We start from the raw sequence: 72089 nt of genomic DNA, 5'->3' as shown, positions 1-72089 counted from the left end.
AGTGGCCAGGCCAGGGCAGGACAGGGGAGAGATTCTGTCATAGAAGTGGTCAGTTGCAGAGTGGAAAGGAGCAGGGTTCAAGTTGTGAAGGTTGCTGCGGGTAATTGTTTGCTGCTGGAGGGATAGGTGTTTGAAGACGAGGACACTCTGAAGGTGATGAGACTGTGATCAGAGAGAGGAAAGGGGATGTTTGTGAGGTTGTAGGGAGTGCAAAGATGGGAGTAAACAAGGTCTAATATATTCCCATCAGAGTGAGTGGAGGACTGTATGCACTGTGCTAATGCAAAAGATGAGGTTATGCTGAAGAGTTGGGATGTAGCCGGGTTGTTGACATTAATAGGGATGTTAAAATCTCCAAGAATGATAGTGGGTAGTTCAGAGGAGAGAAAGTAGGGTAGCCAGGCGGAGAAATCATCAAGAAAGCGGGACACCGGTCCAGGATCACTGCAATCCTCAGAGAAATGGGAGAAAACAGCCGGATGCAGTGAGTCTCGAAAGAAGAGAAGGATAGAGAGGGAGGGTTGGGGAGGACTTGAAAGGTGCTCAGTGGGGATAGAAGCAAACCAGCTCCACCACCTTTCCGGCCACTGGGTCTGGTCTTAGGAGGCATCCATAGGAAAGTGCTGCGGGAGAAGAAGAATTTGTTGCTTGAAGGCATGTTTCAGTGCGGATTCCACCAGGTTCCACCTCAAACTGTCCATTAATCAGCATCTAAGGCAATTATCGAACTAGTTCCCTGTTTAGGATCACTGCAGTTTTTTGATGGTCCAATGGACATTTTCTTTGGCACTGCCAGGCTCTGATGAAGGAGGGCCTGTTAAATCCCCAAAATGTGTTGCATTTTTTTTACACAAGAGTCAGAATGAAATTGAATCTGGACTTAATACAATCTACTGTTGGTGCTTTCCTTTTGGCATACTCAGTCCCTACTTGAGCAGAGGGCCAACCTTCAGCCCCATTTTTGAGGTCGTTAATTATGAGATCCCTAAATAGAACCATTTCCTTTTCACTTCTGAAGACCTGACGAAGAACATTTACTACTTTAAGAGATTCAGCGTCCCACACCTTTCTTCTGCTTTCAGCAATAAAAGCGTAACAGAGGTTCTAACTATTTTCAATCTATCCAAAATTTAAAAAAAAAACTATTGGCTTCAGACAGACTTTAGTTTACTAAAACAAGATATAAATTATTTAACCACTGCCCGCCCTGCCGGTGTACATTTACTGTGGCGGGTCAGCACGGACAGGCACAGTCACATTTCTATATGTGACTGCCCTCTTCTGCGTGCTCCCTCTGGCAGCTGATTTCAGCCAATGATTTTGGCTGAAGTCAGATGATCGGCTGTGTCCAATCACACACAGAGTTCTGTTTACAAACACAGAATGTTGTGTACAGGGAGCAAAAAACATCCATATAGTATAAGCAGCACATATTATACACACTACACATGAATAGGCACGCAATTAACCCCTTGATTGCACCTGGATGGTAACCCTTTCCCAGTCAGTGTCTTTAGTACACTGACAGTGTACAGTTTTAGCACTGATATCTGTATTAGTGTCACTAATGATGTCGCTGTCAGTTACTGTCCCTCCCAGCCAGCATCAGCTAGTGCCAGATTGCCTGCCACACTATCACAGTCCCACTATAAGGCGCTGCTCACCTCCATTACCAGTATAGCATCATAGTTGCATCAACTCTGTGCAGTGGTTTTGCACAGAGCAGCCTGGATCCTCCTCTTCTCAGGTCACCCGCTGGTGCTCCTGGTGCTCCTGGCTCCTCTCTCCTGTCAGGTGCCCCCATAGCCAACAGCTTGCTATGGGAGCACCCAAGCAGGCACGCTCCTTAGCCACTGCTTTGCATGTCCACTCACACACAGAGCTACGGCTCAACCCCGCCCCCTCCCTCTCCTGATTGGCTCACTGCCTGTGATTAACAGCAGTGGCAGCCAATGGCTCTCGCTGCGGCCTCAGCCAATCAGGAGTAAGAGTCCACGGAGAACTGAGGCTCTCGTTGATATCGCTGGATCAAGATGGGGCTAAGGTAAGTGCAAGGGGGGGCTGCTACATGCAGGAGGGTTTTTAACTTCATGCTTAGACTGCATGAAGGGAAAAAACCTTGAGACTTTAGAACCACTTTAACTTTAGTGTATCTTTTACTGAAATTTTGTGTTTCCTAGAATTGGAACTACCACAATTTTATTATCTGTGGTCTCTGCTTTCAGAGTTTTTGGGAGTTTATGCAATCTTCAGACCTTTTTTAAACGTGTGCAAAAAAACGCAAACACGGCTCTGACAGTGAAAGTGTTCAAATATAAAAGGGGTCTCTAGGCAGGGGGGGGGGTTCCAAATAGCCCATGCAGTGAACACTTCAGTCCAAAAAATGATCTAGCATTGGGCAAGTCCACCAGATATGGAGGACTGTGACTGGTTCTAAGGAGAACAACCCAATTCCAAGTTTCTTCTTCCTCTGGTCATTCACATACACATGCAAGCTAGTGTGCGTCGAGCTAGAGCAAGCTTTCCTCCGTCTATTTTTGGGATGTGCACAAATCTCTACATTGGACCATAGAAATCCACATTTGCATTCTTTCCGCCAACAGAATGACCCCTTTATCTCTTTATGATCCAGCTAGTGCTCAGATTATGATGCTATATCGTCAACCAAATATAGTCCACACAGGAATAACGAAGGAATAATGTTACACGGCACGTTAAAGGGTCAGTCCACCTAAAACTCAAAATTCTATTTATGAAAGATACTGAAGAGCTGGATGACCGGCCCCCCCTTTTTTTATAGAATATGAAACTGTGGTTGCATCTGACTGGATGCAGCTGCTGTTTGGCTGACAATTTTCTGACTGACTCCATCAATCTGTAGAGCGAAGGTTGTCAGGCATGGTTTATCAAGAACTGGCCGAAATTTGCTGTGTGTGTGGCCAGCCTAGGGCCTCATTCTACTACAGTATACGCCGTGCTAGGGCTGTGTTTACCCACATAGGGATGCACAGGGCTGGTACTCAGGTGAAGGTGCATTAAGTTGGTTGGAAGGATTCTAATTTTACTCTAAGCATCTTTATGCTGGCGGAGATGTACAGGTGTTCTGTGTAGCCCCGAGCAGGAAGTCTCATTCATGTCAATTGGGGTGCAAAGGCAACAAAAAGGTGCATTTTTGTTGGTTAGAGGGATTCTAATTTTATGCCCCACCCTGAAGCCCTAAGGCAGCTGCCTAAGCATCCTTTTGCTGGCGTCGACCCTGGAGATATACAGGTGTTCTGTGTAGCCCCGTGCAGGCAGTCTCATTCATATAAATTGGGGTGCAAAGGCTGCATGGACAAAAGGTGCATTTTTTGTTGGTTATAGGGATTCTAATTTTACCCCCCCTCCCATCCGGGTGCCCTAAGGCAGCTGCCTAGGCATTTTTATGCTGGCACCGGCCTTGGAGATATACAGGTGTTCTGTGTATCCCCGTGCAGGCAGTCTCTGTAAGGAACCGCCTGGCGGTGCCTCTAGCAGCCCACTGGTCAGGCTTGCCCAGAGCGCGGAGTCTAAGTCCCGGTTCACTTGTTCACCAGGGCCCCTGATGGTGGGGATGGACTTGGAGCGAACCGAGACCAGGTCGCAGCCCCCGGGTATACCCACCAGTGGTAGAGGAGCTCGCCAGAGGTTCCTGCACGGTGAGAGCCTGATGTGAGGAGGCCGGGAGATCCCAACGGGATGGACAGATGAAGGAATGAGCAGGTGCAAGGTCAGACAAGCCGAGTCGGTAGCCGTGGGGTCGGTGCGGTACAAAGCAGCGGGCAGAGAATGGTCGGGTCACACGCCAGGTCAGCAACAAGAGGTCAGATCCATAAGGGGGCATCCAGGAGCGAGGTCAGGCAAGCCAAGGGTCAGGACAGGAGAAATCAGCAAGGTCAGCGTAATCCGGGTCAGCAACAAACGTAAGTACACAGGTAACAGAAACAGGATTCAGATAAGACCATATGGCAACCAGTGACAGCAAAGGGGGGGGATTTAAATACCGCGCCCTGCGCTGTCATTGGTACCAGGCGTGCGCTCACGGACCCTAGTACGCATGTGCAAGCTCCGTTGCCGCGGCCGGCCAGGACCTAGCTCCCGCATCCCCATGCGAGTCGGCATACTGCGCCTGCGTCAGGACAAGCGCCGCGGCGATCCCTGACAGTCTCATTCATGTCAATTGGGGTGCAAAGGCTGCGTGGACAAAAGGTGAATTTTTGTTGGCTAGAGGGAATCTAATTTTACCCCCCCCCCAACCTGGTGCCCTAGGGCAGCTGCCTAAGCATGTTTATGCTGGCAGCGGCCCTGGAGATGTACAGGTGTTCTGTGTAGCACTGTGCAGGCAGTCTCATTCATGTCAATTGGGGTGCAAAGGCTGCATAGACAGAAGGTGCGTTTTTGTTGGTTAGAAGGATTCTAATTTTACCCCCCCTCCCCAACCTGGTGCCCTAAGGCAGCTGCCTAAGCAGCCTTACGCTGGCACTGGCCCTAGAGATGCACAAGCATGTTTCCACGTGCATGCAGCCTCAATCACATCAATTGGGACAGAGGGGCTGCTTCCAATTTAACTTCTGTTTGTGTGCACGGCCCGCACACTGTCTGTTCTTCTTACTGAATCCTATTTATTGTGTGATAAATAAAAAATGAATGCAACTGATGATTGCTGAAGGTGAACAGAGCCGGAGGCTCCCAGAGATATAGGAAGCGAGTGTCTTAAATCATCTCTAAACCCAAACCCATAAATGTAATATTTTGCAGCTTACTGGTCCATAGATGTGGCAGCAACGTTCATTTTTTCACAGTTTCTTTTCATTTTATTTCACCTGATGATCTTGTAGATAACACACTTCCTGTCTTTTTATGGCTACGCTCATTTCTCCACTGTATCTATGGAGGGACTCTGGCTGGGAATCAATCATGTCCACCTCTGTTTATCTCAATCACACGGTGGATTGATGGGCTTAGTAGTTTATATAAGAGAAAAAGGACTGTTTTGATCTTCATTTTAGCAAGGAAGTAACAAATAAAAAAACACTGATGCAGCCATTACAGACTGATAAACTGCAACATATTATTTTTTTTGTTTTGGGGCTTGTTCACACGGACGGTTTGGGGGTTGGCAGAATCCCATGCTTACGCAAGTGATTTTACCGTCACCTAACCGCTACCCCCTGTAGCTGCAGAGGCAGCAGCTAGGGGTGTACATATGTCACGATTATAATGCTTTTCTTTGCGGCCCTTCAGCAATCATAATCCCTGTTACGGGTGTAGTGCATGCCAAACACAACCCATTCAAGTGAATCAGGCTGTTCTGCAAGCACCAAGATGTGGTGTGTTAGTGTGGCGATGAAGGGGTTAACTGCTTAAGGACCGCACTACAACAGATATACTGCTACAGGGCGGCACCTGTGCGCAAAATCACGTATATATACGTGATTTTGCATTTCTGGGCAGGGAGACGCACGTCCCACGCGCACGCCCTACCCGCGTCTTCATTCGCGGATGTCAATCACCAGGTCACCGGTAATTACCCGACGGCGCCCGGAGATTACCGAGCATCTCCGACGGGGAGGATGATTGTTTTGATTACAAACAATCTTCTTCCCTGTCAGCTCAAACACACTGCACAGTACAGCCATCCCGATCAATGTGCTTACAGTGAACAGCCCCCCTCCTAGTAACACAGCACACAGTTAACCCTTTGATCGCCCCTCATATGAACCCCTTCCTGCCCAGTGCCATTAGTACAGTGTCAGTGCTTGTTTTTTTAGCACTAATCACTGTATTGGTGTCACTGGAGCAGGGGCGGACTGACAACTCATGGGGCCCCCGGACAATAGGGGATCATGGGGCCCGTGTCCTTGCCCAAACTCAAAAATGAAAAAGGTATCAGGGGCATCTCATGGGGCCCCCTACTGACCCCGGGCCCTCGGGCAGTGCCCGAGTTTCCAAATGGTCAGTCCGCCCCTGCACTGGAGATGTCAGTGACACAAAGTTAGTTCCCCCCAGTGTCAGAATGTCCACCGCAGTCCCGCTAAGTCGATTGCTGCCATTACTAGTGGGAAAAAAAAAAACATTATCTATACCGCCATTTGTAATCGCTATAACTTTCACATAAACCAATTAATTTACACATATTGGGATATTTTTTTTTAGCAAAGACATGTCGCAGAATACATTTTAGCCTAAATTTATGACGAAATTTGATTTTTTAAAATTTTTTTTTACTGGACATGTTAAATAGCAAAAAGTCCAAAATATGTTTTTTTCTCTCAAAATTGTTGGTCTTTTTTGCTTATAGCGCAAAAAATAAAAAACGCACAGGCAACAAAATACCACCAAACGAAAGCTTGATTCGTGGGAAAAAAAGGACGTAAGTTTATTTGGGTACAGCGTTGCATGACCGCGCAATTGTCAGTTAAAATAACACAGCGCCGTAACGCAAAAAATGGCCTGGTCAGGGGGGGGGGGGTAGAGGGGGTAAATGTTCACGAGGGCAAGTGATTACAGCAGGCAATACTAGGCCTTCTCACCACCTGCCAAATGTTCTCCAAAGAGCGATCTGAGCGCAGAACGCTCTTCAGAGACCAATGCACATGTGAACGAACGTTTCATGCATGTAACAATCTGTAACGGGTTATTCTCTGTAGACCATGCCTTGCTCCAAGTCGCTCTAGCTGCCTACCTCTTGCAGTCACAAGAAGTGTGTACATTTGGTGGTGGTTTTGGTGGTGGGGTTGTTTGTGCAGGGACAATGTCCCTAATTTTCCCTTTGAAAAGTTGGAGGGTGTTCACAAACTTTTACCTCTGCAGTATAGCTTTCATATAACACACCAGTTCTGTGTGGCAGTTGCTCCCTCTGCTGGTAATTAAACAAAATGCACTAAGGTAGGCCAGATTAAAATATGAAGGGGATGAGGTCATACTTGGATTTTTTTCTGCATTACTTTGTTCATTCAGCCTTTGCACAATTATCAGTTCCCTTCTCTTATTTATATTCCTACTGCAGTAGCTCGGAATATATTTAAATGCGAGTGAGGACAATCATCATTTAGTCCATGTATGTACACTGCTCAAGAAAATTAAAGTACACTTTCTAATCAGAGTATAGCATCAAGTCAATTAAACTCCTAGGATATGGATCTGGTCAGTTAAGTAGGAGAGGGGGTTGTCAATCAGTTTCAGCTGCTTTGGTGTTAATGAAATTAACAGGTGCATTAGATGGGCAACAATGAGACAACCCCCAAAGCAGGAATGGTTTTACAGGTGGAGGCCCCTGACATTTTTTTCCCTACTCATCTTTTCTTACTGTTTTTCACTAGCTTTGCATTTGGCTAGGGTCAGAGTCACTACTGGCAGCATGAGGCCATACCTGGACCCTACAGAGGTTGCACAGTCAGTCCACCTCCTCCAGGACAGCACATCAATATGTGCCATTGCCAGAAGGTTTGCTGTGTCTCCCAGCACAGTCTCAAGAGCATTGAGGAGATTCCAGGAGACAAGCAGTTACTCTGGGAGTGCTGGACAGGGCTGTAGAAGGTCCTTAACCCATCAGTAGGACAGGTATCTGTTCCTTTGTGCAAGGAGGAACAGGATGAGCACTGCCAGAGCCCTACAAAATGACCTCCAGCAGGCCACTGTTGTGAATGTCTCTGACCAAACAATCAGAAACCAACTTCATGAGAGTGGCCTGAGGGCCCGACATCCTCTAGTGGGCCCTGTACTCACTGCCCAGCACCATAGAGCTCAATTGGCATTTGCCATTGAACACCAGAACTGGCAGGTCCGCCACTGGTGCCCTGTGCTTTTCACAGATGAGAGCAGGTTCACCCTGAGCACATGTGACAGACATGAAAGAGTCTGGAGAAGCCGTGGAGAACCTTATGCTGCCTGTAACATCATTCAGCATGACCGTTTTGGTGGTGGGTCAGTGATGGTCTGGGGAGGCATATCCATGGAGGGATGCACAGACCTCTACAGGCTAGACAATGGCACCCTGACTGCCATTAGGTATCGGGATGAAATCCTTGGACCCATTGTCAGACCCTACACTGGTGCAGTGGGTCCTGGGTTCTTCCTGGTGCACAACAATGCCCGGCCTCATGTAGCGAAAATATGCTGGCAGTTCCTGGAGGATGAAGGAATTGATACCATTGAATGGCCCCCATGCTCACCTGACCTAAATCCAATAGAACACCTCTGGGATATCATGTTTCGGTCCATCCAACGCTGTCAGGTTGCACCTCAGACTGTCCAGGAGCTCAGTGATGCCCTGGTCCAGATCTGGGAGCAAATACCTCAGGACACCATCCGTCGTCTCATTAGGAGCCTCCCCCGACGTTGTCAGGCATGCATACAAGCACGTGGGGGCCATACAGACTACTGAGGACCATTCTGAGTTGTTGCAATGAAATTTCAGCAAACTGGACTAGCCTGCTGTATCAATTTTTCACTTTGATTTTCAGGGTGTCTTTGAATTCAGTCCTTTGTAGGTTGATAATTGTCATTTCCATCAAACGATGGGGCGTCCTTACTTTCCTAACACATTACCCTGTCCATATCAGTATAGATATCCAGCATGATACTTTTCCCCATTGAGATCTGATGTGTTTTCAAAGTGTTCCTTTAATTTTTTTGAGCAGTGTATGTGGATGAAATAAAAATGTATTTTAATGAATAATGGTGTGCCTCAAAAGTCCCATTCTACTATTTTTCTTATATTGCAATAGACTCAGGCATGTGGCATATCTTTTTTTATTTTAAATCTTGGTTGGATCTAATTTATCATGAGTTGTAAATATTGTCATTTTTAGCAGGGGATCCCTGAGACCAAAAAGAGATTTCAAGGGTTCCTCTATGTTGAAAAGGTTGAGAAAGGCTGAACTAGATGCTGTATGTTAGTGTTACTAACCCCGAACCCTGCATTCACTATATCTGGTCTCCCACAGTACACACAACATACAAGTGCAATTATTTTAGTAAATATAAACTGCTAAATACCTTTTCTCATCAGCAGTTAGAGCAGTTTTGTGACTTCTATCAGTGTCCAGCTGAGCATTGGTTAAAGCTTGTAGGAGGAGCTTTCATTCTCCTCACTGCCCTATGAGATTGCATAACCCCCAACCCTCTGTCTGGACAATGCTGATTTGCCCTGTGCGGATCACATGCACCCTCCCAAGAAAAAGAAAAAAACTCTTTAGCAGTACACACCAAACTGAGCATGTGCAGGGTGTCCCCAAGACTGTGTTCTATTAGGAGATGAAATGGGGAACGTGGAAGAAGGGGAGGATCAGAGAAGACGGGATCAAACATCCTTTTTACAAAATGCAGAGGATTAACCCCTTAAGTTCCATAATGAGTATAACAAGCATGCTTACTGCATATACTGATTTTACTGTTGTGAGTTTAGTAACACTTTAAAGCCATGGCATTGCATCAGCACTGCTTTTTTTAAAAATAAATAATAATAAAAAAAAATACAGCTGTTCAGTTCACACCTGCACCAAGCTTTGTTGCAATGCAAATACAATGCCATTTCACCTACATTATTTTCTTCACCTAGATGGCGCTGGAGAGCTGTTATACTGAACTAGCAATTCACCTGGTCACCACAGGTGTCGCCCTATCCCATCATCCTTTTTCTATTGTTTAGCTCTCTTAGCTGCAGCTCCTATATTTTCCAGTAGAGTCTGGCTGCAGAACGGAGCTCCATTTTCAACAGGAAACATGTGACCACCACTCCCAGAACTTTTTTTTCTATTGAACTTTAATGTAACAAACAAGCAGAGGCTGCAGAGTGGAGCTTCCCTCGACAGGATGCATGTGACCTCCACTCCACCTTTTTTTTCATTTAATGAACTTTATTGTCATAAACAACCAATAGACACAACACAAGGAAGTGGAGAAGAATGTGTCCTGTCACATATGTCCTCTGTACACATTTTAGGGGTGTGTGGCTGCAGACTGAAGCTCCATTCTGGAAACATGTGACCTCCACTCCAACTTTGTTTTACTTTAATGCGGAGCTCCACCCAAAAGTTCTGCTTCAAGCCTTTAACCCCCGCTCCCTATTAAGGATTGGCACCTTTGGGGAGCGGGTACCTGAATTTGACAGGTACCCGCTCCCACTTCCGCTGCAATCGCCTAGGCAATCAGAAGTGGAAGTTGTCCTCCCCCCTCCCTCCCCGTAGTCTTGTGGGACACGTGACAGGCCCCAGAAGACTATGGGGCCATTCACAAAGCGCAGCGCATGCGCAGTGGGCACCCGGCTGTGAAGCCGAAAGCTGTCACAGCCGGGTGCCCACACTGAAGATGCCGGTGCCATGGAGAGAAGACGGCCGGTGAAACCAGCCATGGTGAGGACACCGCTGGACCGAGGAACAGGTAAGTGGCTGTATTTTAAGAGTCAGTAGCTACAGTTTTTGTAGCTGCTGACTTTTTTTTTTTTTGTAGGTGGAACTCCGTTTTAAGTCCCTGATCCCACTAGGTGCAACTTGGCATAGGATTTGCATGCCATACGACTTGCAAATCACATAGCCAGTCGCACCCTATTGTCTGCACTTACATCGGTCATATCAGTGCGGTTCCGACGTGGTTGGATCAGAACTAATTTCTAAACTGAATGCACTACTTTTGGTGCGATTTGCATAGACACCTGTGTCAGATGACTTGCAAATCGCACCTCAAATTGGCATGTCATCTGACTTTGAGATCATGCGACTTACAGTGAAGTTGGGATCAGTGTGACCGGGGTTAGTGAACTTAACACTTTAACATCGAGCATTTTGTGGGATCTCATTTACAAATTCAAATTGGTATTTTTTGCTAGAAAATTACTTAAAACCCCCAAACATTATTGTGTTTAGTAACCCTTTAATATTTATCTATTTATTTCAGGTACTTATATAGCGCCATCAATTTACGCAGCACTTTACATATATATTGTACATTCACATCAGTCCCTAACAGGGGCGGACTGACAACTCATGGGGCCCCCGGGCAATAGGGGATCATGGGGCCCCTGTGTCCTTGCCCAAACTCAAAAAAGCCTATAAAAAAGGTACCAGGGGCATCTCATGGGGCCCCCTACTGACCCCGGTGCCCGAGTTTCCAAATGGTCAGTCCGCCCCTGGTCCCTAACCCTCAAGAGGCGTACAGTCTAAGGTCCCTAATGCACATTCATGCATACACATACTAGGGACAATATAACAAACAACTGATAGACACAACTCAAGAAAGTGGTGGGAAGAATTCCCCTTTCACTGGTGGTCAGTAGAGACAGGCTCCCTTAGATTGGTAGGCTGTGGGAGTAGGATCCCTTTACATTGGTGGTAATTGGAAGAAGAGCCCCATTCCTGGTCAGTGGGAAGTACGCTCCTTACATTGGTGGTCAGTGATAAGATTGCTCCCTACATAGACGTCAGTAGAGACAGGCTCCCTTAGATTGGTGTGGGAGATGGACCCCTTTACATTGGAGGTAACTGGGAGAAGGGACCTATTACTCCTCTGGTAGGTGTCCAACGACAACAGTAACATTTTGTTCTGATCCCTGTGCACTGGGATGACTAGCTCCTGCGCATGCACAAGAGTGACATCATCCCCCGCCAGCCAATGAGGATGGCCAAAAACTGGCACAGAGAAGATGCCAGCAGCATTGAGGCATGGGGACCGTTGGAAGAAAGGTGAATATTCTTCTCCCTTGTGTTGCTTTAACCCTTTTTTTGTCACCAACCTATGTCATAGGTCGGCAGCAGCGGCGGGGTTTTACACATACTATAGACCACCAGTAATGCATGTAAATGTCAGCTTTAGGGTGGAAGTGATCTTGAGGCTGTACAGCCAAAGGACTGCTTTCACAGACCCCCTCTCCACTGTCTCACTTGTGGGCTCTGGACCTGCATCGCGGGGGTCACCGAGTAGATGGTAGAGAGATCAACAAATGTCCATTCTCTGCTCTCCCCTAGCTAGTAAGAATTCTGCTGTCACTTTTCCCAGCTGAAGCTAGTGGGCCAAGGAAGAAGCTCCCTTACCTTCAATAGAGGGCTGGGAAACATCAAAGGTCTAGTAGACCTCTGATATCTCATTAAAGAGAACCTGTCACTTTAAACTCCCCCTACTCAAAATAATCTTAAGCCCCCACATACACGCATATACTTAAGAAAACGCTATGCGCTACCCATGTCACACATTGCTTCACACATAGGAGTGCAATCAATCATTCTAGGCCGATTATTCACAGTTAATGCTAAACTGATGACCTGTAAAAGATTTTAAAGTGTTGCCTATGGAAAATTTGGGGTACCAAAGTGTGACACCATTTTATGGGCACACCCAGCTTTAAGGCTTGACATGTTCGGCATCTATTTGCTCACCACAACCTCATCTTTTATTTTTTATATGGCCACTGTCTCCTCCATCTTTCCCTGCTCTGTCTTTTGTTCTTGTTTAGCTCCCCCATGTATGTAGAGTTTCCAGGAGCGCCCTACCATACTGCTAGCTAGCTTCCCTCTCCCTGCTTTGTTCACCACACAGAAGAATCCAGGAGATGTAGTCAATGTCTCTCCTCCTCTAAACTTATTACCTATGTTAGCTGGTAAATGTGATGAGAGGGAAGAGCTGCAGGATAAGAGAATATAACCCACACCTCCTTCTGGTTCCCTACTCCTCAGCACTGGCTGCCCTCTTCCACTTCTAGCTGACATAAGTAGTCACACTGCTGCCACTACTTCTTTCAGCCTGCAGCAGAAGAGCTGAAGGGACCTCTAATGGTCTAGAGCAGGGGTCTCCAAACTTTTCAAAGGGTCAGTATACGGTCCTTCAGACTTTAGGAGGGCCGAATTAGGGCCAGTGAGGATAGAATATGACCTGGCCCCAGCGTCAGTGAGAATAAACATGGCCTCAGGGTTGATGGTCAGTAGGAGGAGTAGTGCCCCACCATTGGTATTAGTGGGAAGAATAGTACACCATAATTGGTTTCAATGGAAGAAGTGCTGCCCCATTGTTGGTCTCAGTGGGAGGAATAGTGCCCCAAGGGCTGGATAAAGGGTAGCAAAGGACCATATCCGGCCCTCGGGCCGCAGTTTGGAGACTCCTGGTCTAGAGAGCCCGGCAGGCAAAGCAAAAGTCTGGAGTTTCCAGACCAAATGCAGAGAGTTCCCCAGTGTTTTGATGTGTCACATCCATCTCTGTAGGAAAGAATAAATTGTTTTTTCGCCAAGTGAAGGTGAACAGATATAACCAACCAATAAAAGCCAAAAACTGGATGTACAAATATATCATAATTGTTTGGACTCTTTACCTCTAAAATGTCTTTAAAACTTTTTTTTTTAATAAAAATGCTGGACCCTAAGATTTCTTTGTTTTTTTTATTATTATTAATAATAATAATAATAATATTCAGTGAGGACTACGTGACTGCAGCAGTTGGGTTGTCTAGGGCTCACAGCAGGCATCTTCCACCCGTCACTGTTGGTGGGACCTAAAGATTAATTCCAGGTATGGCAATTTTTACATGGTTTCATTGACCCACTTTGGACCAATGTACCTGTTCATGTGCCATACCTGTGAAATCGTTAAGGAAGCTGGAAATGACTGTAGTAATTACTGCTACTACAGTGATCAGTGCTCCAATCGGGGTCCTGTGTCAAGCGGTTGCCCTGATTTCCACCACATTCAATCAGTGAAGAAAGTGTTCTATGAATGGCACCTGTGCCAAACTGGTATCCTTCCAGTTCAGAAAGCAGCAGGCCAGGTGCTCGGCATGGGACCCAGAAGCTAGCAGTAACCACTGGAGTGCCTGCTACAGTGATTTCCAGCTTTCACAGCATTCCCACAGGTATGGTAGATACTGTACATATACATTGCTCCAAGCTGGACCAATGCAACTATGTAAAAATTGCCATACCTGGAATTCAGTTTTTAAGTATGTGCTCTCTTTTGGTCTGATAAATATATTATTTTGTTATATCTGTTCTATAACGGCAAACATCTATCTTCTGATCCTGCCAGAAACCTAGTGAGCTGATAATTTCCTGGTCTCGTTGCCTCTGGACTGTTTTCAGTTAGCATTGTTCCCAGGTCTCTATGTGGACTACAAAACATCTTGTCGTTATGTTATGGACAGGGGGAAGTATTCTGTAGTCCTAAGATACTTCCTGTCCTACTGTGACAACACTCCTACATAGATTCAGTACAGTGACTGTTGTCTCCATAGGATAGGAAGTGATTTACTGCCAGGAACACCAGGTGAAAGCAAAGGAAATAGAAAACTAATGTAGCCATAGATTGGTTGCCCCCATAAGGATGCTACTATAAATCACTTGCCCCCATTACTGTACCCCCATAGATTAGTTGCCTCCATCACAATGCCTCCGTAGATCAGTTGCCGCATAACAGTGCCCCATAGACTAGTTGCTCTTATCACAGTGCCCTTATAGATAAGTTGCCCCATCCTAGTACCCCCATAGATTACTTACCCCATCAGAATGCCCCCATAAATTAGTTTCCCCCTTTACAGTGCATCCATAGATCAGTTGTCCCATCTCAGTACCCAAATAAATTGTCCCCACAAATCAGCTGCCCCCATCACAGTGCCCCCATAGATTTGTTGCCCCATCAGAGAACATATATAGATCAGTTGCCTCATGACAGTCTCCCCATAGATTCGGTGCCCCATCTCTGTGTCCACAGATTAGATGCCCCATCTCTGTGTCCTCATTGATTACTACGTGGAGCCGGGGACAGTGCGTGGAAGGGTACTCATCTACTCTTTCCATATATGAAGGATGATATGAAGGATGATAGGAGAATTCAGATTGAGTAGGTGGAGCAGAATAGTTAGGGGCGGGGTGGAGGCGTATGTGGTGATCCCTCTACTATAGTGTTGTGGGGGAAGTGCTAGGAGAAGGAGACTGCAGCTGTCACCAATGCCCCACCTCCCAACATAGTGCCGGGGTCAGGTGACCCTTCTCTGCCCCTTGTCCTTCTTGCACTAGTATGGGGACATACTGCTTACCTCCCAAGTTTTTGAGATGGGAACGAGGGACACCTATAATGTATGTAGGCATAGGACAACCCCCCCCCACCCCCCCGCCATGCCCCCTTAAAGGAGAATTATACCAAAAAATAGACTAGTTAAACTCACAAGTGCTTTTTTTTTTTTAACCAATGCTATTCTTTTATACTGGCTTTTGAAGTTTACAAATCCAGCAATTTAGAAACTGGATGAAAGGTTTAACAGTGGGAAACACTTTTTTGAAACATAAATAGTTAATTTTATACACAACAATATAGATCAGGCCAAAATGAGGGACAAATGTGGAGGAAAGAGGGACAGACGGACTTTGTTCCAAATCAGGGACAGTGCCTTGAAATCAGGGACAGTTGGGAGGTATGCATACTGTATAAACCACCCATGAATTGTAGAAATAACTAAACACCAGTAAGATTGCGTTCATATCTGAGTGACACAGAAGCCTCACTTTTTTGTACACTTTTTTATGCATTTTGGCTCATTTTTAGTTACGTTCTAGAAATGCGGGCAGAATCACATCATTTTTCCTGCAATTCTGATATGCTGAGAAGTGAATGGGGCCTAAGTGCAACAACACCAAAATGTCAGCCATATACTTCCCCCCCATCCATATATGTCCTGCTCTGTATGTAGAATCACTCATGCCTGGAACTTGCTGAAAAAGGAAAAACTGGAACAGTGAAGAAAGCAAAAAAAAAAAAAAACCCGGAAACCTGGCGGAACAACAAGGCATAACTCTGTGACCTGTTTCATGTATACCACATCTGCTTGAGAAACTTGCCATTAACGGTGACTAAATGCAGCAGTTTGCTGTGCTGCTCCGCCATATCAGTTAGTCTCTGTTCACATCTGTGCATTCTTTTCCACAAATTCCCGGAACATGCAGAAAAACAAGTGTGTCACGCCTGTGTTACCATTAATTTTAAATGGTACCCCAAATGCGAGAAGCCAATGTGTGTAAATAAAACACGCAAACTGGAACACACCATGAGCTACTATGGCGCACATTGGACAGCCGATTGTAATCATTGGGCTATTATTGCTTGTCACAGAAAAAAATTGCTAGATAAAAATGGGCATTTGCCATACAGGTGTATGTCAGTGGTGTGAATGGGGCCTTAATAATTTCATACACTATGTAATGCTTTGAGGACAGACATGACCAATTAGCAAAAATGGGGGAAAAAATGTCCAGCAGAGAAAAGGTTAAAATTACCCTAAAAATGACTGAGCAAAAAAAAACCTGAAGGGGGGGAGGTTTGGCAGTGAAAGGGTTAAAAACAAAGGGGGGGGATTCGTTTTGAGAATGAAAGAGTAAAAAAAAATGAATAGGAAAAAAAAACCAAAAAAAAAAACCTTAGTTTGGCAGTGAAAGAGTTTAAAAAAAATTGAAAATGGGGAAAAAATTGACTTGGTAGTGAAAGGGTTAAAAAAACTAAAAAGGCAAAAACATATATGGGTTGGCAGTGAAAGGGTTTAAAAAAAGCTGAAGGGGGGGGTTTGGCAGTGAAAGGGTTAAGAAAATGAAAAAGGGGGGGGGGGGGGATTTGGTTTGACAATCCGAGATCCAAAAAAAAAAAAAATCAACAAAAAAAAAAAAAACCTCTTGTTTTGGCCGTGGAGGGGTTAAAAAAAAATTGAAAGGCAAAAAATAAGGTTTGGCAGTGAAAGGGTTAACAAAATTGAAAAGGCAAAAAATATGGTTTGGCAGTAAAAAGGTTAAAAACAAACTAAGCGGGGGGAGGGGAAAAAAAAGTTTGGTAATGAAAGGGTTAAAAAATGAAGGGGGGGGGGGGGAATTTGGTTTGACAATGAAAGTTAAAAAAAAATCCTTGGTTTGGCAGTGAACGGGTTAAAAAAAATTGAAAAATCTTAAAAAAAAAAAAAAGTGGCTTGGCAGTGAAAGGGTTAAACATTTGAAAAACCTGTTCTAAAAATAGAAGCCTCTTCTGAACAGTGATGTCATCACACGCCCATATAAGGAGCTGTGCACACAGTCACTTCATTTGCAGCATTTACCTGGTACAGAGCAGACGTGATTTCTCCTCTGGACAGTTCTGCTTGCAGTTTCATCGGATCAGAATGTATTTCATTCGAGTTTGCGGCAGTTTTATTCTTGCACAGTTACAGCAAGTTTTATTATTCTTCATAATTAGACCATTTCAGCTTAAAATGTTTGTTTCTCCGGAAAACACCAAAGAGAAACCAACCAAAGGAAAGCCCCTTATGGAAGGCAGGATCACTGAGCAGCCTGAAGGCACCCCAACCAAGAAGACCACCAGAATGAAAAGAAAGAAGAGAAAGAGGACTCAAGCTTGCATTGAGACTTTGTCAGGATGTGATGTTCGCATTGAGACTTCGCTAGCATCTGACGTTCGCATGGAGACTCCCCAAGAATGTGCCGTTCACATTGAGAATCTGCCAAAATGTGGCATTTACATGGAGACTCCCCAAGAATGTGACGTCCGCATTGAGACTTCGCCAGAATATGACATTCGCATTGAGACGCCGCCAGCATGTGAGATTCAGATTGAGACGCTGCCAGAATGTGACATTCACATGGAGACTCACCAAAAATGTGACGTTCGCATTGAGACTCCGCCAGCATGTGACGTTTACACGGACACTTCGCCAGAATGTGGTGTTAACCAGGATACTCTGCCAGCATGTGATGTTCGCATGGAGACTCTGCTAGAATGTGACAGTCATCATATGACTCCACCAAAACGTTGTGTTGGCTTTCAGACTCCACTAAGAAATGACGTTCCACAAAAACTTAAAGGCATATTGCGTTCTGAGAAAAGTTGCGTTAACCTTAAGACTCCACTAGAATGTGGTGTTCAGGTTGAGGCTCCACCAAAACGTTGTGTTCACTTTCTAACTCCAGAAGTAAGTGACGTTCGCTATATCGTTCCATATCAACTTAAAAGCATTTTGCGTTCTCAGAAAAGTTGCGTCAACATTGAGACTCCACTAGAATGTGGCGCTCACATTGAAACGCCACCAAAACGTCGTGTTCACTTTCTGACTTCACTAGTAAGTGATACATTTATATTTCATGATGACAGTCCACAAAAATGTCGCAAAGGGAATCCTCATTCTGAAAAAAGTCGCGATCACTATGAGGCCATACGAAAACGTGCTAATCGCAGTACGCTTCCTCCGGAAAGTGACGTTATTAATAAGACTCCACAAAAACATCACGATCACTGTGAGGCCGCACCAAAACGTGCTAATCGTGTTACGCGTCCTCCAGAAAGTGACGTTAATAGAAAGATTCCACAAAAACGTCCCGATCGCTCTCAGATTCCACCAACAGATGAAGATGACTGTAAAGTTCCACGCAGACTTCACAAACACATTGAGCGTTCTACAAAAAAGTCGCAAAAGTCACAACGCTAGAGTCTGACCTTCCCACTCTGGATCAGCTATGAGGGGAGGATGGAGGCGGTACTATTTTCAGGCGTGTGAAGGACCAGCTAAGAGGGGAGACTGGAGTCTGGTACTTCTTTCAGGCGTGTGTTGGACCAGCTATAAGGGGAGGTTGGAGGCTGGTATTTTTTTGAGACGCCGCAGGAATGTGACGTTCGCATTGAGACTTCGCCAGAATGTGACGTTCGCATTGAGACTTCGCCAGAATGTGACGTTCGCATTGAGACTTCGCCAGAATGTGACGTTCGCATTGAGACTTCGTCAGAATGTGACGTTCGCATTGAGACTTCGCCAGAATGTGACGTTCGCATTGAGACTTCGCCAGAATGTGACGTTCGCATTGAGACTCCCCAAGAATTTGACGTTCGCATTGAGACGTCGCAAGAATTTGACAATCGCATTGAGACTCCCCAACAATGTGACGTTCGCATTGAGACTTCGCCAGAATGTGACGTTCACATTGAGACTTCGCCAGAATGTGACGTTCGCATTGACACATCGCAAGAATATGACGTTCGCATTAAGACTCCCCAAGAATGTGACGTTTGCTTTGAGACTTCGCAAGAATGTGACGTTCGCATTGAGACTTCGCCAGAATGTGACGTTCGCATTGAGACTTCGCCAGAATGTGACGTTCGCATTGAGACTTCGCCAGAATGTGATGTTCGCATTGAGACTTCGCCAGAATGTGACGTTCACATGGAGACTCCCCAAGAATTTGACGTTCGCATTGAGACGTCGCAAGAATTTGACAATTGCATTGAGACTCCCCAACAATGTGACGTTCGCATTGAGACTTCGCCAGAATGTGACGTTCACATTGAGACTTCGCCAGAATGTGACGTTCGCATTGACACATCGCAAGAATATGACGTTCGCATTAAGACTCCCCAAGAATGTGACGTTTGCTTTGAGACTTCGCAAGAATGTGACGTTCACTGGAGACTCCCCAAGAATGTGATGTTCACTGGAGACTCCCCAAGAATGTGAGGTTCACATGGAGACTCCCCAAGAATGTGACGTTCGCATTGAGACTTCGCCAGAATGTGACGTTTGCATTGAGACTTCGCCAGAATGTTACGTTCACATGGAGACTCCCCAAGAATGTGATGTTCACTGGAGACTCCCCAAGAATGTGAGGTTCACATGGAGACTCCCCAAGAATGTGACGTTCGCATTGAGACTTCGCCAGAATGTGACGTTCGCATTGAGACTTCGCCAGAATGTGACGTTCGCATTGAGACTTCGCCAGAATGTGACGTTCGCATTGAAACTTCGCCAGAATGTGACGTTCGCATTGAGACTTCGCCAGAATGTGACGTTCGCATAGAGACTTCGCCAGAATGTGACGTTCGCATTGAAACTTCTCCAGAATGTGACGTTCGCATGGAGACTCCCCAAGAATGTGATGTTCGCATTGAGACTTCGCCAGAATGTGACGTTCACATGGAGACTCCCGAAGAATGTGACACTCGCATTGAGACTCCGCCAGAATGTGACGCTCGCATTGAGACTCCCCAAGAATGTGACACTCGCATTGAGCTTTCGCCAGAATGTGATGTTCACATGGAGACTCCCCAAGAATGTGATGTCCACATGGAGACTCCCCAAGAATGTGACGTTCACATGGATACTTCGCCAGAATGTGACGTTTGGATTGAGATTCCCCAAGAATTTGACGTTCGCATTGAGACGTCGCAAGAATTTGACAATCGCATTGAGACTCCCCAACAATGTGACGTTCGCATTGAGACTTCGCCAGAATGTGACGTTCACATTGAGACTTCGCCAGAATGTGACGTTCGCATTGACACATCGCAAGAATATGACGTTCGCATTAAGACTCCCCAAGAATGTGACGTTTGCTTTGAGACTTCGCAAGAATGTGACGTTCGCATTGAGACTTCGCCAGAATGTGACGTTCGCATTGAGACTTCGCCAGAATGTGACGTTCGCATTGAGACTTCGTTAGAATGTGATGTTCGCATTGAGACTTCGCCAGAATGTGACGTTCACATGGAGACTCCCCAAGAATTTGACGTTCGCATTGAGACGTCGCAAGAATTTGACAATTGCATTGAGACTCCCCAACAATGTGACGTTCGCATTGAGACTTCGCCAGAATGTGACGTTCACATTGAGACTTCGCCAGAATGTGACGTTCGCATTGACACATCGCAAGAATATGACGTTCGCATTAAGACTCCCCAAGAATGTGACGTTTGCTTTGAGACTTCGCAAGAATGTGACGTTCGCATTGAGACTTCGCCAGAATGTGACGTTCGCATTGAGACTTCGCCAGAATGTGACGTTCACATGGAGACTCCCCAAGAATGTGATGTTCACTGGAGACTCCCCAAGAATGTGAGGTTCACATGGAGACTCCCCAAGAATGTGACGTTCGCATTGAGACTTCGCCAGAATGTGACGTTTGCATTGAGACTTCGCCAGAATGTTACGTTCACATGGAGACTCCCCAAGAATGTGATGTTCACTGGAGACTCCCCAAGAATGTGAGGTTCACATGGAGACTCCCCAAGAATGTGAGGTTCACATGGAGACTTCGCCAGAATGTGACGTTCGCATTGAGACTTCGCCAGAATGTGACGTTCGCATTGAAACTTCGCCAGAATGTGACGTTCGCATTGAGACTTCGCCAGAATGTGACGTTCGCATAGAGACTTCGCCAGAATGTGACGTTCGCATTGAAACTTCTCCAGAATGTGACGTTCGCATGGAGACTCCCCAAGAATGTGATGTTCGCATTGAGACTTCGCCAGAATGTGACGTTTGCATTGAAACTTTGCCAGAATGTGACGTTCACATGGAGACTCCCGAAGAATGTGACACTCGCATTGAGACTCCGCCAGAATGTGACGCTCGCATTGAGACTCCCCAAGAATGTGACACTCGCATTGAGCTTTCGCCAGAATGTGATGTTCACATGGAGACTCCCCAAGAATGTGACGTCCACATGGAGACTCCCCAAGAATGTGACGTTCACATGGATACTTCGCCAGAATGTGACGTTTGGATTGAGACGCCGCCAGCATGTAACGTTCACATGGAGACTCCACCATCATGTGATGTTCGCAGTGAGACTCTGCCAGCATGTGATGTTCACATGGACACTCCGCCAGAATGTGGTGTTCACCTGGATACTCTGCCACAATTTGACAGTCATCATATGACTCCACCAAAACATTGTGTTGGCTTTCAGACTCCACTAAGAAATAACGTTCCACAAAAACTTAAAGGCATTTTGCGTTCTGAGAAAAGTTGCGATAACCTTAAGACTCCACTAGAATGTGGTGTTCAGGTTGAGGCTCCACCAAAACGTTGTGTTCACTTTCTGACTCCAGAAATAAGTGACATAAGCTATATCGTTCCATATCCACTTAAAGGCATTTTGCGTTCTCAGAAAAGTTGTGTCAACATTGAGACTCCACTAGAATGTGGCGTTCACATTGAGACGCCACCAAAACGTTGTGTTCACTTTCTGACTTCACTAGTAAGTGATACATTTATATTTCATGATGACAGTCCACAAAAATGTTGCAAAGGGAGTCCTCATTCTGAAAAAAGTCGCGATCACTTTGAGGCCATACCAAAACATGCTAATCGCAGTACGCGTCCTCCAGAAAGTGACGTTAATAGTAAGACTCCACAAAAAAGTAGTAAAAGTCACGCCGCTAGAGTTTGACCTTCCCACTCTGGATCAGCTATGAGGGGAGGATGGAGGCGGTACTATTTTCAGGCGTGTGAAGGACCAGCTAAGAGGGGAGACTGGAGTCTGGTACTTCTTTCAGGCGTGTGTTGGGCCAGCTATGAGGGGAGGTTGGAGGCTGGTATTTTTTTGAGACGCCGCAGGAATATGACTTTCGCATTGAGACTTCGCCAGAATGTGACGTTCACATGGAGAATCCCCAAGAATGTGACGTTTGCATTGAGACGCCGCAGGAATATGACGTTCACATTGAGACTTCGCCAGAATGTGACGTTCACATGGAGACTCCCCAAGAATGTGACGTTCGCATTGAGACTCCGCCAGAATGTGACGCTCGCATTGAGACTCCCCAAGAATGTGACGTTGACATGGAGACTCCCCAAGAATGTGACGTTCACATGGATACTTCGCCAGAATGTGATGTTTGGATTGAGATGCCGCCAGCATGTAACGTTTACATGGAGACTCCTCCATCATGTGACGTTCGCAGTGAGACTCTGCCAGCATGTGACGTTCACATGGACACTCTGCCAGAATGTGGTGTTCACCTGGATGCTCTGCCACAATTTGACAGTCATCATATGACTCCACCAAAACGTTGTGTTGGCTTTCAGACTCCACTAAAAAATGACGTTCCACAAAAACTTAAAGGCATTTTGCGTTCTGAGAAAAGTTGCGTTAACCTTAAGACTCCACTAGAATGTGGTGTTCAGGTTGAGGCTCCACCAAAACGTTGTGTTCACTTTTTGACTCCAGAAGTAAGTGCCATTCGCTATATCGTTCCATATCAACTTAAAGGCATTTTGCGTTCTCAGAAAAGTTGTGTCAACATTGAGACTCCACTAGAATGTGGCGTTCACATTGAGACGCCACCAAAACGTTGTGTTCACTTTCTGACTTCACTAGTAAGTGATACATTTATATTTCATGATGACAGTCCACAAAAATGTCGCAAAGGGAGTCCTCATTCTGAAAAAAGTCACGATCACTATGAGGCCATACGAAAACGTGCTAATCGCAGTATGCTTCCTCCGGAAAGTGACGTTATTAATAAGACTCCACAAAGAAGTCGCGATCACTTTGAGGCCGTACCAAAACGTGCTAATCGCAGTACGCTTCCTCCGGAAAGTGGCGTTAATAGTAAGACTCCACAAAAACATCACGATCACTGTGAGGCCGTACCAAAACGTGCTAATCGTGTTACGCGTCCTCCAGAAAGTGCTGTTAACAGAAAGATTCCACAAAAACGTCCCGATCGCTCGCAGATTCCACCAACAGATGAAGATGACTGTAAAGTTCCACGAAGACTTCGCAAACACATTGAGCGTTCTACAAAAAAGTCGCAAAAGTCACGCCGCTAGAGTTTGACCTTCCCACTCTGGATCAGCTATGAGGGGAGGATGGAGGTGGTACTATTTTCAGGCGTGTGAAGGACCAGCTAAGAGGGGAGACTGGAGTCTGGTACTTCTTTCAGGCGTGTGTTGGGCCAGCTATGAGGGGAGGTTGGAGGCTGGTATTTTTTTGAGATGCCGCAGGAATATGACTGTCGCATTGAGACTTCGCCAGAATGTGACGTTCACATGGAGAATCCCCAAGAATGTGACGTTCGCATTGAGACTTCGCCAGAATGTGACGTTCGCACGGAGGCTCCCCAAGAATGTGAGGATCGCATTCAGACTTCGCCAGAATGTGACGTTCACATGGAGACTCCCCAAGAATGTGACATTCGCATTAAGACTTCGCAAGAATGTGACGTTCGCATTGAGACTTTGCAAGAATGTAACGTTCACATTGAGACTTCGCCAGAATGTGAAGTTCGCACTGAGACTTCACCAGAATGTGACTTTTCCATGGAGACTCTCCAAGAATGTGACGTTCACATGGAGACTCCCCAAGAATGTGACGTTCACATGGAGACTCCCCAAGAATGTGACGTTCACATGGAGACTCCCCAAGAATGTGACGCTCGCATTGAGACTTCGACCAGAATGTGACGTTCACATGGAGACTCCCCGAGAATGTGAAATTCGCATTGAGACTTAACAAGAATGTGAAATTCGCATTGAGACTTCGCCAATATGTGACATTCATATTGAGACTCCGCCAGAATGTGACGTTCACATAAAGACTCCCCAAGAATGTGACGTTCACATGGAGACTCCCCAAGAATGTGACGTTCGCATGGAGACTTTGCAAGGATGTGACGTTCGCATTGACACTTCGCAAGAATGTGATGTTCGCATGGAGACTCCCCAAGAATGTGACGTTCGCATTGAGACTTCGCCAGAATGTACGCACGCATTGAGACTTCGCCAGAATGTGACGTTCACATTGAGACTCCCCAAGAATGTGACGTTCGCATTGAGACTTCGCCAGAATGTGGCGTTCACATTGAGATTCCACCAATACATTGTGTTCACTTTCTGACTTCACTAGTAAGTGATACATTTATATTTCATGATGACAGTCCACAAAAATGTTGCAAAGGCAGTTCTCATTCTGAAAAAAGTCGCGATGACTTTGAGGCCATACGAAAACGTGCTAATCGTAGTACGCTTCCTCCAGACAGTGACATTAATTGTAAGACTCCACAAAAACATCCAGATCGCTCGCAGATTCCACCAACAGATGAAGATGACTGTAAAGTTCCAAGAAGACTTCACAAACACATTGAGTGTTCTACAAAAAAGTCGCAAAAGTCACACCGCAAGAGTCTGACCTTCCCACTCTGGATCAGCTATGACGGGAGGATGGAGGTGGTACAATTTTCAGGCATGTGAAGGACCAGCTAAGAGGGGAGACTGGAGTCTGGTACTTCTTTCAGGCGTGTGTTGGACCAGCTATAAGGGGAGGTTGGAGGCTGGTACTTTTTTTTTTTTCTGTCATGTTTTGGAACAACTATAATGGAAGGTGATTTCACATATGATTGCAAATATATGCAACCAAAACCTCTGTTTTTGAATGATTTTTTGAAGAACTAGTTTAGACCCTGAATGTATTTCTTGTTATGTATGTTACAATTTGGAAATGACATTAGAGTAGAGTTAGGGACCGCACTTTGCAGAGGGGCCTTGACGTGGCAGTGCGGCTTCACATATATTTGCAAATGTATCCAACATAAACTGCAAGCAAATTGATGAAACATTTTAGACTTTTTGTGATTTTGCTGGCTGCCGGGTAAGTTTGCTGGATGTCTCTGTGCATTGTAATGTTCTGGGAACGACCCTGTCTGTGTGCACCTTACTTTAAGCATCCAATCACACTTTTGTGTTGCGGTAACATGTATTACTGCAACGTAGGGTGACGCATGTTTCATGTGTTAGTATGTTGCAGTGCCAGCCATTGTCGATGGTAACCCAACACATTCACCCAACGCACCCCTGACACACATGCATTGTACCAGACTACACTGCACATCCAATGTGGTGCGCTGAGTCAGAAGAAATGGTGCGTGTCTGATATTTATTTTGTCTATTCTGGGGTGTTGGCAACATGGTTCAGTTGAGCACAATGCAGCAGAATAAACAACTGGGATTCCAGTCTTGTAGCTAGCAATAAATTGATCAGAGGAGGTGCAGCTCTGACAACAGAAATCTTTAAGGGCCAGTTCACACTGCATGCATTTCAGTTGCTTTTTTTCTGCATCCAAAATGCACAGAAAGTAGGTTATATGGTTGTCAGTGTCATCAGTGCTTGCAGTTCCAGTACATTCCGGTTGCAGAAAAGAACGTAGACCAGGCTGCATTATTCCTGCACAGAGCTGTACTGGAATGTGGTAAAATGCATCAAATACGCACTGGAGCGCACATGTCCCTATTTGCATTGAAGAAAAAGAGAGGGGAAAAAAACGAAATGGAATGAATAAAAATCAGAATGCGTCAAAAACACACAGGAACGCTAGTAGCATGAATACAGGGATCAGTGAAACATTCTATATACAAACACTGTACTAATGGCACTGGCTGGGTGATGGGGTCGATCAGAGGGTTAATAGGGGCGATCAAAGGGTTAAATGTGCTCATCTAACGTGTGCGTGTAAACTGTAGTGCTTTTACTCTGTGCCGTGTTCTCTTTCTCTACCTGGACAAACGGGGGGGAGGGGGGGGCACTCACGCCCTGAAATAGGAAGTGACATAAGATTACATCGCTTTGCCCAGAGCCGCTGCTCGCCCACAAAATGCGGGTAAGCAGTTGGCACGTAGTTAAAAAAAAAACAAACATTAAAATTTTTTTTTTTTAATTCTCAATATGGTATTTTTTATTTTATTTTTTAAACTTTTTTTTATACTTTTATCAGAATAGTACAATGTTACCATCATAATATTGTACTACTGTGGAGGGGATCAGGGATTTTTTTTTATACACTTTACTGTGCAGGGGAAATAAAGATAATTTCTCCTGGAATACAAAGCTTGCTGTCAGAACCTGTTGAACTGTCAGGAATGAGTGCCCTCACCTACAGGGCACTTATACCCCCTTCCTGCCCAGGCCAGCTTTCAGTGCTGTTGTACTTTGAATGACAATTGCGCGGTCATGCAACACTGTACCCATATTACATTTTTATCATTTTTTTGTGACAGATAGAGTTCTCTTTTGGTGGTATTTAATCAGCTCTGAATTTTTTATTTTTTGCTAAACAAACCAAAATCACTGATTTTTTTTTTTTTTTAGTTTTTTCTTAGTTTTTGTTATAACATTTTGTAAATAAGTAATTTTTCTCCTTCACTGATGTGCGCTAATGAGGCTGCAGTGATGGGCACTGATAGGCTGCACTGATGGACACTGATGAGGGGGAACTGGTAGGTGGCACTGATGGGCATTGACAGGCATCACTGATGGGCACTGAAAGGCTGCACTCATATATGGCACTGATAGGCGGCACTGACAAGTGGCACTGACTGGCACTGTTAGGCGGCAGTGATGTGCACTGATAGGCGGCACTGACTGGCACTTATAGGTGGCACTGATAGGTAGCACTGACTGGCACTGATATGTAACACTGAGAGACAGCTCAGATGGGCACTGATATGTGGCATTGATGTGCACTGGTAGGCACTGATATGTGGCTTTGATGTGGCACTGATGAGCACTAACAGCTGGCATTGATGGACACTGACAGGTGGCACTGCTGGGGCTACACTGATCATCAGTGCTCTGATGATCAGTGTACATGTCCCCTCTGAGTAAAGCCGATTACCGGCTCTCCTCTCCTCTGTCAGTGTGACAGCTCGTGAGGAGAGAAATGCAGATAACCGGCATTTCCCTATTTACATGTGATCAGCTGTGATTGGACACAGCTGATCACATGACCGAGCCGACATCTTCGGCTCTTTCCGTTGATCGGTAATCCTCTGTGTCCGAGGGACACAGCACATCATCGATCGCTGCGCTGCGCGCTCCCTGAGCCACGCATACGCAGTTAGAATGGGAGGACAGAATGGGAGGAATGGTTGAGCTATGTATATACATATATATAAGGTTACTGTGGCTTTAAATTTTAAAGAGAGTTTGGGCGGGAAAACAAGTAGCACGTGACCTGGGAGAAAATTCCAGAAGGTCACATGACTAGTGAAAAGTTGTAGAAAGTGGGGCTCATTATATAAAGGCGCTCCATCGGCAGGAGATTGCCATCTGGTCCGTGTCAGTGCATGAGCTCCAGGGAACCTGCACCTGACCATGAAGACACCGATGAGGAGAGTATTGGAGCGAGCGGGCACCAGAGGAGGAGAAGAATGGCTCAGAAAATACCTATAGATGGCTGAAGAGGATGAGGAGCGGCAGGAGCAAGTGGAGGAGACAGCGGAAGACAAGCCTGAAGACTCAGCAGGATGTCGTGCAGCACAGGGGCTAAATGGTTGGCACTTCCGCCTGGCAGTACTAGGGTTGCCGGTTCAAATCCCAACCACAGCACCACCTGCATGGAGTTTGCATGTTCTCTGTGTGGGTTTCCTCCGGGTACTCCAGTTTCCTCCCACACTCCAAAGCCATGCTGGTAGTTTAATTGGCTCCTGTCTAAACTGGCTCTAGTATGTGAATGTATGAATGTAAACCCTTAGATTGTACGCCCCTTGAGGGTCATGGACTGATGTGAATGTACAATATATATGTGAAGTGCTGTGTAAATTGATGGCGCTATATAAGTACCTGAAATAAATGACTGTTGTTGGGACAGAGGGAGACCAGCAGCTAGGAGTCCCCAGAATCTCCGGACAGAACCAGCGCAGCCCGCTGCTGTGTTCAAATCCTTCCCCGGGTCACCAGGAGGCCAGTCTGGAGCAGCAGGAAGAGGCGGCATCAAGTGTGGGACAGCAGAGTAAATCCCTGTGAGAAGAGGAGGAGGAGGGGCCATCCCCATCACCGCCCAGAAGGTCAGGTAGGAGGGCCCAACACTCAGCTTCACATGAGGTGGCTATGGAGGCAGCGGCTGCTGAAGAGGTTGCTAGGCAACTGACTCTGCTTTCCTCGGGGTGGGAAGGTCAGGTGACTGACACAGTGGAAGAGCCTGTGTGTGTTATCCCGGCCATAACCAGCAGGGGGAGAAATGGTCAGCACAGGGCTCCTATGGAACAAGCCATTGAGACAGAGACATCTAGTGGTGAGTTAACAGATTTATTGTATTTTAGATTCTTTTTAAAAAATGTATTTATTTATTTCAGGTACTTATATAGCGCCATCAATTTACGCAGCGCTTTACATATATATTGTACATTCACATCAGTCCCTAACCCTCAAGGGGCGTACAATCTAAGGTCCCTAACTCACATTCATACATACACATACTAGGGCCAATTTGGACAGGAACCAATTCACCTACCAGCATGTCTTTGGAGTGTGGGAGGAAACCAGAGTACCCAGAAGAAACCCACACAGGCACAGGCAGAATATGCAAATTCCAGGCAGGTGGTGTCATGGCTGGGATTCGAACCAACGACCCCAGTACTGCCAGGCGGAAGTGCTAACCATTTAGCCACTGTGCTGATTTATTCTTCCTTTCAGGTACTTATATAGTGCCAAGGGGCGGACTGACAACTCATGGGGCCCCCGGGCAATAGGGGATAATGGGGCCCCCGGGCAATAGGGGATCATGGGGCCCCTGTGTCCTTGCCCAAACTCAAAAAAGCCTATGAAAAAGTACCTGGGGCATCTTATGGGGCTCCCTACTTACCCTGTGCCCTCGGGCATTGCCCTAGTTTCCAAATGGTCAGTCCACCCCTGATAGTGCTGTCAATTTACACAGCGCTTTACATATACATTGTACATTCACATCAGTCCCTAACCCTCAAGGGGCGTACAATCTAAAGTCCCTAATTTACATTCATACATACACATACTAGGGACAATTTAGACAGGAGCCAGATAACCTAGCAGCATGTCTTTGGAGTGTGGGAGGAGACCGGAGTACCCAGAGGAAACCCACGCAGTCACAGGGAGAACATGCAAACTCCAGGCAGGTGGTGCTGTGGCTGGGATTCGAACCAACGACCCTAGTACTGCCAGGCGAAAGTGCTAACCACTTAGCCACTGTGCTGCCCATATAGTTAACAATATTCCTGCTTCTGTTAATACTGATACTAATTATGCGGCTGTTTGGTCAAGTGCGTTAGGTAATTCCAATTCAAGGGATATTTTTCCCATCAATAATTCTATAGGAAAGTTTGTGAGCAATACTTTGCCTTTGGTACAATCTACAACACCTAATTTGTCTATTAATAATTTAGCAGTTCCTGAGACGTGTCTAAAGGAGGCATTGCCTTGTGAAATATCACCGCTAGGTTATCACCTCTCAGCTCAGATCAAAGAAAACATTTGGAAAGGGGAATTTATTATTATTATTATTATACAGGATTTATATAGCGCCAACAGTTTGCTCAGCACTTTACAATATAACGGGAGACAATACAGCAACAATACAGTTCAATACAAGAGGGATAGGAGGGCCCTGCTCCTTGGAGCTTACAATCTAGGAGGGGCTAGTTGTACAAAAGGTAGTAACTGTGGGGGATGGACTGGTTGGAAGAGTAGAAGATTCTATTATTAGCTGAGGGCAGGATAAGCTTCCCTGAAAAGATAGGTTTTCAGAGATCACCTAAAATTGAGCAGAGTAGGCGATAGTCTGATAAATTGGGGTAGAGAGTTCCAGAGGATGGAGGAAGCTCTGGAGAAGTCCTGGAGTCGAGCATGGGAGGAGGAGACAAGGGAGCTAGAGAGTAGGAGGTCTTGCGAGGAGCGCAGAGTACGGGGTTTGGGTGATATTTAGAGACAAGATCAGTGATGTAATTTGGGGCAGAGTTATAAATGGCTTTATACGTTATTGTTAATGTTTTGAATTTTATCCGTTGGGCAATGGGAAGCCAGTGGAGGGATTGGCAGAAAGGGATGGCTGATACAGAACGGTTAGTAAGGTGGATGAGTCTGGCAGCAGCATTTATGATAGACTAAAGAGGGGATAGCCTGCGATGAGGTAGGCCAATGAGGAGGGAGTTACAATAGTCAAGGCGAGAGATAACAAGGGAGTGAATGAGTTGCTTAGTGGTTCCCGAGGTTAGGAACGGGCGTATCTTGGAGATGTTGTGGAGGTGAAGTCTACAAGATTTGGACAGTGATTGGAATTGGGACTGAAAGGACAGATGGGAGTCTAGGATTACACCTAGTACCCTGGCATGAGGGGAGGGACTGATGATTGTGTTATTGATCTTGATGGCGAAGTCAGAGGAGGGGGCACGGGCTGGAGGGAATAGTATGAGCTCAGTTTTGGAAAGATTGAGTTTGAGGAAGTGGAGTGACATCCATGCCGATATGTCACTTAGTGGGTTAGTAATGTGAGAGGAGACTGAAGGGGTGAGGTGAGGAGTAGAAAGATAGATTTGTGTGGCATCTGCATAGAGATGGTACTTAAAGCCATGGGAGTTCATCAAGTGACCAAGGGAGGAGGTGTAGATGGCGAAGAGTAGGGGCCCAAGGACAGAACCTTGAGGGACCCCTACAGAAAGAGGGAGTGAAGAGGAGGAGCCAGAGTTAGAAGTAACGCTAAAGGAGAACTGCGATCGGTAGGAGGAGAACCAGGAGAGAGCAGAGTCTCTGAGCCCAAGAGAACGGAGATTTTTGAGGAGGAAGGGATGGTCAACAGTATCAAAAGCCGCAGAGAGGTCTAGTAGTAAGAGTACGGAGTAGTGACCATTGGTTTTAGCAGTTAGTAGATCATTAGAGAGTTTTAGTAGGGCAGTTTCAGTGGAGTGTAGTGAGCGAAACCCAGACTGTAAAGGGTCAAGAAGGTTGTTGTCAGTGAGGTGGGAGCTCAGGCGATTGTAGACTAAGCGTTCTAGGAGTTTCGAGGTAAATGGGAGCAGAGAGAAGGGTCTTAAGTTGTTCAGGTTGGTGGGATCCAGGGAGGGCTTTTTAAGTATGGCAGTGATGTGTGCATGCTTTAGAGGGGAGGGGAAGGCACCATTAGAGAGGGAGAGATTGAAGATGTACGACTATGTCGTTTAAGTTTTGGTGTTAAGTTTTCTGGTGTCGTCAGTCTGCCAAGGTTGTAATGGTCGGGGCCTGATGCTTCGTGTTGTTAGAGGAGCAAGTGAGTCTAATGTGGATGAAAGTGAACTGTTGTAGACAGCAGTGGCCAGGCCAGGGCAGGACAGGGGAGAGATCCTGTCGTAGAGTTGGTCAGTTGCAGAGTGGAAAGAAGCAGGGTGCAAGTTGTGAAGGTTTCGGGTAATTGTTTGCTGCTGGAGGGATAGGTGTTTGAAGACAAGGACACTCTGAACGTGATGAGATTGTGATCAGAGAGAGGAAAGGGGGTGTTTGTGAGGTTGTAGGGAGTGCAAAGATGGGAGAAAACAAGGTCTAATGTATTCACTTCAGAGTAATGGAGGACTGTATGCACTGTGCTAATGCAAAAGATGAGGTTGTCAGGAATGGACTCACCACTGGTGGTGCTGGGGTTCACCTGCCGTGTGGCTGCAGTACCGATGCTTGCCAGCGGGTGCTTTCAGCAGCCAGGATCTCACTCCTGCAATCTAGCCATCACCTGAGGCTGATTGCAGGAGGTGTATTTAAGCAGATCCAGGCCTGCAATCAGCGCCTTGGTGTTTGTTTCCCATGTGCCTTTTTCTCCGGTTCCTGTTTCCTGTATCCTGTCTCCTGCCTGCTCGACTCTCCTGCTTGACTCTGACTCTGCTAGAACTCCGCCTGCACCGACCCCAGCTATTTCTGACCATTCTCCTACCTGCTCCTGTTGTACCTTTCTGCCCGATTGTTCTTGACCCGGCCTGCCTGACCACTCCACCTCTCCAGCCCTGACTGCACTTGTACATATTAGTATTAGTTTAAGGTTTGTTTTGCACTGCGTTTGTTTATTTTGTGCAGCTCATAATAAATATTATTATTATTTCATCATTTCTGAAGCCTGCTATTTCCCTGTGTTAGTCCACACATCTCTGGTCATACCTGGATCCCTGACAGAGGTTATGCTGAAGAGTTGGGATGTAGCCGGGTTGTTGACATTAATAGGGATGTTAAAATCTCTGAGAATGATAGTGGGTAGTTCAGAGGGGAGAAAGTAGGGTAGCCAGGCGGAGAAATCATCAAGAAAGCGGGACACCAGTCCAGGATCACTGCAATCCTCAGAGAAATGGGAGAAAACAGCCGGATGCAGTGAGTCTGGAAAGAAGAGAAGGATAGAGAGGGAGGTTAGGGAGGACTTGAAAGGTGCTCAGTGGGGATAGAAGCAAACCAGCTCCACCACCTTTCCGACCACTGGGTCTGGGTGAGTGGTCCAGAGAAGGCCTCCATAGGAAAGTGCTGCGGGAGAAGAAGAATCTGCTGCTTGAAGCCATGTTTCAGTGCGGATTCCACCAGGTTCCACCTCAACTGTCCATTAATCAGCATCTAAGGCAATTATCAAACTAGTTCCCTGTTTAGGATCACTGCAGTTTTTTGATGGTCCAATGTACATTTTGTTTGGCACTGCCAGGCTCTGATGAAGGAGGGCCTGTTAAATCCCCAAAATGTGTTGGATTTTTTTTACACAAGAGTCAGAATGAAATTGAATCTGGACTTAATACAATCTACTGTTGGTGCTTTCCTTTTGGCATACTCAGTCCCTACTTGAGCAGAGGGCCAACCTTCAGCCCCATTTTTGAGGTTGTTAATTATGAGATCCCTAAATAGAACCATTTCCTTTTCACTTCTGAAGACCTGACGAAGAACATTTACTACTTTAAGAGATTCAGCGTCCACACCTTTCTTCTGCTTCCAGCAATAAAAGCGTAACAGAGGTTCTAACTATTTTCAATCTATCCAAAATTTAAAAAAAAACTATTGGCTTTAGACAGACTTTAGTTTACTAAAACAAGATATAAATTATTTAACCACTGCCCGCCCTGCCGGTGTACATTTACTGTGGCGGGTCAGCACGGGCAGGCACAGTCACATTTCTATATGTGACTGCCCTCTTCTGAGTGCTCCCTCTGGCAGCTGATTTCAGCCAATGATTTTGGCTGAAGTCAGATGATGGGCTGTGTCCAATCACACACAGAGTTCTGTTTACAAAACACAGAATGTTGTGTAAGGAGCAAAAAACATCCATATAGTATAAGCAGCACATATAATACACACTACACATGAATAGGCACGCAATTAACCCCTTGATTGCACCTGGATGGCAACCCTTTCCCAGTCAGTGTCTTTAGTACACTGACAGTGTACAGTTTTAGCACTGATATCTGTATTAGTGTCACTAATGATGTCGCTGTCAGTTACTGTCCCTCCCAGCCAGCATCAGCTAGTGCCAGATTGCCTGCCACACTATCACAGTCCCACTATAAGGCGCTGCTCACCTCCGTTACCAGTATAGCATCATAGTTGCATCAATTCCAGTATATATAATATACTATATAGACGCTATACCTTTCACACAAACTAATGAATATACACTTTTTGGGAATTTTTTTTTTACCAAAGATTGAAAATGTAGCTGAATACATTTGGCCTACATTTTTTTGAATAAATTAGATTTTTAAATTTTTTTTTAATTGGATATGTTTTATAACAGAAAGTAGAAAACAGTTTTTTTCCAAAATGTTCAGTCTTTTTTCGTTTATATAATAAAACAATTAAAAACCCAGTGGTGATCAAATACCACCAAAATTTATATAAAATTCTTTTGGGTACAGTGTTGCATGACCGACCAATTACCAGTTAATGTAGTGCAGTACTGAATAGCAAAAAACGCCTGGTTATGAAGGGGGTAAAACCCTTACAGAGGTCACATTTTTGTATTGTTTGTAAACACTGTGGTATATACTTGAAATCAGTGCCAGAACAAAGACTTACAGGGGTTTATTTACTAAAGCTGGAGAGTGCAAAATCAGACTCACTTCTGCATAGAAACCAATCAGCTTCCAGGTTTCATTGCCAAAGCTTCTTTGAAGAAGCTGAGGTTAGAAGCTGATTGGTTTCTATGCAGAAGGGAGTCTGATTTTGGACTCTCCAGCTTTAGTAAATAAACCCCACAGTGTCCTGGGTGAAGATTTCAAACTGCTCTCCCCTACCCCAGATGTCTTCTGCAGCTGTGATCTATGATACTGGCACTGCAGCATAGTTTCTGCCTGTCTGAAAGTTACAAGGTGCAAAAGAAAAAAAAATTGCCCTCAGTGTGCCACTACCCAGTGAGGACCGCAGCCCCTAAGTATGTCACAGGTGTAGACAATGGATCGTCTCACCTGCTCGGGCTCCTCCTGTCAGGCAGGGCAGCCCCCAGGCAGCAGGATGGAAGGGGTGAAGTTGGGCTATCAGTTCAGTTGAATATATTCTATGGGCTGCTGCCTTGTGGCAACCCCCCAACACATAAAGACACTGCTCTGAGGGCAGCTGCCCCTCCTGCCCTCCCAGTCCTGACCCTGCTTGAAAAAAATATTTGTATTCTTAACATTCGTGTGAATATCTTTGCTAGTGAGTAAAAAGTGCACATCACATAGTGACACAGATGATCTGTCTTCATTGCAGTGCCCCTATAGACACAAGTGTGAATGGGTCGCAGTGCCATGCGTGTATTAAGAAGGGAAATACTTGCACACCAATAGAATCCGCCACTTGCCTAGAATCCCAAGATCGTTGCTTTGAATTTTTTGGAGGTGTCTAAGGGAAGTGAGGGAAGCTTTTCAATTATTCATTGACTGCTATTTACACTTTTACCCAACCACACATGTATTATTATTATTATTATAATACAGAATGTATATAGCGCCAACAGTTTGCTCAGCGCTTTACAATATAACGGGAGACAGTACAGCAACAATACAGTTCAATACAAGAGGGTTAGGAGGGCCCTGCTCCTTGGAGCTTACAATGTATCCAGTGTTACATCTCTGAATTGCATGAAAAGGTTTATTAGGGTGAAGAAAGTATATGATGCCAAGTTATCTGTATTTAGATAACTTAACAGGCACAAAGAAAAAAGGCCATGAATTAAAAAAAAAGGAAAAAGAAAAGAAAAAACAAAGAAGAAAGGTAAATCAGAAAAGAAAAAATGGTCATGAATCCAACTTAATATTTTCTGTTGTGTTTCACAATGTTCTCCATTAGATTCCAGCCTGAATATTATCCAAAGAAGGGTTTAGACTTGCAGCCTGGAAAGTTTGGAAATAAATAGAAATGTTCGATTCGTTTCATTGCGAGACAAAATTTGGACAAAATGTTTGTTATTCGGATGTATCACAATAGTAATGAATTTCAATGAATCTGAAATTAATTAAAACAAAAAACGAATTAATGCGTATTCATTTGTTTTATTCGGAAGACACAATGATAGTTTGGGCCTTTAGTTAATGCTTGCAGCATCTGAAATAACGTAACAACATATCAAATAATCCAAAATTATGGTAATTTTGTTCCATTCATTCTTTTGGATTCATTTCATTTTTATTTTGCATTAACATTTTTCACTATTATAAAAAATGCAATACATATGAAATGGGAACATATTGCAATAAATACAGTAAGGTATAAAAGTGAAATAAGATGATTCCTACTTATTGTGTTTGGGTTGGATGGAGGTAGATTCATCAGAATCTCCCAATCATAACATAACCAATAAATCCAAAATTTATTTTGTCCCTTTCATTCTTTCGGATGCATGTGACTCCAGTCAATATTGTCCAACCAGCTCATTCCATTTCTTTTTGTGGGTTGGACTAGCAGGGATGACTCAGAGTGCATAAGTAATCTCCTAAAATAACACGTTAAAACAATCATAGCCAATCTTTCGAAATAACTTCTGAAATTACGAATCAATTCAGTACAATGAATATATTAAACAAATTTGAATATACAAAATGAATCCGAATATACAAAAGTTAAAGTAATGCAGCACCATATCCCCAAAAATGGCCTGGTCAGGGAGGGGGGGTAAATCCTCTGGAAGGCAAGTGGGTCTCATCCTGAGCAGGTGTATGTATCATGGGATCGGGAGGCATTTGTACACAATAGAGAGAGCGAAAGGTCCTGTTTACATCGGGTGAGTCAGCCCTGCCACATGCTGGCAGAACACAGGCTGTAGCAATAAAATGAACTATAAGACTTTGCACACTCAAGGTTCAGTTGGACTTTAAGGCTTAAGCCCTTCACTGATTTAATACTGTTGTGGTTTTGAGGGATCCTTTACTCATTTAATTTATTATAGGTACTTAAATAGCGTCATCAATTTACACAGCACTTTACATATATATTTTGCACATTCACATCAGCTCCTAACCCTCAAGGAACTCACATTCTAAGGTCCCTAACTCACATGCATACACATACTAGCAGCAATTAACCTACCAGAATGTCTTTGGAGTGTGGGAGGAAACCGGAGTACCCCGGAGGAAACCCACGCAGCCACAGGGAGAACAACAAACCCCAGACAGGTAGTGCCATGTTTGGGATTCAAACTGACAACCTTAGTGCTGCCAGGCAGAAGTGCTAACCACTTGGCCACTGTGCCGATCTTCTTGTCCAGCTCCTCAGAACAAAACACAATCTTTATTGATTTTAATTTTTTTAATCCGTATATTTTTTTTCACACCATCCAGTTTGGGGATTAATACATTTTGGAGATATTTATCTATACTGTATCCCCCATTAAGACACTGTCAAGCACTAACAGTCTGATTGGGGTAGAACCAAGCTGTTTATAACCAGCATTAACCATAGTACCCTTTACAGAATTTCTCTTTTCCGCAATACTTTGCATGTTCTCCTTTGCTTTATTGAGTAAGCCAAATAGGGTTGTAAAGGAGCACCGGCAGTTGCATATTTCACCAGCAGATGGTGCTGCATATTAAGTCACAACCAGCAATTCCCACCAAACCTAACATTTTGGGATGAGAACGCTGGACATCGAGACAAAAGCTTATTCTCCACTAATTAATGGCCCTGCATTCTTTTTTTCTTTAAATGTTTTTTTTACTGTGTTTTTATGCCTCTATGTAATGTCCTTCATGATCTTCTGACCCTTTCCTTTCTTTTCTTTTTAAAGTCACTACAACTTGTTTACTTATTATTATTATACAGTATTTATAAAGCGCCAATAGTTCGCTCAGCGCTGTACATTACAAAGGGGGACAGAACATGTGACAGAACAATACTAATACAATGCAAAACATGAGGGGATTGAGGGCTCTGCTCTTTCGAGCTTACAATCTAGGATTTATGTGAATCGACATCTCCTTCTGCCCTCCCATCCTGTTTAGTACTAGCTAGTCCTGTTTCTTCAATGTTCCCTTTGTCAGTGTTAAGACTTCACAGTGACAGAAAGTCAATGTTTTTTCACACTTTCAAGACTGGAAAAAAACCCTCTTTACCACAGTCAGCTGAATAAAATTGCATTGGATTCAACTTCTGTGTCCCATGGAAGAGTTATGCTACCTGTGGATGGTGCAAAGTCAGCAGGTGACCATACTGCCACGACAGACTGGAGTCTAAGGAGGTATATTAATTGGTAAAGCGGCATTTGAAACAGAACAAGAAACCCTTCCTGTCATTGGAGGTCCATACGGCTCTAGGAGTCCTTATGATGTAAAAAGATTCAAACATTCAGCTAAAGATACTGGAAGTCTAGAGTTTACACCCTTCGGTGGCTCATTGGATGACAGCAAGTAGAAGCTCATTTACTTATTAGGGAACTCAATAATCAAAATTCAGTCGGCTCTGAAATATTTTAAAACAATAGGTATATTTGCATTTATTCATTGGATGATCATGTGAATATAAGTTGCCTTTTGTAGCCAGATTTGAAATTGCTTACTATCAGTATGGCATCTGTATGTTGTCTCTGGGTTTGTGTGGACTTCTGCATACTTCCGTTTCCTTCCAAAAACAAGCTGGTAGCTTATATGGCTTTCACCAAATATCAACCAAAGGGTGTTAAGTACAGCAATCTCCTAGTGTAGAGTAGGCTGCTTGGTAAATTTAGTTAGCTCCACTGTAATCACAGGAATAAGGGGTTGATTAGTTAGGGCTTCTCAGTGTTTGTCACAATCTGGAGTCAGGCTTGGAGGCCAGTAGCTATAGTAGTAGTAAGGTACCCACCAACCAGCAAGATAGGTATGCCAACAGGCCACCCTGACGGATGGCACAGGCTCACCCGAGGTGCGGAGTCTAAGTACTAACCAGTATTCACCAGAGCTCCTGATGGTGGAAATGGGTTTAGCTGTGTGTTAGTACCATATCCAGATCTCGGTCTTTAGGATTGTCCCACCAGGAGGTGAGCAAGTCAGGGTCTAAAAGCAGATGTAGCAGGTAGGGATAAGCAGAAGCGTAGTCAGTAAACAAGCCAAAGGACACAAACGAATGGTTGGGATCAAGCAATAGTATAGTTGAGGAACAAGCCAAGGGTCAGTAATGAGTAGAAGCAAAGATACAAATGGCAGCAGGAGAGACAAGAGCGAGGTACTGGCTGGAGGGAGCACAATAATCTGACAAACAGGAAGTGCAGAGACATGGCTTCAATCAAGAAGTTCATGGAGGAGGAAGGAGTGCAAGGTTCAAGACAAAAGGTTCAAGGCAGGGTCATTCAAGAAATTATCCAGGGAGCTGTCCAGCATTTCAAGTGGCTCAGCAAGAAGAGTTACTGCCAGATACAGTAGACATCCTAAGTCCAAATCTAGGTCCTGACAGTGTTTCACAGACTACTGCTCTGTTACTTCCCCGTCTTCTACAATCAAAGTGGGTGGAAGGACAGGGCATGCAGCCTGAATGGAACTCCAGCCAATCTTTGGGGAGGTGTGCCCAGCAGGTAGTGGAAAGCAATAAATATATAAATATAAATAGTCTGAGGCCTGAGCAGCAGGGGGAAGACACGGAGGTCCCAGCAAGGCTTAGTTTGAGATAGAGTTGGGTCTGGAGAAGCTCACTGGAGAGAACCAGGAGGAAGTTGGTGGGGAAGCTGTCCTATGATGGTGTAAGTCTACATCTCCCTCACTAGGAAGACACTGGTGGATATGGACAGAAGGCAACCGATGATCCTGTGAGTGAGTAGATGACCCCAGTGCTGAAGAGCAGTGATAGTGTGTACCTCAACTCTAGAAGGAGTACAGGTTACCATCAGCATTGAGATCCTGTGGGACATTCCTTGGTTTGTACTGTGCAGGCAGAGGCGAGAGTCCTCAAATTGTTCAGTTCACTACAGTGCAGTTTACTGGGGTATCCCATGCTCCCTAACCCTATCCAAGTTCATTGTTCTGAATAAAAACCCCAAAAGGAACCCCTAGACTGTTTTTTGGAGTCAGTGGAAGAGTGCAGAAAATGCTGTGTGCCTGGCTGTGTGTGCACTAAGGAGAAATAGGACCAAATTCACCAGCAGTTCTTTAGGGGTGCTCTACATAAGTTTATTACATCGTGAGCTCCTTTGTTGAATAGTGATTAACATGTATTTTTGTGGCACCAGTGGCACAGTTCAAGCGGTGCAATGTATGGTTAGATCCAGGTATCTGGTGCTGCAGACCAGCTGGCCACCCATGAGCGTGCGTTCAGTACCCAGAGAGTAGAGAATGCACACGGAGACTGAGGATTGCAATAAAGTGTATTCACGTAAAATTCCAGCAAGGTGGAAACAGAGTCTGTGTAACACAGCTGAACTGGATTGACATCACTTACAGAGAGTTTGCAGAGCCTATCCAGAAACAATGTATGATGGCGATAACATCTGTCAGAGGAGGCGGCTGGAAGGCAGTCTGCCAACAAGGCACTTGGATGCAGAAGGACTCCTGGCTGGCGACACTGTAGAGCAGTCCTTATCTGTCCCTCCTCCAGTGGAACCTTTCCTTGCATTAGACATACTGTCCCTGACCAGCGGGTTCCTGTCTCTGTCCCCGACCTAGCACTTCGCAAATGCGCAGCAACTGATGGGGCGCGGTATTATATATTAGCGCTGTCCGCAGTAAAAATGGCTGCTCAAGTCATCTAGGGCAGCAGGGTCCAATCGGACATCTGTTCTCCTGATGACACCTTCAGAGGCCTCAGAGGAACATGAGTTCCCCCTGTCCTCTGCATGGTAGCAGCCGAATAGTGCCACCTGTGCAAGGAGGCCGAACTCCACCTACTTACACACCCTAAATATTTTTTTTACACCTTGTAACTGTCAGGTAGGCAGAAGTGGCGCTGTCATGCCAGTATCATAGATCCCAGTTGCAGAAGACGATTGGGGGCACCCACATTTGAAGGGGCGCATTTTGGTATCTTCAACCCTGGGCTCTGGATGGCATTGTCCTGGCACCGGGTCTAATGAACAAACCTTTAGGCCTCATTCACACCATGCGTATATATAAAAACTGGTGGAAAAAACGCACAGATTGCACTTGCAGAGACACAAGTTTACATCAGTGTTCAACACTGCTGTCACGTCAATTTTATTTCTGTGCATAAATTCACTATATTGCCAAAAGTATTGGTCGGCCGGCCTTTATACACACAGGAACTATAATGGCATCCCAGTCTTAGTCTGTAATGTTCAATATTGAGTTGGCCCCGCCCTTTGCAGCTATAACAGCTTCAACTCTTCCGGGAAGGTTGTCCACAAGGTTTAGGAGGGTGTCTATGGGAAGGTTGGACCATTCTTCCAGAAGCACATTTGTGAGGTCAGGCACTGATGGCGGATGAGAAGGCCTGGCTGGCAGTCACAGCTCTAATTCATCCCAAAGGTGTTCTATGGGGTTGGGGTCAGGACTCTGTGTAGGCCAGTCAAGTTCCTTCACCCCAAACTCACTCATCCATGTCTTTATGGACCTTGCTTTGTGCACTGGTGAGCAGCCATGTTGGAACAGGAAGGGACCATCCCCAAACTGTTCCCACAAAGTTGGGAACATGAAATTGTCCAAAATGTCTTGGTATGCTGACGCCTTAAGAGTTCCCTTCACTGGAACTAAGGGGCCAAGCCCAACCCCTGAAAAACAACCCCACAGCATCATCCCCCCTCCACCAAACTTTACACTTGGCACAATGCAGTAAGGCAAGTACTGTTCTCGTGGCAACCACCAAACCCAGACACATCCATCAGATTACCAGACAGAGAAGCGTCATTCGTCACTCCAGAGAACACGTTTCCACTGCTCTAGAGTCCAGTTGCGGCGTGCTTTACACCCCTGCATCCGACGCTTTGCATTGCACTTGGCGATATAAGGCTTGGATGCAGCTGCTCTCCCATGGAAACCCATTCCATGATGCTCTCTACACACTGTTGTTGTGCTAATCTGAAGACCACATGAAGTTTGGAGGTCTTTAGCTATTGACTCTGCAGACAGTTGGCGACGTCTGCGCACTGTGCGCTTCAGCATGCGCTGACCCCGCTCTGTCATTTTACGTGGCCTACCACTTCATGGCTGAGTTGTTGTTGTTCCCAGTTGCTTCCACTTTGTTATAATCCCACTAACAGTTGACCGTGGAATATTTAGTAGCCAGGAAATGTCACGGATGGACGTATAGCACAAGTGGCCACCTATCACGGTACCACGCTTGAATTCACTGAGCTCCTGAGAGCGACCCATTCTTTCACAAATGTTTGTAGAAGCAGTCTGCATGCCTAGGTGATGATTTTATACACCTGTGGCCATGGAGGTGATTGGAACACCTGAATCACATGATTTGGAGGGCTGGCCCAATACCTTTGGCAATGTAGTGTATGTAATATACATTCTCTGCAAGATCACAAAGAAAACAATTGTTCTCTATGTGCCCTGTTCACACCCCAATGTTGATGTCACATCAGGTTTTTTCCATGCAGAAAACTTCATAAACATTGCAGATTCTTGCGTAGAAAAAAATCTGCACATGATACCAGTGTTGTAGTGTGAACAGGGCACATAGAGAACAATTGTTTTCTTTGTGCTCATGCAGAACGCATGCAGAAAAACTGCACATGGTGTGAATGAGGCCTCAGTCATACAGTGTATATTAGTGCTATATAAATATGAAAAAATAAATGTTAGCAGTAATTCTGAAACCCAAGTCTGTCCACAATTCTGTATTTGAAATACTATCATGAAAACAGCACAGTAAACATAAAAAAAAGTCATAAATCTTTTTCCCATACATTTTGCAATAATAACTATAACTCAGAATTGAATTCACTAAAAATACCAATCTATATCCATTTAAAGAAAACCTGTGCTGAGAGAACAATAGTTGTTATGACTGATCCATCATTCTGGAAATGCCAGTTGCCTGACTGGCATACTAATTTAAAGCCTAACTGAGCCACCACAGCCTGAGTAGAAAAGCCTGTCCCCTGCCAGCATGTTGCACAGAAGGACCTTCCTCTCCAGGTGGAAATAGTAGCGCCTCTGCAGAGATCCAAGACAGGCAACCCCATTGAGCCAGGCCTATAGCTCTGCAGTCAACCAAACTCATGTTGCCTGCTGATTGGAGGGCTTCTTCAGAGAGAAGATTTTTTCACAACAAATCGATTTTCAGATGCAAATATGATTTTTGGAAATTCGGATGTATACAAATGTCCAAATGGACATAGTAATGAATGTCAACGAATCCAAAAAAAGTTATAACAAAATTACAGAATGCATTTGTTTCATTCAAATGTCACATGATGCAATAATAGTTTGGGCCTATGGGGAAATCAATTCAAATTTAGAATTTGCTGGATAATTCGCATTCAAAGACATCTTTTATTTAAATTGAATTAATTGTCACAGCCAGTTCAATTTCACAGTCTAATGCAGTGGCCACCACATTTTGCATTATTTATTCCGTTGCGTCTGAAAAGATCCAATCCTTCCAAATAGCTATGATAGAGGACTATTGATCGAATCCTTCTGAAATATACAGCAATCTTTCAAAAAAAAAAAACTGCAACTTTTTTCTAATCTCCCCAGATCAATGAATATACAAGACGAATGCCAGAAATATGAAACATCCCGAATACAAATCCGTTCAACATAACAAAATATGATGAAACAAAATTCTTCGATGAACAAATGCATCCAAAATAAAAGGAAATGAAAATGTCCAGCGTGTACATGTCTAACCACTGCTTCCACACAGAACTCAAACATCTTCTGCAGCATGCTGGCAGAGATCAGGCTTTTCTACTCAGGCTGTGGCTGCCTTCTAAAAGTATGAACTATAAGACTTTGACCAACTTTTGTTGTGATATACCTGTGTAGCCCCCTCAAAGCATAGGATGCTAGGCAAAAACGCATCGACTCCTGCTGCTTTTCTCTGGGTAAACGCACCTATCTCCACTCTTAACTAGGAAAACGCATTGACTCCTGCTGCTTTTCTCTGGGTAAACGCACCTATCTCCACTCTTAACTAGGAAAAAAAATGGTAATGTATTTGTACAAAGATGAGAAATGGTCAACGAGAGTGAGAGCCGTGCTACAGATCTTCAAGGAATGAAAACCCATATTTACTCAGCTTTGGATGGATCGGTGAGGGATTAGAACCTCTGTTGGGTTTCATTGTCTGTGTTCTCACAAGGCAGAGTCACGCTCTAGAATAGCCCTGGGGGGGGGGGGGGGGACACCATTCTCTATGGGACTGAAAATGAGAGAAAATCCAAAATTCTGAGCAGTAATCAGATCAGCAATAGAGGGTAGTAATGGTGCCGCTTGTCACTTGAACCAAAGACAAATATGTTTTCCTTTGGTGTCTCATTGGGACAATTTCCCTTCACTTTCTGTCCAAGAGACACAACAGGCAGCGAGAAGATCTCTCCAAAGTAAGGGTGTCATTTGTCACTTGAACAGGTGTCCTCATTGGTAGGGGGGACACCTGTTGAAGTGAAAAATGTCACCATTAGTTTGGAAAGATTGTTCTCACTTCCTGTTGTGTCTCTTGGACAGGAAGTGAAGGGATATTGCCCCAATGAGACCCAAAAAAATGGCTTTGGAAACACTTTATGAGAGGGAGAACCCAGCCAAGGTGGGGGATGGACACAAATGATGACCTTACGGAATAACTCACTTCTCTTGAACGCATGTAGTTGCAGGTGTACTCTGAGCTTGCAAACGGGTCAGCCATCGAATCTTTAGGACACGATTACTCTCAGCACAACTGAAGGGTTCCATGCAGAGTGAACAATACCGGCTCCACAGGTTCCTCCTCCTCAATCACTTCTTCAGAGGTCACATTGGTATCTTCTCCATCACCAGGCATCTCTATGGTGGCGACCATTCTTGGAGCTCTGCAAGGAAGAATATACCAAAAATGTTATATGGGAGACAAGCTGACCAGAATTCAGTTATCATGGAATCTCAATGCTGCTCATCACCTCCAGCCTCTTTCAGCCGCTTCCTGTCTACATGCACTAAATTCAACGTTGGCAAATAGTTGCTGTGGACTGAACCATGCCTGAGCTATGTGTGTCAGTATAACCACCGTGTGGTGGGCGCACCGAGTGTGAGACTCGCTTCTAACTCCGGGTGCCGCATTAATGCTGAATTCGTATGACCGCAGCCCCGCACCGTCCCGAACATTAGTGGGTGTGCACACCGGAGAGGGAGGAGGTCTCCTGTGCACTGGTGGGGTGGCCCCGCCCACACGCCATTCTCACCTAAGTGACGAAGTGTCTCCTCCCACAGCCTGCTGGGAGATCCATGTCACATGACAAGAGGCTGCAGGAGCCGGGACTCACAGGGGCCAGAGGGGCCGCAAGTCATCTGGGGCCCAAAATCGGAACCCAGCAGAAAAGGCCAGCTCCCAATAACATGGCGAAGCAGAACTCGGACCCCATCAGAGACCTCCCCTTTTATCAGTGTCTCCATCAGAGCCCCCTTCCTTACATCAGTGTCCCCATCAGAGTCCCCCATTATACATTATCAGTGTCCCCCCCCTTATATCAGTGACCCCATCAGAGTCTTCTTACATTAGAGCCCCCATCAGATTCCAACTTATATTAGTAACCCCATCAGAGTACCCCTTATATCAGTGTCCCCATCAGAATCCCCCTTATATCAGTGTCCCCACCAGAGTCCCTCATTTATATCAGTGACCCCATTAGAGTCCTCCTTACATCAGTAACCCCATCAGAGTCCTCCTTACATCAGTGTCCCCATCAGAGTCCCCCATTATACAGTATCAGTATGATCCCCTTACATCAGTGACCCCATCAGTGTCCTCCCTACATTAATGCCCCCATCAGAGTCCTCCTTATAGTAGTGATCCTTTCAGAGTAACCCCCCTTATATCGGTGTCCCAATCACAGTCCCCCTTATATCGGTGTCCCAATCACAGTCCCTCCTTTATATCAGTGAACCCATCAGAGTCCTCCTTATCTGCTATCGAATCTTTAGGACAGGATTACTCTCAGCACAACTGAAGGGTTCCATGCAGAGTGAACAATACAGGCTCCACAGGTTCCTCCTCTTCAATCACTTCAGGAGAGGGAGGAGGTCTCCTGTGCACTGGTGGGGTGGTCCCGCCCACACGCCATTCTCACCTAAGTGATGAAGTGTCTCCTCCCACAGCCTGCTGGGAGATCCATGTCACATGACAAGAGGCTGCAGGAGCCAGGACTCACAGGGGCCAGAGGGGCCGCAAGTCATCTGGGGCCCAAAGCCGGAAGTCAGCAGAAAAGGCCGGCTCCCAATAACATGGCGAAGCAGAACTCGGATCACAGCAGGAGGAAACGCTGCACTGGCAGAGTGGGTGTCCCCATCAGAGTCCCCCTTATATCAGTGTCCCAATCAGAATCCCCCCCCCACTTATATCAGTGACCCCCCATCCGAGTCCTCCTTACAACAGTGACCCCATCAGAGTCCCCCATTATACAGTATCAGTGTCCCCCCTTATATCAGTGACCCCATCAGAGTCCTCCTTACATCAGTGACCCAAAGAAGTCCCCCTTACATCACTGACCCCATCAGAGTCCCCCTATAAACCAGTGTCCCCATCAGAGTCCTCCTTAAATTAGTGATACCATCAGAGTCCCCCCTTACATCAGTGTCCCCATCAGAGTCCTCCTTATATTAGCGACCCCATCCCATTCCCCCACTTATCAGTATCCCCACCAGAGTCATCATTACATCAGTAACCCCATCAGAGTATTCCTTATATCAGTGTCCCCATCAGAGCTCCCCCTTATATCAGTGTCCCCATCAGAATCCCCCCTTATATCAGTGACCCCATCCGAGACCCACCCTTATATCAGTGCCCCCATCAGAGTCCCCATTATATCAGTGCCCCCATCAGAGTCCCTCCCTTATATCAGTGACCCCATCAGAGTCCTCATTACATCAATAACCCCATCAGAGTCCCCCTATAAACCAGTGTCTCCATCAGAGTCCTCCTTAAATCAGTGATACTATCAGAGTCCCCCCTTACATCAGTGTTCCCATCAGAGTCCCCCCCTTACATCAGTGTTCCCATCAGAGTCCCCCTTATATCAGTGACCCCATCAGAGTCCTTTTCACATCAATGTCCCCATCAGTGACCCCCTATACAGCACATGTCCGGTGTCCCTGTAGCTGGGCAAACAGGAGGCAGAGACGAGATTGGCAGGGGGGCGGGGTACAATTGGTTGCAAGGAATGTGCCGTCCATAGCAACTAGAGAAGCAGCCCACCATTTTGAAAAAAGCTTTCCATTCATGAAATATTACATGATGCAGATATATATTATACAATGAATATATATACACACATGTATACACGATGTGCCCTCCGGACACCCCTCCAGCACACACCTCCGATCCAGCCTCAGAACGCTCCCATGATGGACTGGATCCCGGCCGTGTAGCCACCAATACAAAGCCCTGCAACCCACTCCCCACCCACCACGCTCTCCTATTGGTCCTTGGAGGGCAGGGGGCAGGGCGGCCATGTGTTGTCTGTAGAATGTAGGCGGAGGTGGGGTGGTGAAGGGGGCGTTACCCAAGGTCTCTTGGAGGCGGGGTGAAAGGTGTTCAGTGAAGGTCTGGGTATAGGAATGTGGGCAGTATCGGGGAAGGGAGTAGGTGGAGCAGGGGGTGTGGCCAGGTCTTCGGTCCTGGTGTCTGATCCAAAAACAATATGGCCTTTCCAGTGACCCCCCCACCCCAGAGAGCTGACCTGGAAATAAACATGGCAGCCAACCTCTCACCTCTACCAATCAGATGTCACCCTCTCCTGTCTTTGTGTTTTCAGATTTCCCTTCCCTGGATGTATACATCTCTAGTCATAACCTGTTTTTATTGTGATAGCAATAAAGTTGAATGTAAAAAGAACGTTTAAAAGGTGCAAAAAATACATTTAAATAAAATACATTCAAATAAAAAATAAATAAAACAACGTTTCTCAGGCGTGCACAATTTAAACTACTTCCCACCCTGGCCAATCCTGCCATTTCTCTCAGACATGTAAAAATCATAATTTATTTGCTATAAAATAACTCAGAACCTTCAAACATTATATATATTTTTTAGCAAAGACTCTAGAGAATAAAACGGTGGTTCTTGTCATTTTTTACCTCACACAGTATTTGCGCAGCAATATTTCAAACACAATTTTTTTTTGTGAAAAAATACACTTTAATGAATTTTATTGTAAAAAAACACACATTCTATAATCCACTTTTTTGGTAAAATATAAAAGATGACGTTACGCTGAGTAAATAGATACCAAACATATCACGCTTGTGGAATGGCGACAAACTACGGTGCTCAGAATCTCCATAGGTGAAGATTTAAACATTTTTACAGGTTACCAGTTTAAAGTCACAGAGGAGATCTAGCGCTGGAATTATTGCTCTCACTATAATGTTCATGCCGATACCTCACGAGTGGATCGAACATCCTCTACATACGCACTTGCTTTTGCATGTGAGCAGGAGGGGACAGGGGCGCTTTAAAAAAATGTATTTATTTAATTAAAATTTTTGTATTTTTACACTAATTCAATAATTTTCTTTTATTCCTATTACAAGGAAGGTAAACATCCCTTATAATAGGAAAAAGGCACGACAGGTCCTCTTTATGGAGAGATCTAGGGTCACATCTCTCCTCTATGCTGGAAAAAAAAACAAAAAAACAATAGAAATTGGTCTCAGGCTCTCCAGCAAAAAAAAGTCACGTCCGACCTCCCGGGGTCATAGCTCTGTGGTAACCCGGCACCACCGCAGGATCGGTTCTCAGGCGCCTTGATCGCACGACAGAGCATGGAGAGATGACGATGGGCAGCGGGAGGGACGTCCCCACCTGTAAAAGCCATCCAGCTGCTAGGATGGCTTTTACATTGCAGGGAATCGCAGGCTGAAATAAAAGAGATCTGCAAGATACCGATAGGTGCAAGCATCATCCCGATATCTCCAATCAAAGTCCAGAACGTCATATGACGTCATGTGGACGGGAGGTGGTCATATATGACCATGTTGGGTATCTTAACTTCTCGGCTCATCATCATCATGTTTTATCAAAAAATTGGGAATCATATTGTATTTGTCTGCATGAAAATGCATTTAAATGGATTTTTTCAATAAAATTTGCATTTAATAAACAACTGCGCCAATATCATGCAACATATAAAAACAAAAGAAAAAAAAAATAGTGAAGCGCTTAAATGAAATGATATAGAAATAAAATCCTCTCAAAATTGTGCTGAAATATATACCATTTCCAAGTAAAATCAATGGAATATAATCCACATTAATACCGCCCCCCCATGGAGGAAGGTGGAATAGTGCAACCAAATGTATTTAGAATTGGTGAATTAACACACACAGTGAAAAAACTGACTTACAGGGCATAGACTTGAAAACTCCACAGATCGGAGTAAATAATAAATAAAATAAAGCAGTGAGTGAAAACCACTTATAATATATGAATTATTCACTTTCATTAGTGTCTTATGCAAATAAACTATATTAACATCAGAAGTGAAAAAGTCCATGCATGTGACTCTGTGCTTCAAAAACACGCGTGTTCTCCACTTCTAGGTGCAAAATTGGATCCTCCGAATGGCAGCAATGCCTGCTCGCCTCCCCTCCTTGACCCACACAGGGCCACACAGCTATTTCCACCTCAGTGGTAGATCCCTTCTGGCAAACTCCTGATTTATAATTGGACTTGTTGGTTTAAGTTGAGTGACAGCAGCTAAATAATAGGCATTAATTATCCCATTGAGCGTAGGAGGATTTCTTCATATTTAACATATAAAAACAGTAACAACCCCCATTTTAATCTCCGGGGTCTCTGCTTTCAGAAATGATATCATGTTTGGGCATTCTTAGTCATTTTCTAGCAGAAAAAAAAAATGCTGTTTGTAATAAATGTGTGAGAATTGTTAAACATGTATTGGGCAGCGAGGAGATAACAACTTCAAAAATGTGAATTTTGTCAGGTTAAGGTCACATGACCTTGGCTTGGCTCTAACTGAAAAAATTCAAATTTTTGAATTTGTTAACCCCTGAGTATAAGCCCCGCCCCCAGCAGTTAGAGCCAAGGTCATGTGAATCTGCAGTCTGAGTATAAGCCCCGCCCCCAGCAGTTAGAGCCAAGGTCATGTGACCCTGCAGTCTGAGTAGAAGCCCCGCCCCCAGCAGTGGAGGCTCATTCGCTGAGTTTCCCTTGTGTGGAGAGGAAGCGAATCTTGTTGCTCTGACAGACGTTGCTGATTATTCTATAATGGCACGTTTTCATTGCCAGCAAACAGCCAGAAAACCAGCCGATCTTCTGAACACCATCAAAGGAGAACCAGTTATGTTTTCAAAAATGGTCCCCTTATCTGGGAACCAGAATCCCCCCGCCCAGTCCACAGGTCCTCGTAAGGGGGTATTGAAGGCCATCAGGAGGGGGCTCAGGGCGCTTCTACACACCACCTGCCCTTGTATTCGCCTAAGAACCCGACAGAACAACGCAAAAGGTACGTAGGATCTTGGTCTATGACTGCATTATAATACAACCAAGTATAGGGACATATATAGAGAGAGATAGATAGAACAGTGTCAGGGTCTATATATAGATACACTGTATATACACTATTTTCTGGCGTATAAGACTACTTTTTATACTTCAAAATATACCCCAAAAATTGGGGGTCGTCTTATCCGCGGGGTATAAAATGTGAACCTTGACTTTGTTTGGGTCAAGCTGGCTGGATGTGTGCTAATACTGTACATACAGTATACCGTGCTGAGCCAAGCTGGCTCCAAACAAATGTCCCTATGACAGATGAATCTGCCAGCCTGCTGGATGTGCGGTATATACAGTATACTGCGCTGAGCCAAGCGCTTTCAAAACGTACCGGTACGTCCCTACTGTAATCAGCCCGCTGGATGCGTGTATGTACGGTAGCTGCGGCTACATACAGTATACACTGGGCCAATCATGGCGAGGGATGTATTCTACTAATGAATACAAAGCCTGCTCGGATTGGCTAAGTCAGAGAGGTGGGCTGATTATGTCACAACCTCAGCCAATCCGAGCAGGCTTTGCATTCATTAGTAGAATACATCTCTCGCCGTGATTGGCCCGGTGTATACTGTATGTAGCCTCAGCTACTGTGCATACACATATCCAGCAGTCTGATTACCGTAGGGACGTAGCGGTACGTTTTGAAACGGCTTGGCTCAGTATACTGTATATACCGCACATCCAGCGGGCTGACAGATTCATCTGTCATAGGGACTTTTGTTTTCAGCCAGCTTGGCTCAGCACGGTATACTGGATGTACATTACTGCACATCCAGAGGGCTGTATATATACTGTATACTGTATGTAGCCGAAGCTACCGGATTACCGCACATCCAGCGGGAACCATCTGACTTGGAATTTGATCCATATGATGACTGTCTTACAAATGTATCACAAGATGTCATTCATGAACTTATGATGTCAGAGGATGAACATGAGGATTTTGAAGGATTTTGAGTAACGGTAAGTCATAACCATTTCAAATAAAAAATCTGATGTTTTTAAATGGTGTTGCCTCGGAAGGGGGGTAGTCTTATACGGCGAGTATAGCCCAAAACCGAGGTTTTAAAAGGAAATCTAGGGGGTCGTCTTATACACCCAGTCGCCTTATACGCCGGAAAATACAGTAGATCCTGCCACGTTTTATTAAAATATATATACTGTATACACAACTGCCAGGCAACCGGCATTTTTATACGTAGGCCAACAATAGTCACGGCTGTGTGCCTGTCATCTTCGGGTTTATTGATTGCCCCAGGCACTGGAGTTTTGATGTTTTCTTTCTATAATTTTAGGTTTTATACAGACAAATATATAAAATGTAAATGAAGGTGCTAAATGCAATTCTTCTTTATTACAGATGTAAGCAGTATTTACTACAGACAGAGCTCACACGGCAGGCCTGCCCTAATGAGCGAGAATGAGCTTGAAATCCACATGAAGACTCCACCAGCGTGTGATGTTCAAATTGAGACTTCGCCCGAATGTGACGTTCGCATGGAGAGTCCCCAAGAATGTGATGTTCGCATGGAGATTCCCCAAGAATGTGACGTTCGCATTGAGACTTCACCAGAATGTGACGTTCGCATTGAGACTTCGCAAGAATGTGACGTTCGCATTGAGACTTCGCCAGAATGTGACGTTCGCATTGAGACTTCGCAAGAATGTGACGTTCGCATTGAGACTTCGCCAGAATGTGACGTTCGCATTGAGACTTCGCAAGAATGTGACGTTCGCATTGAGACTTCGCAAGAATGTGACGTTCGCATTGAGACTTCGCCAGAATGTGACGTTCGCATTGAGACTTCGCCAGAATGTGACGTTCGCATTGAGACTTCGCAAGAATGTGACGTTCGCATTGAGACTTCGCCAGAATGTGACGTTCGCATTGAGACTTCGCCAAAATGTGACGTTCGCATTGAGACTTCGCCAGAATGTGACGTTCGCATTGAGACTTCGCAAGAATGTGACGTTCGCATTGAGACTTCGCAAGAATGTGACGTTCGCATTGAGACTTCGCAAGAATGTGACGTTCGCATTGAGACTTCGCAAGAATGTGACGTTCGCATTGAGACTTCGCCAGAATGTGACGTTCGCATTGAGACTTCGCCAGAATGTGACGTTCGCATTGAGACTTCGCAAGAATGTGACGTTCGCATTGAGACTTTGCAAGAATGTGACGTTCGCATTGAGACTTCGCCAGAATGTGACGTTCGCATTGAGACTTCGCCAGAATGTGACGTTCGCATTGAGACTTCGCCAGAATGTGACGTTCGCATTGAGACTTCGCAAGAATGTGACGTTCGCATTGAGACTTCGCCAGAATGTGACGTTCGCATTGAGACTTCGCCAGAATGTGACGTTCGCATTGAGACTTCGCCAGAATGTGACGTTCGCATTGAGACTTCGCCAGAATGTGACGTTCGCATGGAGAATCCCCAAGAATGTGACGTTCGCATTGAGATTTTGCCAGAATGTGACGATCACATGGAGACTCCCCAAGAATGTGACGTTTGCATTGAGACTTTGCAAGAATGTGACGATCACATGGAGACTCCCCAAGAATGTGACGTTCACATTGAGACTTTGCAAGAATGTGACGTTCACATGGAGACTCCCCAAGAATGTGACGTTCGCATTGAGATGCCGCAGGAATATGACGTTCACATTAAGACTTCGCCAGAATGTGACGTTCGCATTGAGACTTCGCCAGAATGTGACGTTCGCATTGAGACTTCGCCAGAATGTGACGTTCGCATTGAGACTTCGCCAGAATGTGACGTTCGCATTGAGACTTCGCCAGAATGTGACGTTCGCATTGAGAATTCGCCAGAATGTGACGTTCGCATTCAGACTTCGCCAGAATGTGACGTTCGCATTGAGACTTCGCCAGAATGTGACGTTCGCATTCAGACTTCGCCAGAATGTGACGTTCATATGGAGACTCCCCAAGAATGTGACGTTCACATGGAGACTCCCAAGGAATGTGACGTTCACATGGAGACTCCCCAGGAATGTGACGTTCACATGGAGACTCCCCAGGAATGTGACGTTCACATGGAGACTCCCCAGGAATGTGACGTTCACATGGAGACTCCCCAGGAAAGTGACGTTCGCATTGAGATGCCGCAGGAATATGACGTTCACATTGAGACTTCGCCAGATTGTGACGTTCACATGGAGACTCCCCAGGAATGTGACGTTCGCATTGAGACTTCGCCAGAATGTGAAGCTCACATGGAGACTCTCCCAGAATGTGAAGCTCACATGGAGACTCCCCAAGAATGTGACGTTCACATGGAGACTCCCCAAGAATGTGACGTTCACATGGAGACTTCCCAAGAATGTGACGTTCACATGGAGACTCCCCAGGAATGTGACGTTCACATGGAGACTCCCCAGGAATGTGACGTTCACATGGAGACTCCCCAGGAAAGTGACGTTCGCATTGAGATGCCGCAGGAATATGACGTTCACATTGAGACTTCGCCAGATTGTGACGTTCACATGGAGACTCCCCAGGAATGTGACGTTCGCATTGAGACTTCGCCAGAATGTGAAGCTCACATGGAGACTCTCCCAGAATGTGAAGCTCACATGGAGACTCCCCAAGAATGTGACGTTCACATGGAGACTCCCCAAGAATGTGACGTTCACATTGAGACTTCGCCAGATTGTGACGTTCACATGGAGACTCCCCAGGAATGTGACGTTCGCATTGAGACTTCGCCAGAATGTGAAGCTCACATGGAGACTCTCCCAGAATGTGAAGCTCACATGGAGACTCCCCAAGAATGTGACGTTCACATGGAGACTCCCCAAGAATGTGACGTTCACATGGAGACTTCCCAAGAATGTGACGTTCACATGGATACTTCGCCAGAATGTGACATTTGCACTGAGATGCCGTCAGCATGTAACGTTCACATGGAGACTCCACCATCATGTGACGTTCGCAGTGAGACTCTGCCAGCATGTGATGTTCACATGGACACTCTGCCAGAATATGGTGTTCACCTGGATACTCTGCCACAATTTGACAGTCATCATATGACTCCACCAAAACGTTGTGTTGGCTTTCAGACTCCACTAAGAAATGACGTTCCACAAAAACTTAAAGGCATTTTGCGTTCTGAGAAAAGTTGTGTTAACCTTAAGACTCCACTAGAATGTGGTGTTCAGGTTGAGGCTCCACCAAAACGTTGTGTTCACTTTCTGACTCCAGAAGTAAGTGACGTTCGCTATATCGTTCCATTGCCACTTAAAGGCATTTTGCGTTCTCAGAAAAGTTGCGTCAACATTGAGACTCCACTAGAATGTGGCGTTCACATTGAGACGCCACCAAAACGTAGTGTTCACTTTCTGACTTCACTAGTAAGTGATACATTTATATTTCATGATGACAGTCCACAAAAACGACGCAAAGGGAATCCTCATTCTGAAAAAAGTCGCGATCACTATGAGGCCATACGAAAACGTGCTAATAGCAGTACACTTCCTCCGGAAAGTGACGTTATTAGTAAGACTCCACAAAAAAGTCGCAATCACTTTGAGGCCGTACCAAAACGTGCTAATCGCAGTACGCTTCCTCCGGAAAGTGACGTTATTAATAAGACTCCACAAAAACATCACGATCACTGCGAGGCCGTACCAAAACATGCTAATCGCATTACGCGTCCTCCAGAAAGTGACGTTAATAGTAAGACTCCACAAAAACATCACGATCACTCTGAGGCCGTACCAAAACGTGCTAATCGTGTTACGCGTCCTCCAGAAAGTACTGTTAACAGAAAGATTCCACAAAAACGTACCGATCGCTCGCAGATTCCACCAACAGATGAAGATGACTGTAAAGTTCCACGAAGACTTCGCAAACACATTGAGCGTTCTACAAAAAAGTCGCAAAAGTCACGCCGCTAGAGTTTGACCTTCCCACTCTGGATCAGCTATGAGGGGAGGATGAAGGCGGTACTATTTTCAGGCGTGTGAAGGACCAGCTAAGAGGGGAGACTGGAGTCTGGTACTTCTTTCAGGCGTGTGTTGGGCCAGCTATGAGGGGAGGTTGGAGGCTGGTATTTTTTTGAGACGCCGCAGGAATATGACTTTCGCATTGAGACTTCGCCAGAATGTGACGTTCACATGGAGAATCCCCAAGAATGTGACGTTCGCATTGAGACTTCGCCAGAATGTGACGTTCACATGGAGAATCCCCAAGAATGTGACGTTCGCATTGAGACTTCGCCAGAATGTGACGTTCGCACGGAAGCTCCCCAAGAATGTGACGATCGCATTCAGACTTCGCCAGAATGTGACATTCACATGGAGACTCCCCAAAAATGTGACATTCGCATTAAGACTTCGCAAGAATGTGACGTTCACATTGAGACTTCGCCAGAATGGGAAGTTCGCACTGAGATTTCACCAGAATGTGACTTTCCCATGGAGACTCCCCAAGAATGTGACGTTCACATGGAGACTCCCCAAGAATGTGACGTTCACATGGAGACTCCCCAAGAATGTGACGTTCACATGGAGACTCCCCAAGAATGTGATGTTCACATGAAGACTCCCCAAGAATGTGACGTTCACATGGAGACTCCCCAAGAATGTGACGCTCGCATTGAGACTTCGCCAGAATGTGACGTTCACATGGAGACTCCCCAAGAATGTGAAATTCGCATTGAGACTTAACAAGAATGTGACGTTCGCATTGAGACTTCGCCAATATGTGACATTCATATTGAGACTCCGCCAGAATGTGACGTTCTCATGGAGACTCCCCAAGAATGTGACGTTCACATGGAGACTCCCCAAGAATGTGACGTTCACATGCAGACCCTACCAAAACGTGCTAATCGCAGTACGCTTCCTCCGGAAAGTGACGTTATTAATAAGACTCCACAAAAACATCACGATCACTGTGAGGCCGTACCAAAACGTGCTAATCGTGTTACGCGTCCTCCAGAAAATGCTGTTAACAGAAAGATTCAACAAAAACGTCCCGATCGCTCGCAGATTCCACCAACAGATGAAGATGACTGTAAAGTTCCACGAAGACTTCGCAAACACATTGACCGTTCTACAAAAAAGTCGCAAAAGTCACGCCGCTAGAGTTTGACCTTCCCACTCTGGATCAGCTATGAGGGGAGGATGGAGGCGCTACTATTTTCAGGCGTGTGAAGGACCAGCTAAGAGGGGAGACTGGAGTCTGGTACTTCTTTCAGGCGTGTGTTGGGCCAGCTATGAGGGGAGGTTGGAGGCTGGAATTTTTTTGAGACGCCGCAGGAATATGACTTTCGCATTGAGACTTCGCCAGAATGTGACGTTCACATGGAGAATCCCCAAGAATGTGACGTTCGCATTGAGACTTCACCAGAATGTGACGTTCACACGGAGGCTCCCCAAGAATGTGATGATCGCATTCAGACTTCGCCAGAATGTGACGTTCACATGGAGACTCCCCAAGAATGTGACATTCGCATTAAGACTTCGCAAGAATGTGACGTTCGCATTGAGACTTCGCCAGAATGTGAAGTTCGCACTGAGACTTCACCAGAATGTGACTTTCCCATGGAGGCTCCCCAAGAATGTGACGTTCACATGGAGACTCCCCAAGAATGTGACGTTCACATGGAGACTCCCCAAGAATGTGACGCTCGCATTGAGACTTCGCCAGAATGTGACGTTCACATGGAGACTCCCCAAGAATGTGAAATTCGCATTGAGACTTAACAAGAATGTGACGTTCGCATTGAGACTTCGCCAGAATGTGACGTTCACATGGAGACTCCCCAAGAATGTGACGTTCACATGGAGACTCCCCAAGAATGTGACGTTCACATGGAGACTCCCCAAGAATGTGACGTTCACATGGAGACCCTACCAAAACGTGCTAATCGCAGTACGCTTCCTCCGGAAAGTGACGTTATTAATAAGACTCCACAAAAACATCACGATCACTGTGAGGCCGTACCAAAACGTGCTAATCGTGTTACGCGTCCTCCAGAAAGTGCTGTTAACAGAAAGATTCAATAAAAACGTCCCGATCGCTCGCAGATTCCACCAACAGATGAAGATGACTGTAAAGTTCCACGAAGACTTCGCAAACACATTGAGCGTTCTACAAAAAAGTCGCAAAAGTCACGCCGCTAGAGTTTGACCTTCCCACTCTGGATCAGCTATGAGGGGAGGATGGAGGCGGTACTATTTTCAGGCGTGTGAAGGACCAGCTAAGAGGGGAGGTTGGAGGCTGGAATTTTTTTGAGACGCCGCAGGAATATGACTTTCGCATTGAGACTTCGCCAGAATGTGACGTTCACATGGAGAATCCCCAAGAATGTGACGTTCGCATTGAGACTTCACCAGAATGTGACGTTCACACGGAGGCTCCCCAAGAATGTGATGATCGCATTCAGACTTCGCCAGAATGTGATGTTCACATGGAGACTCCCCAAGAATGTGACATTCGCATTAAGACTTCGCAAGAATGTGACGTTCGCATTGAGACTTCGCCAGAATGTGAAGTTCGCACTGAGACTTCACCAGAATGTGACTTTCCCATGGAGGCTCCCCAAGAATGTGATGTTCACATGGAGACTCCCCAAGAATGTGACGTTCACATGGAGACTCCCCAAGAATGTGACGCTCGCATTGAGACTTCGCCAGAATGTGACGTTCACATGGAGACTCCCCGAGAATGTAAAATTCGCATTGAGACTTAACAAGAATGTGACGTTCGTACTGAGACTTCACCAATATGTGACATTCATATTGAGACTCCGCCAGAATGTGACGTTCACATGGAGACTCCCCAAGAATGTGACATTCACATGGAGACTCCCTAAGAATGTGATGTTCGCATGGAGACTTTGCAAGGATGTGACGTTCGCATGGAGACTTCGCAAGGATGTGACGTTCGTATGGAGACTTCACCAGAATGTGACGTTCACATGGCGAATCCCCAAGAATGTGACGTTCGCCTTGAGACTTCGCAAGAATATGACGTTCGCATTTAGACTTCGCAAGAATGTAACGTTTGCATTGAGACTTCGTCAGAATGTGATGTTCACATGGAGACTCCCCAAGAATGTGACGTTCGCATTGAGACTTCGCCAGAATATGACGTTCACATGGAGACTCCTTAAGAATGTGACGTTCGCATTGAGACTTCGCCAGTATGTGACATTCAGATTGAGATGCTGCCAGAATGTGACGTTCACATGGAGACTCCCCAAGAATGTGACGTTCGCATTGAGACTTCGCCAGAATGTGACGTCCACATGGAGACTCCCTAAGAATGTGACGTTCGCATTGAGACTTCGCCAGTATGTGACATTCAGATTGAGATGCTGCCAGAATGTGACGTTCACATGGAGACTCCCCAAGAATGTGACGTTCGCATTGAGACTTCGCCAGAATGTGACTTTCACATGGAGACTCCCTAAGAATGTGACGTTCGCATTGAGACTTCGCCGGTATGTGACATTCAGATTGAGATGATGCCAGAATGTGACGTTCACACGGAGACTCCCCAAGAATGTGACGTTCGCATTGAGACTTCGCCAGAATGTGACGTTCACATGGAGACTCCGCCAGAATGTGGCGTTCACATTGAGATTCCACCAATACGTTGAGCTCACTTTCTGACTTCACTAGTAAGTGATACATTTATATTTCATGATGACAGTCCACAAAAATGTCGCAAAGGCAGTTCTCATTCTGAAAAAAGTCGCGATCACTTTGAGGCCATACGAAAACGTGCTAATCGCAGTACGCTTCCTCCAGACAGTGACATTAATTGTAAGACTCCACAAAACATCCAGATCGCTCTCAGATTCCACCAACAGATGAAGATGACTGTAAAGTTCCACGAAGACTTCACAAACACATTGAGTGTTCTACAAAAAAGTCGCAAAAGTCACACCGCAAGAGTCTGACCTTCCCACTCTGGATCAGCTATGAGGAGAGGATGGAGGTGCTACTATTTTCAGGCGTGTGAAGGACCAGCTAAGAGGGGAGACTGGAGTCTGGTACTTCTTTCAGGCGTGTGTTGGGCCAGCTATAAGGGGAGGTTGGAGGCTGGTACTTTTTTTTTTTTCGGTCATGTTTTGGAACAACTATAATGGAAGGTGATTTCACATATGACTGCAAATATATGCAACCAAAACCTCTGTTTTTGAATGATTTTTTGAAGAACTAGTTTAGACCCTGAATGTATTTCTTGTTATGTATGTCACAATTTGGAAATGACATTAGAGTAGAGTTAGGGACCGCACTTTGCAGAGGGGCCTTGACGTGGCAGTGCGGCTTCACATATATTTGCAAATGTATCCAACATAAACTGCAAGCAAATTGCTGAAACATTTTAGACTTTTTGTGATTTTGCTGGCTGCCGGGTAAGTACGCTGGATGTCTCTGTGCATTGTAATGTTCTGGGAACGACCCTGTCTGTGTGCACCTTACTTTAAGCATCCAATCACACTTTTGTGTTGCGGTAACATGTATTACTGCAACGTAGGGTGACGCATGTTTCATGCGTTAGTATGTTGCAGTGCCAGCCATTGTCGATGGTAACCCAACACATTCACCCAACGCACCCCTGACACACATGCATTGTACCAGACTACACTGCACATCCAATGTGGTGCGCTGAGTCAGAAGAAATGGTGCGTGTCTGATATTTATTTTGTCTATTCTGGGGTGTTGGCAACATGTTCAGTTGAGCACAATGCAGCGGAATAAACAACTGGGATTCCAGTCTTGTAGCTAGCAATAAATTGATCAGAGGAGGTGCAGCTCTGACAACAGAAATCTTTAAGGGCCAGTTCACACTGCATGCATTTCAGTTGCTTTTTTTCTGCATCCAAAATGCACAGAAAGTAGGTTATATGGTTGTCAGTGTCATCAGTGCTTGCAGTTCCAGTGCGTTCCGGTTGCAGAAAAGAACATAGACCAGGCTGCATTATTCCTGCACAGAGCTGTACTGGAATGCGGTAAAACGCATCAAATACGCACTGGAGCGCACATGTCCCTATTTGCATTGAAGAAAAAGAGAGGGGAAAAAAACGAAATGGAATGAATAAAAATCAGAATGCGTCAAAAACACACAGGAACGCTAGTAGCATGAATACAGGGATCAGTGAAACATTCTATATACAAACACTGTACTAATGGCACTGGCTGGGTGATGGGGTCGATCAGAGGGTTAAAAGGGGCGATCAAAGGGTTAAATGTGCTCATCTAACGTGTGCGTGTAAACTGTAGTGCTTTTACTCTGTGCCGTGTTCTCTTTCTCTACCTGGACAAACAGGGGGGAGGGGGGGGCACTCACGCCCTGAAATAGGAAGTGACATAAGATTACATCGCTTTGCCCAGAGCCGCTGCTCGCCCACAAAATGCGGGTAAGCAGTTGGCACGTAGTTAAAAAAAAACAAACATTAAAAAAAAAATTTTTTAATTCTCAATATGGTATTTTTTATTTTATTTTTTAAACTTTTTTTTATACTTTTATCAGAATAGTAAAATGTTACCATCGTAATATTGTACTACTGTGGAGGGGATCAGGGATTTTTTTTTATACACTTTGCTGTGCAGGGGAAATAAAGAGAATTTCTCCTGGAATACAAAGCTTGCTGTCAGAACCTGTTGAACTGTCACGAATGAGTTAGGTTTTTGACAGCTCAAGATAGTGATCTGTGAATGGCTGGAACTGGTCACACGGTACAGGGTGCTGTGATTGGCCCCAGGTATTATGTGACAGCTGTGGGCCAATCACAACTCACTAGGAAGAGAAGCAGAGCTGTTATGAATGAGAATGATCCAGCTTTGCTTACATTGTGATCATGTGATTGCATCGTTATAGCAGAAATACTGCTACAGGGCGGCACGGGTGTGCAAAATCACGTATATATATATACGTGATGTTGCATTTTCTGGGTAAGGGGCCCGCGCAATGCGGGCGCCCTACCCGTGCCTCCGTTCACAGCTCTGGCTGTCAATCACCGGGTTCTGGCATGTTTAACCATTAGCCGCCCGGCCAATGGCCGTTTGGCGGCTTCACAAGTGTCTCTGCACTCCGGATGCACGCAATTTGGCGTGCTCCCGCACATGCGCAGTTTGCGCTAATGCAGAGCGGCGCAGCAGTGCGATCTGTCACCGGCCGTGCACCTTGGACACGGCCGATGACAGATCCGAGTACCGGCTCCCGTTGCTGGTACCATGTGACCTGCTGTGACCAATCACAGCAGGTCACATGACAGTTATATACAATGGATGGCTTCATTCATGATGCCATCCATTGTATACTAGTGCCTAGCTGTGAATGGTCACAGCTAATCACATGCACATGTCATGTGATTAGCTGTGACCAAATCACAGCTAAGCACAAAAAAAAAAAAAAAGCTGAATGAATCGATTTCATTCAGGTAAATGCTTGCTTATAGCAAAGTAATTCTTTGCTATAAGCAAATTGTGTAAAAAAAAGAAAATACTGATCACTTCCCCAAAGTAGTACAATGTTACTATGGTAACATTGTACTACTTTGGTCATAGTAAAATATGAAAAAAAAATCTTAAAAAAAATTTAAAAAAAATGTAATAAAAAATGAAATATAATAAAAAAATTAAAAAAAAAAATATTTTTTTTTTTTTCATACTGTCACCAGTCAGTGTCCCTGATCACCGCCATGCCAGTTATATGATGACGCTGTACTGCACTGGTGACAGTATGTAAAAAACAAATAGTGAAAATAATTTTTTTCCGAAAAATTATGACAAAAAAATACAACTTCAAAAAACTCGCCATTCCTCTTATGAAGTACGTCGGACTGTCTACTCTGCAAAAAGGGGTCATTTGGGGGATATCTGTACTATTTTGACATTCTTGGACCTCAAGAAATTAGATTGGCTGTCAGTACTTCAGGATTGATCAATATTCAGATCTATACCATAGTTTGTGAACTCCATAACTTTCCTACAAACTAAATAATACATCCTAATTTGGGTTATTTTCACCAAAGACATGGAACAGAATACATCTCGGCCTAAATTTATGAAGAACAATTATTTATTTGTAAACTTTTATAACAGAAACAAAGAAAAATGTGGGTTTTTTTCAAAATTTTTGGTCTTTTTTTGTTAATTTAACAAAAAATAAAAACCCCAGCGGTGATTAAATACCACCAAAAGAAAGCTCTAGTTGTGTGAAGAAAATGATAAAATTTTAGTTTGGGTACAATGTTGTATGACCGCGCAATTGTCATTCAAAGTGTGGGAGCGCTGAAACCTGAAAAATGGCCTGGGCAGGAAGGTGTAAAATTGCACGGTATTGAAACGGTTAATAGCAAAATGTCAAAAATATTGTTTTTTTTCTCAAAATTGTTGGTCTTTTTCTTTTTTATGGCGCAAAAAATAAACTCACATGAGATCAAATACCATCGAAAGAAAGCTCAATTTGTGAAAAAAAAGAGGACATAAATTTCATTTTGGTGCAGCATTGCATGACCGCGCAATTTTCAGTTAAAGTAACGCAGCACCGTAATGCAAAAAATGGCCTGGTCAGGAAGGGGGGTAAATCCTCTGGAGGGCAAGGGGTTAAACTCGTTTGCAAAACACTGCTTTAGGCACATTATTTAAGTTGCTTTTCTCCTGCCGGGAGACAAGCGTTTAGAAGAGCCCCAGTGTGCCTGAGGCCTTTTTGTCCCCTATGATATAAATAAAGTTTTGGCTAAAGAAAAACAAATGTTGCACCCAAGTACTTAACACCCCTTCAAAAAAAACCTTGAGCCCCCCCGCCACCAAATCCACGCACATAGGAATATAAACACACATGTTGGGAGCGTAAAAAAACATTGCTTCACATGTCAGATATTGCCGCACACACCGCAGTGAGAGCAATCATTCACAATTATCTCTAAGCTGATGACCTGGAAGGTGCTTTTAAAGCATCATGAAAAATAGAGCAACTTTTCCTACCATTTCACACACACAACATTTTTAGGTCTGACATGTTGGGTATCTATTTACTCAACACAACCTCATCTCTTATTATAAAAAAAATAGTCATGTATTTGTACAAAGATGAGAAATGGTCAACGAGAGTGAGAGCCGTCCTACAGATCTTCAAGGAATGCTCAGTCATTTGGGCCCGATAACATGGGTAGGCGGCCGCCCCTCCCTCTTTTCATGTAACCACTCACCTACAGGGCACTTATACCCCCTTCCTGCCCAGGACAGCTTTCAGTGCTGTTGTACTTTCAATGACAATTGCGCGGTCATGCAACACTGTACCCATATTACATTTTTATCATTTTTTTGTGACAGATAGAGCTCTCTTTTGGTGGTATTTAATCAGCTCTGAATTTTTTATTTTTTGCTAAAGTGCACTGATAAGTGGCACTAATAGGCGGCATTGATGTGCACTGATAGGCGGCACTGATAGGTGGAATTTGTGAAAAAAATACACTTTAATGAATTTTATTGCAAAAAAACCCACATTCTATAATCCACTTTTTTGGTAAAATATAAAAGATGACGTTATGCTGAGTAAATAGATACCAAACATATCACACTTGTGGAATGGCGACAAACTACGGTGCTCAGAATCTCCATAGGTGAAGATTTAAACATCCAGTGGAGGAAGGTGGAATAGTGCAACCAAATGTATTTAGAATTGGTGAATTAACACACACAGTGAAAAAACTGACTTACAGAGCATAGACTTGAAAACTCCACAGATCGGAGTAAATAATAAATAAAATAAAGCAGTGAGTGAAAACCACTTATAATATATGAATTATTCACTTTCATTAGTGCCTTATGCAAATAAACTATATAAACATCAGAAGTGAAAAAGTCCATGCATGTGACTCTGTGCTTCAAAAACACGCGTGTTCTCCACTTCTAGGTGCAAAATTGGATCCTCCGAATGGCAGCAATGCCTGCTCGCCTCCCCTCCTTGACCCACACAGGGCCACACAGCTATTTCCACCTCAGTGGTAGATCCCTTCTGGCAAACTCCTGATTTATAATTGGACTTGTTGGTTTAAGTTGAGTGACAGCAGCTAAATAATAGGCATTAATTATCCCATTGAGCGCAGGAGGATTTCTTCATATTTAACATATAAAAACAGTAACAACCCCCATTTTAATCTCCGGGGTCTCTGCTTTCAGAAATGATATCATGTCTGGGCATTCTTAGTCATTTTCTAGCAGAAAAAAAAATGCTGTTTGTAATAAATGTGTGAGAATTGTTAAACATGTATTGGGCAGCGAGGAGATAACAACTTCAAAAATGTGAATTTTGTCAGGTTAAGGTCACATGACCTTGGCTTGGCTCTAACTGAAAAAATTCAAATTTTTGAATTTGTTAACCCCTGAGTATAAGCCCCGCCCCCAGCAGTTAGAGCCAAGCCAAGGTCATGTGACCCTGCAGTCTGAGCAGAAGCCCCGCCCCCAGCAGTGGAGGCTCATTCGCTGAGTTTCCCTTGTGTGGAGAGGAAGCGAATCTTGTTGCTCTGACAGACGTTGCTGATTATTCTATAATGGCACGTTTTCATTGCCAGCAAACAGCCAGAAAACCAGCCGATCTTCTGAACACCATCAAAGGAGAACCAGTTATGTTTTCAAAAATGGTCCCCTTATCTGGGAACCAGAATCCCCCCGCCCAGTCCACAGGTCCTCATAAGGGGGTATTGAAGGCCATCAGGCGGGGGCTCAGGGCGCTTCTACATACCACCTGCCCTTGTATTCGCCTAAGAACCCGACAGAGGAAAGCAAAAGGTACGTAGGATCTTGGTCTATGACTGCATTATAATACAACCAAGTATAGGGACATATATAGAGAGAGATAGATAGAACAGTGTCAGGGTCTATATATAGATACACTGTATATACACTATTTTCTGGCGTATAAGACTACTTTTTATACTTCAAAATATACCCCAAAAATTGGGGGTCGTCTTATCCGCGGGGTATAAAATGTGAACCTTGACTTTGTTTGGGTCAAGCTGGCTGGATGTGTGCTAATACTGTACATACAGTATACCGTGCTGAGCCAAGCTGCCTCAAAACAAATGTCCCTATGACAGATGAATCTGCCAGCCTGCTGGATGTGCGGTATATACAGTATACTGCGCTGAGCCAAGCGCTTTCAAAACGTACCGGTACGTCCCTACTGTAATCAGCCCGCTGGATGCGTGTATGTACGGTAGCTGCGGCTACATACAGTATACACTGGGCCAATCATGGCGAGGGATGTATTCTACTAATGAATACAAAGCCTGCTCGGATTGGCTAAGTCAGAGAGGTGGGCTGATTATGTCACAACCTCAGCCAATCCGAGCAGGCTTTGTATTCATTAGTAGAATACATCGCTCACCGTGATTGGCCCAGTGTATACTATATGTAGCCTCAGCTACTGTGCATACACATATCCAGCAATCTGATTACCGTAGGGACGTAGCGGTACGTTTTGAAACGGCTTGGCTCAGTATACTGTATATACCGCACATCCAGCGGGCTGACAGATTCATCTGTCATAGGGACTTTTGTTTTGAGCCAGCTTGGCTCGGCACGGTATACTGTATGTACATTACTGCACATCCAGAGGGCTGTATATATACTGTATACTGTATGTAGCCGAAGCTACCGGATTACCGCACATCCAGCGGGAACCATCTGACTTGGAATTTGATCCATATGATGACTGTCTTACAAATGTATCACAAGATGTCATTCATGAACTTATGATGTCAGAGGATGAACATGAGGATTTTGAAGGATTTTAAGTACCGGTAAGTCATAACCCATTTCAAATAAAAAATCTGATGGTTTTAAATGGTGTTGCCTCGGAAGGGGGGTAGTCTTATACGGCGAGTATAGCCCAAAACCGAGGTTTTAAAAGGAAAATTAGGGGGTCATCTTATACACCCAGTCGCCTTATACGCCGGAAAATACAGTAGATCCTGCCACGTTTTATTAAAATATATATATACTGTATACACAACTGCCAGGCAACCGGCATTTTTATACGTAGGCCAACAATAGTCACGGCTGTGTGCCTGTCATCTTCGGGTTTATTGATTGCCCCAGGCACTGGAGTTTTGATGTTTTCTTTCTATAATTTTAGGTTTTATACAGACAAATATATAAAATGTAAATGAAGGTGCTAAATGCAATTCTTCTTTATTACAGATGTAAGCAGTATTTACTACAGACACAGCTCACACGGCAGGCCTGCCCTAATGAGCGAGAATGAGCTTGAAATCCACATGAAGACTCCACCAGCGTGTGATGTTCAAATTGAGACTTCGCCCGAATGTGACGTTCACATGGAGAGTCCCCAAGAATGTGATGTTCGCATTGAGACTTCACCAGAATGTGACGTTCGCATTGAGACTTCGCCAGAATGTGACGTTCGCATTGAGACTTCGCCAGAATGTGACGTTCGCATTGAGACTTCGCCAGAATGTGACGTTCGCATTGAGACTTCGCCAGAATGTGACGTTCGCATTGAGACTTCGCAAGAATGTGACGTTCGCATTGAGACTTCGCAAGAATGTGACGTTCGCATTGAGACTTCGCAAGAATGTGACGTTCGCATTGAAACTTCGCCAGAATGTGACGTTCGCATTGAGAATTCGTCAGAATGTGACGTTCGCATTGAGACTTTGCCAGAATGTGACGTTCGCATTGAGACTTCGCCAGAATGTGACGTTCGCATTGAGACTTCGCAAGAATGTGACGTTCGCATTGAGACTTCGCAAGAATGTGACGTTCGCATTGAGACTTCGCCAGAATGTGACGTTCGCATTGAGACTTCGCCAGAATGTGACGTTCGCATTGAGACTTCGCCAGAATGTGACGTTCGCATTGAGACTTCGCCAGAATGTGACGTTCGCATTGAGACTTCGCCAGAATGTGACGTTCGCATGGAGAATCCCCAAGAATGTGACGTTCGCATTGAGACTTCGCCAGAATGTGACGATCGCATGGAGACTCCCCAAGAATGTGACGTTCGCATTGAGATTTTGCCAGAATGTGACGATCGCATGGAGACTCCCCAAGAATGTGACGTTTGCATTAAGACTTTGCAAGAATGTGACGATCACATGGAGACTCCCCAAGAATGTGACGTTCACATTGAGACTTTGCAAGAATGTGACGTTCACATGGAGACTCCCCAAGAATGTGACGTTCGCATTGAGATGCCGCAGGAATATGACGTTCACATTAAGACTTCGCCAGAATGCGACGTTCGCATTGAGACTTCGCCAGAATGCGACGTTCGCATTGAGACTTCGCCAGAATGCGACGTTCGCATTGAGACTTCGCCAGAATGCGACGTTCGCATTGAGACTTCGCCAGAATGTGACGTTCGCATTAAGACTTCGCCAGAATGCGACGTTCGCATTGAGAATTCGTCAGAATGTGACGTTCACATTGAGACTTCGCCAGAATGCGACGTTCGCATTCAGACTTCGCCAGAATGTGACGTTCGCATTCAGACTTCGCCAGAATGTGACGTTCGCATTCAGACTTCGCCAAAATGCGACGTTCGCATTGAGAATTCGTCAGAATGTGACGTTCACATTGAGACTTCGCCAGAATGTGACGTTCATATGGAGACTCCCCAAGAATGTGACGTTCACATGGAGACTCCCAAGGAATGTGACGTTCACATGGAGACTCCCCAGGAATGTGACGTTCACATGGAGAGTCCCCAAGAATGTGATGTTCGCATTGAGACTTCACCAGAATGTGACGTTCGCATTGAGACTTCGCCAGAATGTGACGTTCGCATTGAGACTTCGCCAGAATGTGACGTTCGCATTGAGACTTCGCCAGAATGTGACGTTCGCATTGAGACTTCGCCAGAATGTGACGTTCGCATTGAGACTTCGCAAGAATGTGACGTTCGCATTGAGACTTCGCAAGAATGTGACGTTCGCATTGAGACTTCGCAAGAATGTGACGTTCGCATTGAGACTTCGCAAGAATGTGACGTTCGCATTGAGACTTCGCCAGAATGTGACGTTCGCATTGAGAATTCGTCAGAATGTGACGTTCGCATTGAGACTTCGCCAGAATGTGACGTTCGCATTGAGACTTCGCCAGAATGTGACGTTCGCATTGAGACTTCGCAAGAATGTGACGTTCGCATTGAGACTTCGCAAGAATGTGACGTTCGCATTGAGACTTCGCCAGAATGTGACGTTCGCATTGAGACTTCGCCAGAATGTGACGTTCGCATTGAGACTTCGCCAGAATGTGACGTTCGCATTGAGACTTCGCAAGAATGTGACGTTCGCATTGAGACTTCGCCAGAATGTGACGTTCGCATGGAGAATCCCCAAGAATGTGACGTTCGCATTGAGACTTCGCCAGAATGTGACGATCGCATGGAGACTCCCCAAGAATGTGACGTTCGCATTGAGATTTTGCCAGAATGTGACGATCACATGGAGACTCCCCAAGAATGTGACGTTTGCATTAAGACTTTGCAAGAATGTGACGATCACATGGAGACTCCCCAAGAATGTGACGTTCACATTGAGACTTTGCAAGAATGTGACGTTCACATGGAGACTCCCCAAGAATGTGACGTTCGCATTGAGATGCCGCAGGAATATGACGTTCACATTAAGACTTCGCCAGAATGCGACGTTCGCATTGAGACTTCGCCAGAATGCGACGTTCGCATTGAGACTTCGCCAGAATGCGACGTTCGCATTGAGACTTCGCCAGAATGCGATGTTCGCATTGAGACTTCGCCAGAATGTGACGTTCGCATTGAGACTTCGCCAGAATGTGACGTTCGCATTGAGACTTCGCCAGAATGCGACGTTCGCATTGAGACTTCGCCAGAATGTGACGTTCGCATTGAGACTTCGCCAGAATGCGACGTTCGCATTGAGACTTCGCCAGAATGTGACGTTCGCATTCAGACTTCGCCAGAATGTGATGTTCACATTGAGACTTCGCCAGAATGCGACGTTCGCATTCAGACTTCGCCAGAATGTGACGTTCGCATTCAGACTTCGCCAGAATGCGACGTTCGCATTGAGAATTCGTCAGAATGTGACGTTCACATTGAGACTTCGCCAGAATGTGACGTTCATATGGAGACTCCCCAAGAATGTGACGTTCACATGGAGACTCCCAAGGAATGTGACGTTCACATGGAGACTCCCCAGGAATGTGACGTTCACATGGAGACTCCCCAGGAATGTGACGTTCACATGGAGACTCCCCAGGAATGTGACGTTCACATGGAGACTCCCCAGGAAAGTGACGTTCACATTGAGATGCCGCAGGAATATGACGTTCACATTGAGACTTCGCCAGAATGTGACGTTCACATGGAGACTCCCCAGGAATGTGACGTTCGCATTGAGACTTCGCCAGAATGTGAAGCTCACATGGAGACTCTCCCAGAATGTGAAGCTCACATGGAGACTCTCCCAGAATGTGAAGCTCACATGGAGACTCCCCAAGAATGTGACGTTCACATGGAGACTCTCCCAGAATGTGAAGCTCACATGAAGACTCCGCAAGAATGTGACTTTCACATAGAGACTCCCCAAGAATGTGACGTTCACATGGAGACTCCCCAAGAATGTGACGTTCACATGGATACTTCGCCAGAATGTGACATTTGCACTGAGATGCCGCCAGCATGTAACGTTCACATGGAGACTCCACCATCATGTGACGTTCGCAGTGAGACTCTGCCAGCATGTGATGTTCACATGGACACTCTGCCAGAATGTGGTGTTCACCTGGATACTCTGCCACAATTTGACAGTCATCATATGACTCCACCAAAACGTTGTGTTGGCTTTCAGACTCCACTAAGAAATGACGTTCCAAAAAAACTTAAAGGCATTTTGCGTTCTGAGAAAAGTTGTGTTAACCTTAAGACTCCACTAGAATGTGGTGTTCAGGTTGAGGCTCCACCAAAACGTTGTGTTCACTTTCTGACTCCAGAAGTAAGTGACGTTCGCTATATCGTTCCATTGCCACTTAAAGGCATTTTGCGTTCTCAGAAAAGTTGCGTCAACATTGAGACTCCACTAGAATGTGGCGTTCACATTGAGACGCCACCAAAACGTAGTGTTCACTTTCTGACTTCACTAGTAAGTGATACATTTATATTTCAAGATGACAGTCCACAAAAACGTCGCAAAGGGAATCCTCATTCTGAAAAAAGTCGCGATCACTATGAGGCCATACGAAAACGTGCTAATAGCAGTACACTTCCTCCGGAAAGTGACGTTATTAGTAAGACTCCACAAAAAAGTCGCGATCACTTTGAGGCCGTACCAAAACGTGCTAATCGCAGTACGCTTCCTCCGGAAAGTGACGTTATTAATAAGACTCCACAAAAACATCACGATCACTGCGAGGCCGTACCAAAACATGCTAATCGCATTACGCGTCCTCCAGAAAGTGACGTTAATAGTAAGACTCCACAAAAACATCACGATCACTCTGAGGCCGTACCAAAACGTGCTAATCGTGTTACGCGTCCTCCAGAAAGTGCTGTTAACAGAAAGATTCCACAAAAACGTCCCGATCGCTCGCAGATTCCACCAACAGATGAAGATGACTGTAAAGTTCCACGAAGACTTCGCAAACACATTGAGCGTTCTACAAAAAAGTCGCAAAAGTCACGCCGCTAGAGTTTGACCTTCCCACTCTGGATCAGCTATGAGGGGAGGATGAAGGCGGTACTATTTTCAGGCGTGTGAAGGACCAGCTAAGAGGGGAGACTGGAGTCTGGTACTTCTTTCAGGCGTGTGTTGGGCCAGCAATGAGGGGAGGTTGGAGGCTGGAATTTTTTTGAGACGCCGCAGGAATATGACTTTCGCATTGAGACTTCGCCAGAATGTGACGTTCACATGGAGAATCCCCAAGAATGTGACGTTCGCATTGAGACTTCGCCAGAATGTGACGTTCACATGCAGAATCCCCAAGAATGTGACGTTCGCATTGAGACTTCGCCAGAATGTGACGTTCGCACGGAAGCTCCCCAAGAATGTGACGATCGCATTCAGACTTCGCCAGAATGTGACATTCACATGGAGACTCCCCAAAAATGTGACATTCGCATTAAGACTTCGCAAGAATGTGACGTTCACATTGAGACTTCGCCAGAATGGGAAGTTCGCACTGAGATTTCACCAGAATGTGACATTCCCATGGAGACTCCCCAAGAATGTGACGCTCGCATTGAGACTTCGCCAGAATGTGACGCTCACATGGAGACTCCCCGAGAATGTGAAATTCGCATTGAGACTTAACAAGAATGTGACGTTCACATTGAGACTTCGCCAATATGTGACATTCATATTGAGACTCCGCCAGAATGTGACGTTCACATGGAGACTCCCCAAGAATGTGACGTTCACATGGAGACTCCCCAAGAATGTGACGTTCACATGGAGACTCCCCAAGAATGTGATGTTCACATGGAGACTCCCCAAGAATGTGACGCTCGCATTGAGA

This window comes from Staurois parvus, unplaced genomic scaffold (assembly GCF_062004578.1).
Source record: "Staurois parvus isolate SC_StPar_1 unplaced genomic scaffold, SC_StPar_1.0 ptg000423l, whole genome shotgun sequence".
In the NCBI taxonomy this organism is placed as follows: domain Eukaryota; kingdom Metazoa; phylum Chordata; class Amphibia; order Anura; family Ranidae; genus Staurois; species Staurois parvus.
Note: the sequence above shows the minus strand (reverse complement) of the source record.